The 72,089-nt window shown below is 40.9% G+C and overlaps 1 protein-coding gene and 1 pseudogene across 2 annotated transcripts; one reads left to right on the top strand and one right to left on the bottom strand.

Annotated features, from left to right (window-relative positions):
* Window positions 1-16,099: 16,099 nt before the first annotated feature.
* HAS2 (hyaluronan synthase 2) lies at window positions 16,100-49,570 on the top strand. 2 transcript variants are annotated; one of them, XM_004743498.2, is made up of 4 exons: window positions 16,100-16,749; window positions 30,377-31,003; window positions 44,647-44,748; window positions 46,685-49,570. In XM_004743498.2, the coding sequence occupies exons 2-4, from the start codon at window positions 30,377-30,379 to the stop codon at window positions 47,612-47,614; spliced, it is 1,659 nt and encodes a 552-aa protein (XP_004743555.1). In that variant the 5' UTR covers window positions 16,100-16,749; the 3' UTR covers window positions 47,615-49,570. The 2 variants fall into 2 exon arrangements, with proteins under 2 accessions (XP_004743555.1, XP_004743556.1); XM_004743499.3 differs by lacking the exon at window positions 16,100-16,749 and adding an exon at window positions 28,794-29,309.
* A 4,899-nt stretch (window positions 49,571-54,469) lies between these two features.
* On the bottom strand, window positions 54,470-54,650 carry LOC123391441 (annotated as a pseudogene).
* Window positions 54,651-72,089: the final 17,439 nt, after the last annotated feature.

Genomic DNA, 72,089 nt, shown 5'->3' with positions numbered 1-72,089 from the left:
TCAGTGGCTCAGTCGATTAAGTGTCTGCTTTCAGCTCAGGTCGTGATCCCTGGGTCCTGGGATCCAAGCCCCACATGGGGCTCCTTGCTCAGTGGGGTGTTGGCTTCTCCCTCTCCCTCTGACTGCGACACCTCCTGCTTGTGCTCTCTCTCTCTCAAATAAATAAATAAAATCCTTTTAAAAAAGATATAAACTGAAACAACTATAAATGAATCAAGATGGAATTTTAAAAAAATGTTTAAGCAACCCCATAGGAAGGAAAGGAAGATAGAAGTGAAAAATAGAACAGGAAGATAAAAAAATTTCAAATGGTGGACTTTTAGCTCCAAAATATTAGTAATAACATTAAATGAAAATGGTTTAAATACATGAATTATAAGATGCAAACAAGCAGAGTAGGTTAAAAAAACATGGTGCAAGTGTATGCACTGTATAAGAAACTTACTTCTAATATAATGATATGGGTAGGCTAAAATTAAATGGATGGAAAAAGATAAATCTTAAAAATAGTAAAAGAAAGCATGGGCACCTGGCTGGCTCAGATTGGTGGAGCATGCAACTCTGGATCTTGGCATTGTCTATGAGCCCCACACTGGGTAGAGATTACTTAAAAAAAAAAAAAAAAAAAACTTAAAAAAAAAAAAACTTAAAAAAAAATGGAAAGAAAGCAGAAATAGCTGTATAGATATCAACTAAAGTAGATTTCAAAGAAACAAAAATTACCATGTAGTAAGAGGTATATTATATAATGATAGGATCATAAAAGAAGAGAGGAAAAAATAAAACCAGATGAAATCAGAGAGGGAGGCGAACCATAAGAGCCATAGGAAACAAATTCGGGTTGTTGGAGGGGAGATGCATGGGGGGATGGGGTATCCTGGTGACGGACATTAAGGAGGGCGTGTGATGCAATGAGTACTAGGTATTCTATAAGACTGATGAATCACTGACATCTACCTCTGAAACCAATAGTACATTACATGTTAATTGAATGCAAATAAAAATAAATTTTTAATGATAATGATAAATAGATCAACCTACACAAAAAATTTAATTCTAAATGTGCATGCATCAAACAACAGAGCTTTCAAATCTGTGAAGGAAGAAATAATAGCATTGAAAGGAGAAACAGACAAATTCACACAGAAACTTCCAACAACTGGGAGAACCAGACAGAAAGTCAGAGAAACAGTTTAACACAACACCACCATCAGCCGGCACCATTCACACTCCATTCAGCAAGAGTGGAATGTATTTGAGCGTCTACAAAAAGTATTGCTAGGTGGATCATATCACGGGCCATTTAAAAGAAATGAAATCATACAGACTGCGTTTTTCTGCCACAGTAGAATCAAACTAGAAATTGATAACAGAAAGGGAAGAAAATCACCAAACATGTGGAAACTAAACCACATACTTTTAAATAAGCCATGGGTCAAAGAGGAACTTTCAAAGTAAATAAGAAAATATACCAAATGGAATGAAAATAAAAATACAGCACATCAAAGCATGTGGGGAGTAGTTAAAACAGTGTTGAGAGGGAAATTTATAGTTCTACATGCCTGCTTTAGAAAAGAAGAAATACCTAAATAAGTATGAGAGAAAATCTTGAAAAAAATTCTTATATATTAACTTAGATTCATTTGTATGTTCTTAAAATCCCACCAGTTGCTAATTTATTTTACTATTGTTACTGATTTACAAATTTGTATGACTAAGAGACAAAAAGGATATTGTTAATTGCCACAATAAATAACAAATAAAAAATATAGGAAATATAGAAGTAGCTACAATTTTACCACTAAATAGAATAAAGTAGCAACTGATATTGAATTGCTATTGTGGTGTGTAGTATGTGGTGTGTATCATTTGGTGTGTATTATCCATCATTTCCAAATTTCTATTAGTTTTCTTTCTTTTTTGGGTTGGCTTTTTTTGGTGTCACTGAAAATATGTCTGTTTCAGGAAAAAAGTGGTAGAGTTCTGTGTGTGTGTGTGTGTGATAGGCAAAATGGAAATCTGGCTTTTTATCCAAGTAAATCTAATACCTTTATGTGTATTATATTGCCATTATAATTGGACATTTAAAAATATAATTGGACTTATTTTTACCTCTGGTTTTATATGTTCTTAAAAATTTTTTTTTTAAGATTTTTATTTATTTGTCAGAGAGAGCGTGAGAGAGAGAGCGAGCACAGGCAGACAGAATGTCGGGCAGAGGCAGCGGGAGAAGCAGGCTCCCTGCTGAGCAAGGAGCCCGATGTGGGACTCTATCCCAGGACGCTGGGATCATGACCTGAGCCGTAGGCAGCCGCTTAACCAACTGAGCCACCCAGGTGTCCCCATATGTTCTATTTGTCATACAATTTTATCTGTGAAAATAAAAGACCCATTTTTATAACACTGACTTTTTTTTTTAAAGATTTTATTTATTTATTTGACAGATATTACAAGTAGGCAGAGAGGCAAGCAGAGAGAGAGAGGAGGAAGCAGGCTCCCTGCGGAGCAGAGAGCCCAATGCAGGGCTCGATCCCAGGACCCTGGGATCATGACCTGAGCCAAAGGCAGAGGCTTTAGCCCACTGAGCCACCCAGGTGCCCCTAACACTGACTTTTTAAAGAAGTTTTTACTGAATCCAGTTGATTTTTTTTAAGCAAACTCTATGTCCACTATGAGGCTTGAACTCATGACTCCACGATCAAGAGCCGCAAGCTCTAGTGAGCCAGCCAGGTGCCCCAGAAAAATGACATTTTAGATCTGTGCACTTTGCATGCTTCACACTGGTGGCTCTACAAGGAATTCATCTATGATCGGAAGACCTGAACAAAGATCAGAGAACCTGAACAAAGGACTGGTAGGTGTATAGAGGGGAGATTAGATCTGAGAAATGTCTAGAAGGGAAATGTATGAAATGAAAATAACTTGAGTATTCACTGAATGAGGGAAGTAGCAGAGAAAAAGATGACTTTGTAAACTCTAGCTAGGAGGACGTACCAGACAGGATCACTGGAGTATACTTGCACCAAACGTGCCATTCCTCTCCTTAGAGGTCCTGTCCTTTGGGAAGCCCCCTCCCTGTGGGAGAATTATACTTTCCATCCATCTGATGTCAGTTTTGTCCATGTGACTTGTCTAGACCAGTGAATTATGAGCAGAAGCTTCCAGAATCCAGCCTCCTCTGCCACCTTCTCTTTTTCCTTTGAATGTCCCAGGCAGGAGTATTTCTCTCAGCCTAGACACCAAACTAAAAAGCCAAGAAGCAGAGCCTCAGTCAATCACACAAATACAGAGAGAAATAAACCTTGGTTTTCACAAGTTTCTTGTGATTTGGGGTCGTGTTTTGTACTGTACTATAACTTAGTCTCAGGGGACTGATATGTGCAAATGAGTTTCCTTATTTTCCTGTCAGAGCCTGTCATTTCTATCAGCTGTAGGTACTGACACCACTTTTCTCCTAGACTCAAGACTTGCATGGACTACAGTAAGTGAATCAAGGTTTAGAGTATTTGAAATGGGGACTGCCTAGTCAATTCTCCCTCTATGGTCAATTTAGTTCAAGAACGTGGATCTGTGTGTGGTTGGGGAGAAAAAAATCTATATATATCTGTACATATTTCTTTATATATTATGTTTATATTGTTATACAAATTTATACTATATATTATTATATAATTATATTTATTTCAACTTGATATTATTTTTATAGCAATAGAAAACATTTTTTGTGTTAGTCTCTACAAAGAATAGAAATATTTGTGAAAGTCAGAAGCAGCACAATTTATACCAATTTGCTTAAACAATCATTTTTAAACCACAATCATTTCCTCCCACTGAACCTAATGTCACCATTTCCCCCAAAATAAAAACTCTTAGTCTTTTAGATTAGAGCCCCATATTTCAAAATATAAATAGGAGTATTTGAAGAGAGAGAAAAGAACAAAGAACCTTTGAAGACCGATCTAATCTTACTTGGGTCAGTTACTGTGGATATTTGGGATGATGAAAATTTCATCTATAAAAATAAAAATAAGCCAATGACAGTTATTGTAAAGAATATTTTGTAGAAGATATCAGCATTAGACTTCCTTTCTTCTTTGCTCCTTCCCTCCTTTTATATAAATATGTATATTTTTAGGATCTAACACATACAGGGCAGTATGCTAGATGCTAGGGATTAGTCAAAGAATAGGGCAGAATCTGTCCCCGTCTAAAATGAATTACATGGTTTTACTTAATAACTAGTTTGGGGCGGGGGTGCACCTGGGTGGCTCAGTTGTTAAGTGTCTGCCTTCAGCTGAGGTCATGATCCAGAGTCCTGGGATGGAGTCCCTCATCCAGCTCCCGGTTTGGCAGGAAGCCTGCTTCTCCCTCTCCCACTCCCCCACTCCTCTTGGGTTTCCTCTCTCTTGCTGTCTCTCTCTCTCTCTCTCTCTCTGTCAAGTAAGTAAATAAAATCTTAAAGAAGAAAAAAAAACCCAAAAAACACAAAACTCCTAGTTAGGCAGCGCACATTGCTTCCTCATCTGAACAAGTGACAAGATTTTCGACAATCTTGCAACCTTCACCCACTGAAAAAAGGAGTAGCCCTCAGGTGTGGCTGGTTATGTCAGAGGCCATCGAAGATACAGAAGGTTGTTCTCCAATCTGTGTTTCCCCACTGGCAAAAAGAGTGCCAGAAACAGTGATTCTAAGAAGCCAGTGGCTGTTCTTCATTAAGATGCAATGGTGGAAAACCATTATTTAGTTAAAAGGCAAAGGGGTGTATTTGAGAAAACACTAGACTGGAGGGAAAACAGTGTTGGGCAAGTCAGGCAGGTCATCTTGGGCAAATCCTGTCTTCTATCTGAATTCAAGTTCTTCATCTGCAAAATAGAGGCAATGAGATCAGCTTAATCTTTTCATAGCATTGGTAGGAAAAGCAAATAAACACAAGTAATGGGGTCACCTGGGTGGCTCAGGCAGCTGCGTGTCACAACTCTTGGTTTCAGCTCAGGTCGTGATCTCAGGTTCGTGAGACCGAACCCTGAGCGGGAGTCTGCTTCTCTCGCTTTCCTTACCCCTGACCCTAACCACCCCCCCCCCCCGCTTCCCCCTGGCTTGCGTGCTCTCCCCCACCACCACCCCAAATAAATAAATAAATCTTAAAAAAACAAACCCAAAAAACAGCCTACAGGTAATGAAGTGTATCACTGCAAAGTTACCTTGCTCTTTCGGTTTTAAGACTTACTATTTCCTTTCTTTTCTTTCATTCAATTTCTGTCTGTGTAAACAAGTAGCATAAATCCAGATGGTTCTTCCCGGAATATCCAATTATAGTACTGTATTAGGTCAGTTACATAAATAGATATATTAAGTAACCAATCACAATTTACTAATGAATTTATTCATGTAGCCAATATTTATTTAATATTCATTATTTTTTAGGCTTCACATTGGGTGCTCCAAGAGATACAAAAATGAATGGCAGAATTGCTTTGACAGGATAGAAACTCTAGTTTTAAGAATTTCTCCCAAGGGGATAATTGTACATGACTGGACCTGTTCAAAATGAAGAACACGTCTTATAATTTATTTTATAATAGATAACAGAGCATAAATAAACAGTGAAGCAAGAGAGATTGTTAAATCAATTCTAAAGTAATGCTAGCATAGAATAATAGTCATTTAAATAGACTATGTAGATCTCTATCAATAGAAAAGAAAAGATACAAAAGATCCCTGTTCCTCTCTGTATAACTTCTATACCTCAATCCATGATTCGACATGAAAAAAACTGGCAACATTTCCAGGTTTTTATTCTCTTTATGCCCTCTATTGTGGTGTGATTTATTTACAACAAATAAACATAATTTGTACAAAAACAAAAGAAGCTCTTTTCAAAGAACTGAAAGAAAGTGAACAGTACTGGACTAGTCGGTAAGACTTCACAGCCAAAACTAGTTGAAGCACACAACTAGAGCCTTAGTAAGGGCTGTCTGGAGGAGAGAATAGCTTGGAGCCCCCTCAGGGATAAGGAGGGACGAGTGTGCGTATCAAGCCAGGCAGAGATGGTAAAAGCAGGCAGAAGGACAAAGACCGTTGAGTCACCGCCATGGAAACATGCTCTAACTCGTTTACCATGAGTCCACTGGTGTTAAAGATCAAAAAGTCAATGAGTCCATTTAAAGATCTAATCGGTTTTATTAAGTGATTCGTGAAATGGGGCAGCATCCCACCAGCAAAGGGAGGGGAGACCTGGGGAGGTGTACAGTATAGGAAAGAGGCTGGGGAGAGAAGTTGGTAGGGAAAGAAAGGATTGTTCCTGGCAAGCTCACATTCCCTTAGGGAGAAGGACAGGGGTCAAAAGAATGATGCAGGGATGCCTGATACTGGGAACTGTGGATGCACTTGGGTGTGTAAGCTGGTGTCCAATGCATGTGTCCAAGGCCACTGTCACCATCTAGTCTCCAGGACCTGACACTTACTGTCCACCTGCTTGTAGCCACTAACATTTGTCCTGCCTTTTTCCTTCAGATCTCCTTGACAACCTACCTCTGAACTCGGGCAAATGAAACCCCAACCACCCCCCCTCAGGTGATGCTGACCGTCCTGACAAGATCTCCATCCGACCCCCCACCCCTTCTTAGCTATACCCCACTAGCACCGGAGCAGAAGGACCATGGAGTGACCTCTGGAATGACCCACCCTTACCTTTACTTCATTATAATACTAAAATCTCCACCCAAGGAGAATCCTCCGTCTCATTTACATAATAAAGAACGTAGGCATAGGCACGTTTTCCTAAGGTGCACGGGGGAACTTTTGCCACCTCTATCTGCAAGGACAAGGCTTCCCTATCTAAATATTCATCCTCCGCCTAAACAAAAGGAACCCATTCCTCCTCTCTTGGGAACCCTTGGCTTTGGAAGCCATTCTGCGATCTCCTTATTTACTGCAAATAGAAGTTTTCTTTGTACAATTCAACCCAGGGCAGTTTCTGACTCATTAAAGAATGAACTCACATGGGTTCGGTTCCACATCACATTACAGAATGCAGCCTAGAGTGGGAAAAAAGAAGTCACTTTGACTTACAAATATTAGGCAGTCAGACGTCTGGCATGTAAACCTGCCTTAGTACCCTCGCGCTGAGTCTTGCAAATGTTAGAGGCAAGACTTTACAATAGCCCATAGCAGATAATCCAGACACTTTCGGGTAATGAATACTCAGCAACAATGATCACAGTAACTCAAACTGAGGAGTTAGACCAAATTAGACCAAATTGGCCAGAATTTCCAAGACAAACGCTTCTGCTATACTTTCAACTCAGTGTAGTCCAACAGCATAAATTTAGTTATTTGGAAGACGGCTGCTAAGCCATGTTTGAATTATTATATTTAGAAATATATTTTTTAATTTTATTTAGAAATTTAAATTTAATAAAGATGCAAAAAATAGCAAATGTATTCCTTTTCTTTGCTCTAAAAACAGAAGCGTAAATATTTGTCTCAGTTAACCATTTATTTGTGGACACTCCTACCAAAGAAATTTACCAGAAACTGGGGGATAAAAATCCTTGATTCAATCAGGCCTGAATCACTGACTTATTGTGTGTGCGACCTGGGGCAAGTCACTTGACCTCTCAGCACCACAGAACATTCCGCTGGAAACATAGATGTAAAGCAAGGGTGTGCTGAAAACCAGATGCTCCCTCTAAACCGGCTTCTTTTGGTAAATATGTCATGGGGGAAAAAACATTCAATTCTTTCACAGAAGTATTTTAAATTTGGCTTTCAATTCTTAAATGTGGGGCTTCAGATAATGTAGGTGGATTTGGTTAATACTTGCCTAGCAAATGCCTTATGAACTGCGTACTTCCTTCTGGCTCTCAGTCCCTTAAAAGGATCTTCTTCAGCAATTAAAAACCAAATCTGCAGCTTTGAAATCTTCAAGATTTTACCAGTTTTTAAATGTTTTGAATTCTGAGCAAATCTAGAAATAATACAGGAGCAGGAAGCCTACCAGGAGGGGTATTTCCATACCAATGAAGAGACAGATTCTTGGCTACTTGTCTTTCAGCTTAAAACTGTTTTCTGTGATAACCAATAATCATGGTTAAAATTGCCTGCACACTGGGGCGCTCGGGTGGCTCAGTGGGTTAAGCCTCTGCCTTGGGTTCAGGTCATGATCTCAGGGTCTTGGGATTGAGCCCCACATTGGGGCTGAGCAGAGAGCCTACTTCCTCCTTTCTCTCTGCCTGCCTCTCTGCCTACTTGTGATCTTTCTCTCTGTTAAATAAAGAAATAAAAAATCTTAAAAAAAAAAATTGCCGGGGCACCTGGGTGGCTCAGTGGGTTAAAGCCTCTGCCGTGGGCTCAGGTCATGATCTCAGGGTCCTGGGATCGAACCCCAAATCGGGCTCTCTGCTCAGCAGGGAGTCTGCTTCTTCCTCTCTCTCTCTGCCTGCCTCTCTGCCTACTTGTGATCTGTCTGTCAAATAAATAAAGTCTTAAAAAGAAAAAAAGGCTTAACACATATTAGAGCTTAAGATGGTTAATTTTATTTACTTCCCACATGAACTTCTAAAGTCAAGTTTTACTACTATGCCTGTTTGACATAGAGAGAAACTGAGGCCTAGAGCCATTAAGCAGTTGGCTCTAGACTAGAGAGTTTTGCCCCAGACAGGTAGTTTGAGGTTAGAACCCTCCCTTTTATACTCCATAACTGCCTTGATTGTGGTAGAACTCACTGGATTCAGACGTGAGTGGACGATGTACGGATGATACAAACCTCTTGAAAGTCAAGATGCTGCCATTCAAAAAGAAATTCTTTGGTGTTCACAATTCAGTTGTATTCTGCAAGAGGCATTTTCACTCTTTAGTTATCCAAGGAGAGTTGGAGACAAAAATCCGAATCTTAAAGAGCTACGTGTACAAAGCCCAGGAAATGATCTCCACACCAACCTCATCTCTAAAGCAGAAGCTTCCAAGTGTCAGATGGTGCCAAGACTTTTTGCGATCACCTTTGCCGTTTTTCAAATAAGGCACGTTCCCAGCACTCGCTGCTATAGATTCGGATGAAGGAGGCCTGGGATTTGGACATGGAATCTACAGATACTTTAAAAGCAGCCAGCTAACTGCCATGGAAGCCACCCTCTAACCACACGTGCAGAGAGTTTTAAAAAATTCTTTGTCACCTCAGACTCTTGGAGACACCTGCCTTTTCAAAACAAACAATAAGGCTACTTCCCAAATTGCTTAATTAGAAGCTTGACAAATTCGGTGCGAACAAACACCAGGTGCTCTCTGCAAGAAGTGAGTCAGGACCGGAATCAAAGTGTGTGCCCTGATTCTTGGACTCAGGGGAATACGCAGATGGAACCATGGCCTATTAAGTTCTCAAAACCTTAAGATCTAGGCTGAATGCCGTAACAGAGAGAAAATTCTATGGGTGAAAACATTTGCATCTTTCAGAAAAACGTAATTCTTTCAGAGTAGCGGCTCCGTGGCTTGGTTTTATCCCCCAATTGTCGGATACCTACTGTAAGCAGGAAGTGACTAAGGCCAGGCGTGGAGTCACACCTCTTAATGGTGTGTTTAGGCCTGATAGTGGCAGGACCAGCCCTCAGGTGCCATTGGGATGGTAATTCGGCTAATTGGGTCTTGGAGCTAACACCTCTCTTGGAGAAAGGTAGGAAGTCTCACTTCACTAAGTAAGTGGGTTCAGGGGTTTTCCTCCCAAAGATTCCAGCACCTCTACTGGAAGGCAGGCTTCTTACCAGGAAAGTCTGCAATCACTTTTGGGATGTTGTTGTTTTCCTAAAAATGCAAAATCAGGTCTCAGTGCCTGAGGAAGGCTAGATGTGATGGATTCTTGAAACCCTTTGTATGTCCAGGTTCCTATTCCCTTTGAAGGGCTTTCTCCCGAATGCCCCAAGATTCCTTTAACTTGAGACTTCCTCTTCCCGCAATTTATGATTTAAAAAGAAAATCAGTGTGAATCATTAGAGAAAACAAAGTTTGCTTAGTTTTCTTCCACCTTTGTCTTCTTTTTCAACCTTTAAGTATATGGTGTGGTTTACAATGAACTAGGAAAATTTATTTCCAAAGACTGAATAATACTTCGCTGGAAGAAGGGGATTTTCAGTTCCTCCGTGAACAGGTTTTGGGGAAAGTAATCTAGGAATCCCCTGAACTAGTATGAAAATTTTTAAGTGAATATTCACTTTTCTGGGAACAGAATCCCTTTTTAACTTTAACAACTAGTAAGAAATAAATTAGTTTATAATAAATAAAGAATAAGAAATAAATTAGTTTCTAGAAATTGAGCATATCCTTTTTAAGATTTTTTTTAAAAGGCTGGAAGTTTTTTAATCTTTTCAGGAATAAGTTGAAATCTCCAAGGCAGATAATTTAAATATTGCGATGACTTACTCTAATTCCACAATTTAGACTATTAGCAACTGCTTGTGGATATAGACAAGGTAACATCTTCTCGTTAGTCATTCTGATTAAGACTACTAAAATATTGGGGCGCCTGGGTGGCTCAGAGGGTTAAGCCTCTGCCTTCAGTCCAGGTCATGATTTCGGGGTCCTGGGATGGAGCCCAGGCTCTCTGTTCAGAGGGGAGCCTGTTTCCCCCTCCCGCCTCTGTCTGCCTTTCTCTACCTACTTGTGATCTCTCTCTGTGTGTCAAATAAGTAAAATCTGAAAAAAAAAAAAAAACCCTACATCCTCTAAAAAAAAAAGGCTACTAAAATATCAAAGGACAATTAGACCACAGGTTTCGCCTTGTGTGGCACTTTCTGCTTTTATTGATTTGTCATGTAAATTATAAACCCCTGTTGACAGAAATCATTTACATCCAGGAGGTTAAATAGTGTTGTCCTTTTCTTTAACCTGAGTCAGAAAAATGCAAGTGATAAAAGTATCCTTTAGGCTGTGGAAAAGAATTTGCTCCCCCTCTAATCTGAAATACATAGAAGTCTGGCTGTAATTTTAAAAATTGAAATAGTCTAATAATATGAAAGTAAAGCTCCCCCATATCCAGAGATTTAAGGTGAAGTTCCAAAATATAAAGCTTTCTTTTTAATTAAAAAAAATGTATATGTAAACATATATTAAGTTAGAAGTTGTGTGCTCTACTGACAGAGACTGCCCGGCACCCCTCTTTCTTTTCTTTTCTTTTTCCTTCCTCTCCCTCCTTTTTTCTTTTCTCCTCATTTCTTCCTTCCTCCCTGCCTGCCTTCCTCTCTCCCTTCCTACCTCTCTTCCTTCCTTAATAAATCATCCAGATGGTTGTATTTGGGGGATTTTGTTGTCAATCAAATTGACAATCACTAATCTCAAGTACTTTCAAGTAGCCACCTTTCAAAGTGTAGAGTAAGTCATATAATATTTTATTTTTTTTAAAAGATGTTATTTATTTATTTGACAGAGAGAGATCACAAGTAGGAGAGGCAGGCGGGGGGGGGGGAAGCAGGCTCCCTGCTGAGCAGAGAGCCCGATGTGGGGCTCCATCCCAGGACCCTGAGATCATGACCTGAGCCAAAGGCAGAGGCTTAACCCACTGAACCACCCAGGCGCCCCAGTCATATAGTATTTTAAAGCCAGTTTCCTCACCCGTGGAAAGAAATGCTAGAAGACAATTATAGTGTCTGATGAGATACATTTGTCCCTTTTCTTTCATTTGAGTAATCCCTAAGGCATACTTCTAATAATAATTCAGTATTTAATCTGAAATCACCAACAATTGATAATTTACTACTCTGATTGGTGAGATAGTCAAAAGCTATAATCATAATAAGAAATAAAGTATCCTCTTCTATATCAATAATCAATAAGCATTTTGATCTCTTCCAACGTGTTCACTCTAAAACCTTGACTCCGTATCTCTTTCTATCCACATTTTCCAAATTTAGTCATTAGCGCAGAGAGCCATACCTTCTTCAAAATGTGGTCTGAATTAATACTAGAGTCTCAAGAGTTTAGCCTGGAATTAACACTAAAAGTAAGAAGTCTAATTTCTACGCGATTACTGGAAACTCCTTCACATATTCCAAACAGGGATCTAGAAAACAAAATTTCAGGTCAATCTCCTTCCATCTTTGCACAACTGAGACTCACAGAGTTCTATTTCTTGTAAAGCTGAAAAAATGTTGTGTTTTAATCCCCACAGGAGTACAGCCTTAGGGTTTAGAGAAATGCTACATCTCACATGTACATGGAATAATGAAATATATCAACATTCGGAAAATCTGCATAACTCAGTGAAATGGTATTTTCCAAGGAATCAATTCAGGATATAAACTCATGAGTTGTAAAGATGCGTTTAAGGTTTAAGATAAACCGAGAGATTTTAAGGTAACAGAGTACACACAGTTCATTCCTGTTGTTTTAGATACAACACTGCAACTCGCCTTTATAAAATTACTGTGTTGGGGCAACTGGCTGGCTCAGCGACTCTCAGAATCATGAGTTTGAGCCCCATATTGAAGGTAGAGTTTACTTTAAAAAAAATTAGTTTGTCAGGTTTGACATAGTAGCAAACTTGTCCTATCTAAAAAGACTAGGAAGAAAAATAAATAAATAAAAGACTAGGAAGATACTTCTCCATTTTCCCATTACATATCTGTTTGAAGTCAGAATTTTTTTTTTTTTATACTTCAGTCAAAACAACTGGATGATAAAGAAAATGTGAGAATCCTGCTGTCTTCTATTAAGCCAGCTAGTAGAGATTTGCAAAAATGGAAAACAATGTTACATTTCACATGACAGGCTATTGTGTTTGTTATTGTTTTAAATGAACTAATAAATGTTTTTAAACTTTTCAGTCAGCTTTTATTTCTAATGTAAATATTGATGGCTATAACCCACACAAAGTTTTGTGAAGTCCTCAATAATTTTTAGGAATGTAGAGGCCCTTGACACCAATAAGTTTGAGAACCACTTAGAATATATAGAATTGTGAAGGTACTAAATCCTTTTTCTGGAAACTGCCTCTCAGATGATGAGCACTTCCTTTGTGATGCGGAAGGGAGGAGATTGGCAACATTTACTGCGACCTTATGTTAACTGAAGTAAAACTCTTACCTCCCTAGCTCTTTGCCACATTCATTGTCTTGTAAAGCTGAAAACGTTGGATGAGGTAGGAGTTAGGATGTCAAACATCCTGAAACATCTGTCATCTTCTGATCCATCCAAATGGCTCATGTTTAAAATAGAAATTAAAATTTAGATTATCAAATGTTATTCAATTGGTTGGTGTCGTAGGTTATTTGTGAAACTCGATCTCATGTCCCCTAACCTTTTGCTTGGGAATCAGTATTGGATGGCTGGTGGCCGTTAATTCAGGCCTGGGACTCAGAAAGGAATTCTGGTTAAATGTGAAGGTTTGGGTATATCCACAGGCACACAGAATAATTTAGTCCAAGAGAGTCACAGAGGGGACAGCGGAAAGCTGAAGTTGGTCAAATAAATGAACATGGGACAAAACCTCAGCGAATGTTTTTCAAAAAAATAGAATGAATAGAAAGCCAAGAGAAGGGTGCTAATGTTTTTTGAATACACCTAATGGTTGTATGAGAAACCACGGGGTTACATGAGGAACCAGCGGCTCACATTACCTCAGAGAAGCTGTTGGACTCTATGCTAATCTCCTACGAGTATTGAACAAACTATATCATCATAACTGTGGAAAGCAGGTATTTTCTTCTTCGTCTATCAACTAGGAAATACAGGTCTTGAGGGTGAGTACAATTCCAGGATCACACAAATGGATTCCACATCATCACATAATGCCATGTCAAAGACAGGGTTTGAATTTCAGGTGTCTCTTATCCTGGATCCTCTCTAAGAAAATCATATATAAATGTAAGTAACTACATATATATTTAAAATATATGTGAATAAAATATATAAACATATGTTTGTATGTTTATATATTTATATATAATATTTGCATATATAATAATCATACATATATATGTATGTATATATAATATCTACCTTCAGGAACTTTCATGTCTGGCTTTAAATTACACTAGCCTCTTCCCTGTTCTCCTGAGGTGAGAGAGCTGATAGAAATCCATGGATGTGTAATGAGCTTTTATAGTCGTCCATAGGCAACATTCTATTTTTTTTTTTTTAACATTTTACTTTTTTCTTTATGGGCCATGAATTACAAGCACAAGGGGACAAACAGCAAATGTGTTTCTGTTTAATAAAGAAACCCCGTTTCACTAAATGTTCTCATTGCTGAAACTATTAGCACAGGGACAGCTAAATGCTACTAAGCAAGAATCGGCCATCCTGCATCACATAATACCATGGAAATTCAGAGCCAAGGTTAAGTGTTCCTGTGGGGTCCCACAGCTAGACACCTGACACCCACGATTTTCACCTTACCCCTAAATAAGGTTAATCTATAGTATATGTAAGAGTGCATAAGTTAGATAATATATTTTAAATTACAACTTAGCATTTAAAAGCTATCATCCAACTAAAATTCAAGAAAAAGGAGTCTAAGTGGGATGAAATTGAGCTCTTGAAACTTAAGCCAGTTCCTCAAGAGCTGAATCACACCTAAGGCAGTGTTCAAACAAAGGCTGAAGCCTTGAGGGTGTGTAGGGGAAAATTAGTAAGTGGGTTTCCCCAGAGCGGTGTGAAGTCATCAGGCCAGGGTAATGCTTCCCAGAGGTGTAACCTCGTGGGAGGTGGGGGGTGGGGAGGTGTTAGCGGAAATGCGTGGTACTTTGCAGGTCTGCCCCTGGGGACTGGGTTGGCTGCCTACCTGGTATTGCCATAAAATTCTTGACCTCCAAGCACATCCCCTACCACCACACCTTGCGCGACTCCTTGAAAAGCAACGTTTCAAATTTCACTCGACTTTTGTTTTGACTTGTTCATTACTATCCAAAATATGTGATAAGGAGCAAAACCCCACTTTTCAAGGCCTAGCCGAGTTCCAAAGAAGTCCACACTTCAGAGAAACCTTGGAAGAGAAGGGGGGGGAAAAAAAAAGAACAAAGAAAAAAGAAAGAAAGAAAAAAGAAATCTCTTGTTCCCCTGTAATAATTCCAGCGGAGCCTTCAATGGCCAAAGCGGTGCATCTGTAAACTCACTCCCATTTTTTCCTAAACAGTGCCACCTACTGTCCATTTTAAGTCATCAGGAGCCGTGTTGGCGAGGACCAAACAAATAAAGGGGAGATTAACCGGGAAAAGTAACTCTTCCCAGCTTTAGGGCATTGGAAAAAAAAAAAAAAAAAAAAAAAAAAAAAAAAAAAAAAAAAAAAAAGATTGAGAAACGAGCGCCTGGGAGCAAATGGAAGCATTGACTCGTCAGCTTCTTAGAAGACTCGCAAGAAGCAAAAGCCATTCATTCAAGCCATTCTCTTGGAAATGGCTTTTTTTTCTCATGGCGCTGCCTCCGAGTTCTCCAGAGCACGGTTTTTATTTTATGCGTTGTTTATAATGCGTGCTGCTTGCGTATTTTTACATGAGGGGTTCAAGTTAGGGGAAAAAAATATGTATGATCATATTTTCACTTTTTCCGTTACCCAATACGGAAACGTCTGTGTAAGGAAGCTCTGACACTTGACATCTGCTCAGAAACTTTTGAGGTCCTGGGAAGAAAGGGTTAACATGCAGTAGACTTGTAGCTGATTTTACTTCATTTAGCGTCGCAGGCGGCTTTCGAATTTCCAGGTGTGTGTATACACACGCACTCACACGCACACACACACCTCCCAGATATCCCTCCCCTTGGCTGTTCCTTAGCCTAAGGGCACCATTTGGCCTTAAAGTGAATTAGCGGAACAGTGTGGGGAGTTATTTCGCGAAGAGGGAATCCTTGTAACTCACGCTGGAGTTCACGGATGTCTGCAAAGCGCGACCTCCCCGCTCCGCCGCTGGAGGGAAGGAAGGAATCAGGTGGTGACCAGCATCTGTGCAGTGAATTTCTCTGCACACGTTAGCAATCAAGTTAATTGAATTCATTGGAGTTTAGAACCGGCCTCTAGCTCAGAGAGGGCTTTGAATGGCCCATTTCTCGTTCTTCCTCTCCCCCTCCCCGCCTCCCGCCCGCCCGCCCGCCCGCGCTCCCAGTTCCCTCCCCTCCGGGTTCCCCAGTCCGCACCTCCCTTCTCCACTCCCCTCACCCCCCACTCCCTCCTCCGCCCTATTAAAACACCCACCAGCTCGCTTGTTAAGACCCCCTTAAGTTGGAGGAGGCAGAAAGGCAACAACAGCGAGGAAGGAGAAGTCAAGACGTCTGGAAAGAATTACCCAGTCCTGGCTTCCAGCAGCCCATTGAACCAGGGACTTGAACCAGCCCCAGCCAAAGACTTTCTCCTGATTCTGCGCTTCCTGGGTTCTTCGGAGTCTTCACCGGGCTTTTCCTGACCCGAATAAGAAAAGAGACTATCCGATATCAGGGGAGGGGGAACTGGAGCAAAAAATAAAATAAAATAAAATAAAAAAGTTAATTTATTTTTAAAGCACAAATTTTTCTTTTTAAGAATTAGACTGAAGTGCAACGGAGATAGTAAACAGAATAGTAGTGATATTTCCTTTTTAAAAGTGGGGGAGAAGCAAACATTTAAGACTCCCCAATCCTTTTTAAATGTTGTTTTTAAATTTTTTATTTTTTTTGGCTGGTCGTCTCAAATTCATCTGATCTCTTATTACCTCAATTTTGGAAACTGCCCGCCACCAACCCTCCGGGACCACACAGACAGCCTGAGGACAACTTTATGACCAAGAGCTGAACAAGGTACGTTACCCTGGCGCGATATGGTGAACCAGGAGGGCGCCCCCGACTAGGCCAGGGAGAGGGAAGAAATTATCCACGAAGTGTTAAAAAATGGTAAAGCTGGTTTTCGACAGATAAGTTTGAGGTCGGCCAATTTCCAACAGACTGAAAACCAGGGGCTACTTCAGATCAGTGTCAGGCCTGGCAATAGATCCCTGCCCTTTCTCATCCCTGCGGCGCTCGCCAGAAATCCGCTGCCTTTCTGGGAACACAGGTAACCTCTCTGCCTGGGAAGACTGCGTGTCCCGGGATGTACTTTTCCACTCCTCCTCTTGCGGAGCCGCAGAGGGGCTCCCAAGTTGGAAACAGGGATTTCCACTGTGCAAGGAAAATGCATTCCGCACAGCACCCCCACTCCCCCCCACCCTTTGCCCCTATCCTTTCTACCCACCCCCGCCCCCCGCACTGTACCTGGGGAGGAAAATCCTGCAACAGCCCAGAGCCTTTTACTTTCAAGTGGGAAACCCGCTTCTTACTTGGAAAGCAAAGGGTTAAAGCGATCCGGGCTCCCAGCTCCGGAGAGCCGGGACCCCCGAGAAGGAGGGTCCTTTGCCACCTCCTCGCGGCTACCGGCCTCGCTCGACCACTCCCACTTTCCCGGGCTTCCCTTCCTTTGCTCTCCTCCGACCCCAGAAAAGTGTCAGGCTGGGTCTGCCCCGGCTCTGCTCGGCTCCGGAAGCCTGACTCGGGGCCGGGGGTCCCCGACGCGGGCGGTGGCACTCAGGGTCCCCAGAGGGAGGAGGGCGCGCGTCCCTCTCCCCGCCGCCCGGGGGCAGGGCGTGCGTGGGGACCGGGCGCTGCTGCGCAGGCAGCTGCAACGTCCCGGGAGCCAACTCCGACGTGGCACCGAGCACGCTGGCGCTTCTTTCCGCAGCTGCAGCGCGGGGCCGGGAGGGTGGGGGGCCTGGGGGTGCCGTCCCTAGCGCCCGGCCGGGAGGTGGGAGCCCGGGGGCCCGCGGGAGCCGGGGCGAAGTGGGAGGCGAGCCAGAGGTTGGGTCGGGATGGATAATCAACACCTTGGGCGGAATTCGTCACGCCGGTTCCCGCCCAGCGTGAGCGAGGGCTCCGAAGTGGGTCCCTGCGAGCGGGAGGGCCTGTGTGCGGGCGGGACGGGCTGGCGACAGAGCCTCTTCCCTCCGGCCAGGGAGACTCAGCGGAGGGGAAGCGGCGCTGAAAGAATAATTAAGGCTGGAAAGAGGGGCTGGGAGCGGAGAGGCGGTGCCTGGGGAGGAGGGTTGACGAGACCCGGGTCCTGTTACACCGGCTTAGGTGCCCGCGCCTCTCCCTGCATCCCCCCCAACCCCCCACCCGCCCTCGCGGTGTACTTGGACTCAGCGGCCCTGCGCGCCTCCGGGCGCGCGAGCAGCTACAACCGTGCGCCCCGAAGGTGCGTGTCGGAGTCCTGGCGGCTCCTCCCTGGCCGCGTCCCCCCGCCTGGGGACCGTTGCAGCCGGGTGTCTCCCGAGCAGCTGCCCAGAACGCCTGCACTCCAACCCACGTGGCTGGCCTGGGATTGCCTTTGACGTCACACCCTGGGGGGAGGTGTGACGCAATAGATCGGGGAGCTCTGATTGGCTACAAAGGGCTTCCCCGACCTGGCAGCCTGAGTATATATAGACTCTCAGCTCAGGGTTAGGAGTGGAGAGAAGGGTATTGGTAGTTGGATTTTGCTGGGGAAGTGAGGGTGATGATTAAGAGGGGGGTAGATTTCACTGCCTTTTGTAGATTTCAAGCATTTCTCCTCGCAGATTTTTTCATTGCAGTGAAGGAGTAGGATCATGTATTTTGGGAAAGCGTTAAACGGGATTATGATTTTTTAGAAAGGCAATTTTTTAAAAGGTCAGCACGTATTCAGACACATTCAGTGATGAAAGGCTTAAAAATTAAAAGGTGTATTTATATAGATTTGGTTAGGACAAATATTTATGCCTGTTAAACTGTTGTAGATACGGTTTTAAGTTTTGAGACTAGGATTGAAAGGAATACTTAAGTTCTAAACATTTTCTTTTCATTCCAGTGTGTGCAAATTGACTCATTCATTATATTTTCGCTGCGTTTTTCTAGATGATAGATAAGATTACTCAAACTACTGAGGTACAGCCTTTTTATGTTTACTTTTATTTTATTATTTACTATTGATTGATTGGTACTGCATTTGTAATACCCATCATGTTCATTGCAGGTTTTTTCACTCCTTGGCTATTTTACATTTTCAATAAAAGGTTAACTCTTTAAAGTTGCCTGTAATAGTATTTATATTATGTCATGTGTAAGTTTGCAGTTTTGGAACTAGTATTCAGAATTCTAGGTCAACACATTTTTCAATGATAGCATTGGAATTAGAATATCAACACTCCTACTCACTTTTTCTTACGTATTTCCTGAGGTGGGAGAGTGGGAAAATGTAGATATATGGGCCAATGTATTACCTGGTATTATACCTAGAGCTGAATCTTTACCAGAGAAAGATCTGCATCTTTGATAAATTAAGGTCTTAAGTTGGTGATTAGTCGCAAATTTGAATGTCACTCTCCAAAGCAAAGGAAGTAGCTGCCATCCTAGAACACAGGAATTGAGCAACAAATGAATAAGAAACTTCCTAGAAAGTAAGTCAGATTGAAACTAACTGTTCTTGTTAGGTTTATAGAAGAGCCTCATAGTTTTGAATTTCGTAAACACTTTTATACATGGTTTCTGTACCAGCTTTCTTTTAAAACTTTTAAAAAAAAATTTTTTTTTTTTTTTAAAAGCTCTCACGTGGGCGCCTGGGTGGCTCAGTGGGTTAAGCCGCTGCCTTCGGCTCAGGTCATGATCTCAGGGTCCTGGGATCGAGTCCCGCATGGGGCTCTCTGCTCAGCAGGGAGCCTGCTTCCTCCTCTCTCTCTCTCTGCCTGCCTCTCTGCCTACTTGTGATCTCTCTCTGTCAAATAAATAAATAAAATCTTTAAAAAAAATAAAAAAAAATAAAGATCTCACGTAAAGTGAGTTCGCGAGCATGAGCTGGGGTGGGGGAGGGGTAGAGGGACAGAGAAACAGACTCCCCTCTGAGCCGAGAGCCTCAAGTGGGAATCAGTCCCAGGACCCTAAGATCATGACCTGAGCCGAAGGCAGACATTTAACCAACTGAGCTACGAAGGTGCCCCTAAGACAATTTTTTTCTTGAAATTTTAGGCACAGACTGCTCATGGATTTATTTATTATCTATTATTAGAACTGTGGGGAAAGCCCTTATGGGTCACTTGGCCCCTTTGGCCAAGTTATATTACAGTGTTACATTTTTTTTAATTGAAGTGTGGTTCACACACAACGTTACATTAGTCTCAGGTGTGTAACACAGTGATGGAACAAGTTTGTTCTTCTCGCTATGCTCTCCACCGGTGTAACTACCCAACCCCCCATCATCGGACAGTATTACAGTACCATGGACCGTTTTCCCTATGCTGTGCCTTTTACCGCTTGACTTCTTTACACAGTTACATTTTTTTCAATCTAAGAACAAGTGGTTTGTTGAATTATTAGCTTCTCAGCTTTTGCGTAATGTGGGATTGCTGAGTTAATGTAATTGGAGAACAGAACATAAACTCCACTGTCCCTTTCTGGCTTCTGTTTTTTTTTTAATTCAAATTCACTCTGGTTGTGTCCCACTAAGAGGATGCAAGGACCAAGCCAGTGGCAGGTGTGACAGCTGAATGGGGAGACAGCTCCCTGCAGAAAAGTCATTTCCTCCCTAACTTGGTTTTAATCCTTTCCTCTCTAGCAGTGATCTGCATAGAATAAGTATCATCCCGGTGCATAGACATTAAATTATTCAAGTATATTTTGAATGTCATCAGTGTATACAGATGTATAGAGTTTCTGTGTGTGTGTGTGTGTGTGTGTGTGTATAGCCTTGTCTACAATCTGTCTTTCCAAGTTACTCCCAAGGTGGGACTTGAACTCATGACCCGGAGATCAAGAGTTGCATGCTTTGTTGGCAGAGCCAGCCGGGTGCCCCTCACAATCTAGGAAGATGTTACTGATACAGGACTCAACATTAAATATAATGCAGTTACTTTTTTTTTTTTTTTTAAGATTTATTTATTCAGGGGAGAGAGTGAGCACGAGTGAGCAGGGGAGGGGCAGAGGGTGCGGAGAAGCAGGCTTCATGTCAGCTCAATCCCAGGACCCCGGGATCATGACCTGACCTGAAGGCAGACAGACAACTTAACTGACTGAGCCACCCAGGTGCCCATCTTAAATATATATATATATATATATATATATATATATATATATATATTTTAAAGATATTATTTATTCATTTGACAGACAGAGATCACAAGTAGGCAGAGAAGCAAGTAGAGAGAGAGGAAGGGAAGCAGGCTCCCTGCTGAGCAGAGAGCCTGATTTGGGGCTCGATCCCAGGACCCTGGGACCATGACCTGAGCTGAAGGCAGAGGCTCTAAACCACTGAGCCACCTGGGTGCCCCTTAAGTATATTTTTTTTAACTTAAATAACAAAATAGAAAAGACTGCCTCTTAACTGCATAATTTTTACTGGAAAGTTCTAAAAAACAAATAAGATGCAGTTTGCATTTTAATGGAATTTGTCAGACAAAAAATATACTCAGAGAAGTCTTCATAAATAACCGTAGTGTAAGGCAAAATATAATGGGGCCCATAAAAAAGTAAAATAATAACTGCTATTGGGCGCCTGGGTGGCTCAGTGGGTTGAGCCGCTGCCTTCGGCTCAGGTCATGATTTCAGGGTCTTGGGATCGAGTCCCGCATCGGGCTCTCTGCTCAGCAGGGAGCCTGCTTCCCTTCCTCTCTCTCTACCTGCCTCTCCGTCTGCTTGTGATTTCTCTCTGTCAAATAAATAAATAAAATCTTTAAAAAAAATAATAACTGCTATTTATCACATCTAATATGTATCAGGCACTGAATTAGATACTTTATATACATTATGTCTAATCCCAACCCCCCATAAAGAAGATTCTGTAATTAAAGGAACCTTGCCTAAGAATGATGAAGCAACTCAGTCAAAGTCACAGTGTTTAGAGAGGAGTGTGAATGTCATTGAACCCACTAATTCTTGGGTTCCTGGGTGGCTCAGTTGGCTAAGCGGCTGCCTTCGGCTCAGGTCATGAACCCAGAGTTCGGGTATCAAGTCCTGCATTGGGCTCCCAGCTCTATGGGGAATCTGCTTCTCCCTCTGACCTTCTTCCCTCTCATGCACTTTCTCACACTCTTTTCAAGTAAATAAAATCTTTAAACAAAAAAAAATCCAATAATTCTTGAATATAAGGCCCCCTGAACTGGTCTATGCTGCAGCTGGACTAGTCGAATTTTATGGGGGCCAGCGTTGAGGAGAAGCCACATCTGAGAGAGATGAGAAAAGATTTCTCTAGGATTCTTGGCATTTGTGGTGCCTGTGGCTGCTTGGGGCTCTGACCCGTGAAGATTGTGCCCAAGAGCCAATGGAGGAGGAACACAGAGAAGGAAGATTTCATGCCAAGTCTTTCTGCAAACTTTCCCCTTTGCCATGTTGAATTTCAGGATGAAGTTTATGATGGTGAAATTCAGGAACCAATAGGGCAGTTGGGAGAATGAGCATCCTGGGAGTGATCTATCAGTACTGATGGTACCAACAGAGAGAAATCTGAAACCCGGAGCTCTGGATCCAGACACAGATGGAGTGTCAAGGCCTTGGAGAGGCCCATTGCCTAACCTTACAAGCGTGGCTCCAGGGTCTCTGCTAGGATCAGTGCAGTGGGACTGGAGAGACAAAGGCCAACTTCAAAGCCAGAGAGGGAGAGGAGGTCAGAAGGGGACAAGATGAGGATCATGTGCTCTAATATGTCCCAGAGGGGAATGTGCTGTAATATGAAGTCTGTTGAGAGGCTCTATTTGGGCACTTTTTCCTCAGATTTCTGGTTGAGGACAGTGGCCGAGGCAGTACTGGAGGGATGTGGATGGATGCAAACAAATCATTGAAGATTTCTTAGACTTTAACCCAGTGATTGCCAAACTTTGTTGCAATAAGAATCACTTAAGGAGATTTGAAAATTACTGATGCCCTTTCAGCACTCCATACCAATGAACACAGGTTGTTGTGGAAGGCGCACATGGGTAGATTTTACAGACCCCCCAAGTAATGTGGATGTACAGGAAAATTTGGGAACCCCTGCTTTTTCTCTGCTCACCATGCCTTCCTAACCCACCCTTAGCAAGCAAATGGCTAAAAGCAGAGTATGTCTTACATGACAAAGAAGCAGGTTTCCACGCTCCTTGCTAGGATCTCCCACCCAAGTTAATATTCTTTTTTTTAAAAATTAAATTTATTTATTTTTAGCATAACAGTATTCATTATTTTTTCACCACAATTCTAATTGTTCTACCTATGACTGCAGGCCTGGCCGCCCCCACCCCCTGCAATACAACAAGTTAAGGGTTAAGAAAACCTGTGTTCCAGAGCCAGTTCAGCTGTTTATGAGATGTGATTTTGAGCAGTGCATTTGCTAAAGAAATTTTTTTTTTTAAGATTTTATTTATTTATTCAACAGACAGAGATCACAGGTAGGCAGAGAGCGAAAGACGGGAGGGAGCAGAGAGCCTGATGCGGGGCTCGATCCCAGGAGTCTGGGATCATGACCTGAGCCGAAGGCAGAGGCTTTAACCCTCTGAGCCACCCAGGCGCCCCCGCTAAAGAAATATTCCTTACGGATCTCCTTTTGGGCTCTATAGGTGTAGATACTGGCTACAAATTAAAAAGACAGCAATCTAGTCTTCCGTGGGTTTTGGAATATGATGAGAAAGAGGGGCAGGTGTACTTTATGATTTAAGTTACTCTTTCTTTACATTAGGACATTAAAGCTATTAGTATCTCACAGAAGCTGGGATGGATGGATATATATATATATATATATCTCCATATACATGTATATCCATATATATATATATATCCATATACATGTATATATAGATATAGATATATATTCCTTGCCTGCTTACAGCAAGCCCACAAAAAGTTCCATTAGGCACAGGGAGTAGACCGATACCAAAAGGAATTTACTCTCTGTACTCCTCCCAGGTGAAGAGCACGTCCCCTTTGCAACATACGTTCATCCACCTCGACACTCTGCTGTGGGCAGTTGTGATAGGAAAATAAAGTTTCAACCCTGTCCCCAGAATTTGAAGTTCAGGGGTATTGATTGTCTAAGGACACATGGCTCATTCACAGGAACCCTCAGGTGATCAGAGAGCTAATACGAGGCAGAACTTGGGCTTCAGTCCATTTCTTCCCAGTCCAGCTGTCCTCACTAGGCCATGCTTATCCTTTATTAACTAACAGTGGATCGGAGGGAAGGAGAGTCAGGCTGATGGGGTAGTTAGCGGAAGGACAACAAGTGGCAGAGGGCTAACCTCGCTGAGCTCTGTTGGTCATTTTTTTTTTTTAATGTGCTTAAATGTGTTCTCTTATTAATTTAAAAATCTGTGAAGTCAACATGAGTATTTCCTTTTTATCTTACATGGAGGAACTTACGATGTCAGGTATTACGTAACTGGTTCAGTGTGTACCCTGCCATTAAAAGGAAGAGCCCTGAATCTGGCCCAGTTCAGTCTGGTTCCAGAGATGTGTAGGCATGTGTGCAACACACAAGTACACACACACACACACACACACACACACATCATTAGAACCAAACTCAAAACGGTATATGGATCAACGGATAGTAAGGAGTGTAAGAGTACCAGTATGCCCCGTGCCCCAGACTTGACCCCTGAATTCGTAAGTTCTTCAGACTGTAACTCGCAATTTCTGGAAATGCTTTCAGAAGGCCATTTGCCCTTTTCTAACTTTATTATCATAAGGGCTTCTACAGCTGGTCTGGTACTCCTTAAAACCATTACATTTAGATAGCTGGGCAAAAAATCATTCAAAAGTAAAGAAAAAAAATCCTGCCGGATGAGGGGTACCCTTAAGGGTTCAGCATATACCCATCGCCCCTGCAGCAAAGATTGGAAAGGAACCTGTTCTTATTCTGCATTGACCGTCTGACTCCAAAAGGACTTACTCATTTACTCAGCATGCCTACTACGTGGCGGACCCTGTTTTGAGTACAAGAACACACAGTTGACAGATCATCAAGGCCCCGTGGCCAGAGTGTACACAGGGCTCGTTAGAAAATCAGGTAGAATCTGGGGAGTGGAACAGGGAGTGAAGAGAGAGAGGAATCATTTTAGAAGGAAGTGGTAAGCTCAGACCTCTGGGAAGAGGAATCCCTTGGCGTTTATCTCTGTAGCCTTTCCCAGATGCTGACGAATCATTGAACTCACTTCCTCTTCTCCCGCATCCCCCACATAAGGACCCCTTTGTGAAGCTATGGGAACACAGTTCTTGCCACGGCGCTAGTGCTGTGGGAGCAGCTGTCATTCTAGCTCATCCCATGTTACTTTCTGGTTAATAACAGGTTAAGGGGGAGAAAGGTTCTGATACCCAATGACGTGTGGAGTCCAGCTCGGGGTATGTGAGCTAACAGCAAAGCTGCTCTCTGCTCTACAGATGGAACAGTGAATGGAGGAGTGCCTTTCTCATGGGAAAGCAGGATTTGGGCTGCTTGCTTTGGGATAACGAACTTCTATGTCACTTTTGGCTGCATCCACATAGAAGAGTACAGGAGCCCTGAAATCCTCCTGGAGTATTGGTTGATCGTGTATCTGCACCTGTCAGTTCCCCATTTTCCATAACAGCAGGAAAAGAGTTTTTGAGGTTCATCGCTAAAATTTCTTTTCACAGCATGTTATATTAGCCAGAGACAAAGGGATGGTGACTGTTGCATCATGAGGAGTCAAATCTATGCAGCAAATATTGATGGAGAACTCTTGAATCTGGCATTACGCTACCCTGCGGATCCTATCCCTGGTTTTGGGACTGTGGACAAGTTACTTCTGTACTGGAGAGTCCTGGGTTTCCTCGTCCTTTGTAGATGTTATTTGTAACATGAGATTGAGAATACATTTACCATTTAAAGCTGTTAAGATGAAATAGGATCGGGACGCCTGGGTGGCTCAGTTGGTTGAGTGACTGCCTTCGGCTCAGGTCATGGTCCCGGCGTCCTGGAATCGAGTCCCACATCGGGCTCCTTGCTCGGCAGGGAGCCTGCTTCTCCCTCTGCCTCTGCTGCCACTCTGCCTGCCTGTGCTCGCTCGCTCTCTCTGGCAAATAAATAAATAAAATCTTAAAAAAAAAAAAAAAAAAAAGAAAGAGTAAATAGGATTATGCTACTCAACAAAACAGATAAGACTTGCCCTGGTGCCTGCAAAGAGTGAATGGGGAATGTTAGCTGGTAGAAAAATGATGCCAGTGACAATATTGATGGGTCAAGTTACAACCATTCACTCAGCAAATATTTACTACATACCACCTATAAGCCAGACAGTGTTTTATGGCCTTGGGGCACATTAGTGAAAATAGATTAAAAAAAAATCTGTCGACTTTGCGGAACTTACCTTATGGTACATCAAGATAATTCGTTAACACTTGGCTTAGCTTAGAATTTACTGTGAAGACTAGTACTCAGTGAATTAACTGGTATCAGGTCTAATAGCAGCCTAAAAATCAATTAAAGTTTGATTTGAGCAAATAATAATAATAATAATAATAATTTAAGTTTTATGCTTTAAATGCTTACAGAAGGTGTAGCAATAAACTCTTACGATCCAGGATGGAACTAACCATATTTTCCGATTTAACAATAAAGCCATATGTCTGACAAGGAGACTTTGCTTATGAAACAGAGTATATGAATTGAGGATTGTCTCCGACTCAGTAAGTCTCACACATATGGTGCCCATATCTATGAAATTGTCCTGGGGGGCGGCGGGGTGGGGGGGTTATAAAGCAACACACACTGTGTGTCCCTCCTGGAGATCAATGCATCTCAGTAAAGCTGGCTCTGAAATGTGCCTTGTGCCCTCTGGCCCGGACCGACATGCTGCATGTGTCATAACGGGCAGCAGTACAATATGTTGCAGAAATAGAAAGGTTCGATTTTTAACTGTGTTGCTGCAGTTTACTAGCAACTTTTCCCAGGCTTCAAAGGGACCTTCTGGAGACTCCTCTGATGTAAGAGGGTGTTCCCACTTCAGCTGTGGCCAGCAGATGCTCTGCAAACGCTCTTTGTCCGCGTGTGCTGATAAAAGCAAGGAAACTGTGAATAATGGGAAAGAATGGCAGGCAGTTCTTTTGCTGGCTCTGGCGATGTTAAACACAAGCGAAACACACACTTCAGCTTCTCCCTGGCAGAGTGTTGTAGTCCCCTTAAAATTCTTCACTCTTGTGAGAATGACTCACATCTTGGAGATGACAAGTTCCAAGTCTGGGGCTCCGTGCACCTTTAGCATTAGTTAAGGTGCCCGGTGGGAGTTTTCAGCATCCTGTCAGCTGTTTTAATTAACAAGGGATGCTGTGCTCTCTTGCCTTCCACTGGGAACTCACCGTTTCACCGCTCCCCAGCTCTGAGAATTTTCCGTTGTGTTCAGATTACCTTTATCAGCCTCTGATGTCCTGAGTTAAGTGCCGGAAGGGGAACAAGCATTTGTGTATGTTGTTTTAGCTTCCTAATTGTTAGCCAATACTTGAAACTGTCATGGTTTGGGTTTTTTAAAACCCTTTCATAAGGGTTGGTTTTGATTTGGCTTCTCACTGCAGCTCTGTGAAGGGGCCTTGACAAATACTATTATCTCCTCTTGACTAAAGAATATAATGTCCACAAGCTAGCATCCTGGCCCTCCAGGCTGCTTTGCATTACCTGGGTTTTATTAGTTAGAGTGAAGTGAACTCAAAATTCGTAGTGGGTAAGCAAAAAAACAAAACTCAGCAATTCATTCTTGCTAACAGAGCGTCCAAGGCAGGTCTTCCTGATTGGTGTCTCGCTCCCTTTCATGTGGCTGTTCAAAAACCAAGATTCCTTGATCTTTGGGCTCTGCAAACCCCGGGGACCTTGTCAGTATGCGCATTGAGCCTGTGGAAGGAAAAGAGAGACGGCAGGAGATCCGCCCTCAAGTCCCTATGGGAAGTGACCCATGTCAGGGTTCCAAAAGCTGGAACACCAGAGCCAGCCACCACAAGCCATCTTGTGCTTAGGAGGGGGAACACGGTTGATGGAGAAGTCATACAGTTTCCTCAAAGCACAATGTGTTTCCACTCAGGACCACCTCAGTGTGTAATGACAGGCACTGGACTATAAATGATGCCTCTTGGAGACGTGTTGGCCACACAACGGGTAGCAACCAACATCATACCAGGTGCTGGGTGGGGATTCAATTTTAAGTCAACGTGGAGTGGGAAAACAGAGACTTTGAAGAGATCATTGCTTACCTTAAGTTTCCACTTAAAATAGATTTATTTTGCTTTCAAAAGCTGGTTGAATTCAAGAAAAAGGTCAAGTATTAATTATATATAGATATGACAAAAACCCCGAAGTCAGAGTGAATGATTGAAGATGGGGATGCCATGTTTACAAACACCAGTGACATCTTTCATTATAGTTCATTATTGGAAGAGGAAGACATGAACTTCGGGGTGAGGGATTGTTATCATGGCTTATAGTAAGATAATATATATTTGGTTTTCATCTTATTCCTGGCACAGAGCTTCTAAAACCCTTGTGTTTTTTTTGTTTTTGTTTTGTTTTAAGATTTTATTTATTTATTTATTTGACAGAGAGAGAGAAGAGATCATAAGTAGGCAGGGAGAAGCAGGCTCCCTGCTGAGCAGATGCAGGGCTCGATCCCAGGACCCTGAGATCATGAACTGAGGCGAAGGCAGAGGCTTTAACCCACTGAGTCACCCAGGTGCCCCAAACCCTTGGTATTTTGAAGTGAGAAGATAGAGGTGTCTTTTATTATGTTAATGGGGTGACTTTTAGACAGTCTAAGGGTGGGGACTCACTGCCAGTGGAGCCAACCATTTGATTAGAGGATTGGAGCATCTAGTCCCACCCTCCAGGCCTCTGGGGAGTTTTTAAGGGCTGGAGATTGAGTTCAGTTGCCAATGGCCGGTGATTTAATCAGATACGCCTGTATAATGAAGCCTCCGTAGACACGCAGAAGAGGAGAATTAAGAGGGCTTCTGGGCTGGTGAACACAATGAGATTTGGGGGGAGTGGTGCTCTTGGAGAGGCATGGAAGCTCCGTGCCCTTCCTTCAGACCTTTTTTGCTGGCTGCTGCTCCTCGTAAAATAAACCAGGAATCTAGTGAATAAACTGGTTTCCTGAGTTCTCTGTGAGCCGCTCTGGCAAACTAAACAAACCCAAGGTGGGTGGGTCTTGGGAACCTCTTATTTAGAACTGGTAGATCAGAAGTACAGGTCACCCCCTGGGTTTGGGACTGGTTTCTGAAGTTGTGGAGATGCAGGCAGTCCTGTGGGGTCTGATGCTATTGGGGGGGATGGTGTCAGAATTGAATTAAATCATGGGACAACCACTGTTGCCCGGAGAATTGTTGGGTACGTGGGAAACCTTGCCATCACATGCCAGGTAACTCTTGTATGTTTAACTTTGTAGATATAAAAGGAAATTAAAAAAAAAAATGTCCTCTTATACTTTGGTTGTTCAAAGTCTTATTAGGAGATAACACAAACTATAGAGAGGAATACACAACCGGCTACCATTAAAAGCTGAAATGTGTTTCAAGTCTAATATATTACAGTGTGTTGCTGTTTGTTCCTTAATTTATGAATGGTTTCTATAAACACTTACTGTGTGCTGACTGTGTTACAGTAAGATTTCTGATCCTCAGGATTTTTTGTGCTGGTGGTTGGAGGAAACAGACTTCTGATTAGAGGATTGGAGCATCTAATCCCACCCCCCAGGCCTCTGGGGAGTGCAGATCAGAATTACAGGGGCTTGAGAGATGTTATCTGCCGGGTGCCCAGGCTTAAAGAACTTTCAATGTCAGCAGAGATTTGGAGTCTAAATTCCCTCATGTAACGGATTAAAAACCTGAGGCTCAGAGAGGTAAAGTGACTCAAGGTCACACACAGCTAATTGTTGGAAGAGTTAGTACTAGAATCCAGATCTCCAAACTTGGATGGCTGCATGGAGAGGGTGTGAGCTGAGGGATTTGCATTGGAGAGGAGATGAAATTTAGCAAAATCTCCAATGCATTTTTCACTGGTCAGTGTTGGGGGGTAGGGGGGACCTGTGGTATAGGAAGAAAGAATGCCTTGCTCTCTAGAACAATTAGGTTCTACACCTAGCTGTGGCCTCCTATGTAGAGTGTATCCTTAGGTAAGTGATCTAACATGCTAAAAAGAATACTTTGACATATTTTTTTTGACATGTTATGGTTTCCAGTAGCACCTTGCCACCATCACCTCCATTGATTCTTGAAACAGCCCTCTGGGGTCTACCAGAAGGGCATCTTTATCCCTATTTTGTAGATGAGAAAACTGAGGCGGTAGAAAGTCACACAGCTGATTAAGTGAGGAAAGTGAGCTTAGAGCTCTCGGGTGCTTCTAGCCCAATACTCCCCATGATGCCATGTTTACAACAAGTAGGGGACAAGAGTGGTTAACCAGCAGTATCATTTGATTTTCTTCCAGATGCATTGTGAGAGGTTTCTGTGTATCCTGAGAATAATTGGAACCACGCTGTTCGGAGTGTCTCTCCTCCTCGGAATCACCGCTGCTTATATCGTCGGCTACCAATTTATCCAAACAGATAATTACTATTTCTCTTTTGGACTGTACGGTGCCTTTTTAGCGTCCCACCTCATCATCCAAAGCCTGTTTGCCTTTTTGGAGCACCGAAAAATGAAAAAATCCCTAGAAACACCCATTAAATTGAACAAAAGTGTTGCTCTTTGCATCGCCGCGTATCAAGAAGATCCAGACTACTTACGAAAATGCTTGCAGTCGGTGAAGAGGCTGACCTACCCGGGGATTAAAGTAGTCATGGTCATAGACGGGAACTCGGAAGACGACCTCTATATGATGGACATCTTTAGTGAAGTCATGGGCAGGGACAAATCAGCCACCTACATCTGGAAGAACAACTTCCACGAGAAAGGTCCTGGTGAGACGGAGGAGTCGCATAAAGAAAGCTCGCAACATGTCACCCAGTTGGTCCTGTCCAACAAAAGTATTTGCATCATGCAAAAATGGGGTGGAAAAAGAGAAGTCATGTACACGGCCTTCAGAGCGCTGGGACGCAGTGTGGATTATGTACAGGTGGGTTTCCGAATTCCTGCCAGGGCAAACATACATTTAAATAAAGCAGCTTTTGTATCTCTCCAGGCATGTGCTATATAGCCCATCCTTGTCTCTCTGAACACAGTACTTCTTTCAGTTCATTTGAAAACAGCCTGACTGTTGAAAGCACATTTTGAAAGAGAGGGGAAAAAAAAAAAAAATCTTGTGTAACTGTTAAGACTATCTACGAAAATGCTTAACTTATGCAGTGTTATGGGTTGGAAATCAAGATTATTTTGAACAGGAGACCCTTCCTTCCTACTCCCTCCCTCTCTCACCTTCTCTGCCCCCTCGGTTCTGCCAAGACAAATCCAACGTCATTTTCCACAGTCTTAAAATCTCCAGCCTGGTAAGAAAATAGTGTCTGCCGAGCAGAAGGGTCTTGAGAAAATCTGCAGGCTTGAGATGGCTATAAAAACGTTTTTCACAGAGACCGGGCAAAATGGGGGTGGTGAGAATGATTTTGATTTAAAAGGGTAAAGAATTCAAAACTGAGAGACAGAAAGAAAAGGAAAAAAGAGAAAAACAAACAGACAAAGAAAAAAAAAAAAACCTTCCCAGAGCAAAACCAAAGTAATGTTTATTTCATTCCCCAAACAGCATTACCTCACTCACTGCACTTGACCTTTGAAAGCATTTGTGATGGTGTTTGCTCTCATGAAAATGAGACAGGCTGTGTCTGTCATTAATTCCCTGACTGCTCGCCCTTGGGTTTCTCCCCTCTTGGTTCTCACTGTAGTTTTCTTTAGAATGTTGGTAGGGTCCCTGTGAATTTGCTCGTTGCAACTGTCTTGCAGATACTTTGTTAGGTTTTTGGCCATGATGATATGGAAAAGGGAGACCTATCTCTGACTTAAGAAAATCCGTTGGGACGCCCTTCTCATCCTCTAATAGGTGAAATTCTACTTTTCAGAAGAACTGTCATATACTTCAGGGGCCTTGATTCCACAAAGTCATGGGCAGTGGGATGACAGGTTCTGTGTCATGGGTTGGGAATGGACACTGCCTTCAGAATCTGTTGATGCTAGCTGGACGACCTCGACTGGGACCGACCACCTCCCCAAGCCTCAGTTTCCTGCATAGAATAAACCAATCTCATAAGGGGTTTGGGATTACCATGGGGGTAAATTTTGGTTAATAGCTGAAGAGTTTTGAGGTACCTTTTTTTTTTCCCTTCAGTTCATACCAGTCTGCGTATTACCATCTTCTGGGGAGTTGATATAGTTTCATTCTCTAGTTTCTCCTAGTCTCCTAATTTCTGGAATGGTCACAGTTGAGGTACTTTTTAGTTAACTCGGGACATTTTTATGTATTTTCATAATGCAACGTCAGGCCCAGAGACGGGAGGCAATTATCCTTTTATTTAACTTATCTTAATAAATATTTTTTAAGGTTTTATTTATTTATTTGATAGAGAGAGAGAGAGAGAGAGCACACCCACAAGTAGGGGGAGCAGCAGGCAGAGAGAGAGAGGGAGAAGGAGGGGGAGCCAGACATGGGACTCGATCCCAGGACCCTGGGAGCATGACCCGAACTGAAGGCAGAAGCTTAACTGCCTTGAGCCAGCCAGGGTCCCTAAAATGACCCTTTTAAAGGAAGTGATGGGATGGCTGGGGAATTTATAGAGGGTTTGAAGACTGAAGCTCTGGGCCTAAAATGAAGAAGCATGTTTTGATATTTTGCCTTTAATTCTAGTTAAAACCATTGCTATGTTTGTCATTTCTAATCAAGATGTCATTGTGAGTTCTTTCTTTCTTTCTTTCTTTCTTTCTTTCTTTAAGCCTGTTCTTCCCAAATCCCTTCTCCCTTCATTCTTGTTTTGAATTTTGTTTGTATCCTTGACAACTTGACACTGTGCCTGACCAGGACAAACTGTGAAATGTTAGAGTAGGCTTCTTGCTAGAGCCCTAATCAGGTTCGAGAACTTTCCTTCCATCAGGCTGAGGCCTCCAGAGAGACTGACCCAAGCAGCAGCTGTTCCCTTGGACCCTGAATCCTGCTGGAATTCTCAGCCCGTTCTATGCTCTCAAACAAGGGTATTTGAAAACCTTCTGGCATTCGGAATCCAGGTGATTCCATGCTGTCATCCCTCATTCCATCCCTGGATATTTAATCGTGTGTGTCCTATAAAAATGGAAATGTCCTATGGTTCAAACCAGCACATTCTCACCATCCATTCTGAGTGACCCAGGGTCCCAGCGTTGCAAAGCCGAAGCAGAAAGACAAAGGAGAGGGGGTTAAAGGAGGTTGGCTACTAAGCATTTAAGTGACTGAATGGGAAGAGCAGGTGCTCACACACAAGAGAACACAGGGTTGGGGCAGCACACACAGGCTTGCTAATGTGGCTGAAGACACTGCTTAGCTGTGCAGACGCAGCCAAGGTGATTGGTCTCCTCTGGTTGCAGCTGGGTCTTGGGCACTGGTTAGCTCTCTTTCCACTTGACCTTGAGTAGTTGTCCCGCCTATTGCTCTCATGACCTATTATTTCATTCCTTCACCGCCCTCCCAGCACCTACCCAAACTTCCTCCTTAGCTATTAACACATAGCCCTGCCTCCTACAAGAGAAAATCAAAGGTACTGCTTCTCAATGCTGTCAAGGTCATCTTCTCTCTTCCTTGTTCACAGTCGCAAGGGTTCCCAGCTTCACCTCCTGTCTCAAGGTGAACCTTTCTGCATATGCGCCTGGGTACTCTGGAGCAGTTCCCTCTGATCTCCACCACTGCAAGGCTCTACTGCCTGTCCCTCCACCTGTCTCAGCTCTCCTGTCTGGTCGTCTCCGCCTAAAGCCTTTCAAATAATTAACACCAACCTAGAATACAGAGAGAGAAGCTTTAGCTGGGAGAAAGCCAGTGTAGTAGCAAATTCACCTAGGATGCTAGTGGCTGCTTTCTGAGATAAAGAATACAGGAAAACATAAATAATGAAGTGAGAAAAGAAGGAAATGAGAAATAAAAGAGGAGAATGGGGAAGATTTTCTGAATTTCGAATCAAAGTGTTTTCTGGAAAGAACTTTTTTTTCTTCCAAAGAGAGACAGATCTGTCTCATATGGCTTAAGTAAGGTAGGGCAAAGTCTGTCTTACTTTTGCAAAATAGTACTTCTATTAGCTTTTTAATTTAGTATAGTAACACATGGCGGTGTATTTAAAAATATGGAAAAGCACAATGAGCAAAGTTAAAATCCTCCGCAGCAAATACTTGACCTATAGATTCTCAAATTTGATACTTGACAGCATAGACCTTTCTTTTTTTTTTTTTTTAAGATTTTATTTATTTATTTGACAGAGAGAGATCACAAGTAGGCAGAGAGGCAGGCAGAGAGAGAGAGAGGAGGAAGCAGGCTCCCTGCTGAGCAGAGAGCCCGATGCGGGACTCGATCCCAGGACCCTGAGATCATGACCTGAGCCGAAGGCAGCGGCTTAACCCACTGAGCCACCCAGGCGCCCCCAGCATAGACCTTTCTAATTTTCCCTATTTTGAAATAGTTTTCAGATTATATTGTAGTTCCTTTTTATGTTGTTTATTACTTATTAACAATTTCAGAAGACTTTTTAGTTGTACTTTGATATCTAGATTATGTAATTTCTTTATTCTTATGTCTTTTTACCGAACATGGATTTTCCAACCTAAGTGGCCACTGGTAACCATGTGACCGAGGTGTAACTATCATCATCCCCTGATGTGTGTATTAGGGATTGTCCAGGCACAAAATAACATACTAAGCATAAACATTTTCTACTGGGGAAGATTAGAGGAGACAATTTTATGATTAATTAATTTTTTTTTTAAGATTTTATCTATTTATTTGACAGATCACAAGTAGGGAGAGAGGCAGGCGGGGGTGGGGTGGGGGGGAAGCAGGCTCCCTGCTGAGCACAGAGCCCGATGTAGGGCTTGATCCCAGGACCCTGAGATCATGACCTGAGCCACCCAGGCGCCCTGATTAATTGCTCTTGACAGTATCCTAGGTATCCATGTTTCCTTTAGCAGGAAAAAAGTAAGACTGAATTATTCAAAATTGTAGAGCTGACCTTCATTATTCATGGAGTCTGTATTTGTAAATGACCCCACTCACTAAGATGTACTTGTAAGCCCCAAATCAGTACTTGCAGTGCCGTGGGGATCATTTGCAGACGTGGAGAACAGCATACAATTTGAGTCACCTGACGTGCATGTTCCCAACTGAGGTCAGAGAAGACTGTGCTCTCAACTGTCCTGTACATGGTACAGCACAGCGTAAACAAGGAGCTTCATAATCTGTTTCGTATCATGTTTCTCACATTGTTGTGCCTTCTGTGGGTGATACGGCTGTTTAAAGTGCTCCCCAAGTGTAGTGCTGAGTGCTGGCTAGTGGGACTGCCTCACGGAGGAGCTGGATTTGTTGGGGGGCTTCATTCAGAGGTCAGTAAAGTGCTGTTGGCCTTGAATTCAATGTTAATGACTCAAATTCACATTTTAAGATGTATTTAAACAGAAATGCAAATAAAACAGGATTCGGTATTGATCCATAGACAAAAATTTGCAGTCAGAGGCTCAGAGGAACTGAACCCCATATTTGTGCCAGAGGCAATTGTTTCAGTGTTCTCTAAGTGGTGTTCGTGGAAACTTTGTAGGACATAACTGTCAAGGATTGTGAGAATCACCCGATGTCATATTGCCTTGGTTCTTGTTCTCTATGGGAAACCTAAGGAATTCAAATACTCCGAGGGCCAATGTTGAGAATGTTGTGTCTTCTTGTATTGTTCATACTAGGGGGTGAGATTAGAATATGTTGAAATAGGAATGGGAATGGGGCAATCTGAATTCTAGACCTGACTCTTGTTTTCTTGCTATGGTAGAACAAATGATCTTTGAGATACATCCTGAGCTCAGAGCTTTAACTCAGTATAGTTGGTTCTTCTTCTTTCTCTTCTTCATCTTCTTCTTTAAAGACTTTTTTTTATTTGACAGAGACAGAAAGATCACAAGTGGGCAGGCAGGGGTTGGGGAGGGGGGAAGCAGACAACCTGCTGTGCAGAGAGCCTGATGGGGGACTCAATCCAGGACCCTGAGATCATGACCTGAACTGAAGGCAGAGGCTTTAACCTACTGAGCCACCCAGGTGCCCCCTTCTTCTTCTTCTTTTTAAAAAATTTTCCAGGATAATTTTAATTCCTCTGACATTTTAATTTCTTTCTGGCAATACACCTAGACTTTGCATGAGTATAATCAAAAAACAAAGCCAAAAAATGGGGGGAGGGGGTTACCAGAATTTACTTTTCATTTAGCAGTTACTGTCCCGTTTTTCCACTTTCATTTTTATTTTGTCATTTTTATTGTATTCTCTTTTTTAAGATTTTATTTTTGAGTAATCCCTGTACCCAATATGGGGCTCAAATTCACAACCCTGAGATCAAGATTTGCACACTCGACTGGCTGAGCCAGTCAGCTTCCCCTCACTTTCATTTTTAATCTGCCCTTTGCCCCAAATTTGGATTCTTGAATGTAAGCCCTGTGTTAAGTGGCACCATAATGGGATTTCCTGACTTCCTTCTTTAGAATGAGAATTCCAACCATTTGGAATAAGGGTGTTTCAATGGCTTAAGCCTTAAAGGTGATAACATTTGGTTTCCCATGTTCCCAGCTGGCTTGTCACTTTTTTTTTTTTTTTTTTTTTGCACCTTCTGTGACTTTTTTCACTCATGTGTAAGCCTTCCTAAAAAGAGAATGACCAATGACTCCTTTTTTAACCTTCATGTTTTGAAGAGATTCTAGGTTGACCAAAGTCAGTAATTATTTTACAATAGTTTGGATAATTCATTCTACCAAGAAAGGCATATATCTTCCTATTTTTTTTTTTTTAAAGCAACAGAGAAGGGCCAAATTGCTTAGATGTCTATGATTGTCTTAGGTGTTCATGATGGTCTTAGATGTTCATTGACTAGATTTGAACCCCTTTTCGTAATCTCAATTGATGTAAGAAAAGGTGGTCTTCCTTATCTTCCTTCCTCTCACAAAAGATTATCTTTATTTTATTTTTTATTTCACTTATTTATTTATTTAACAGATAGAGAGATCACAAGTAGGCAGAGAGGCAGGCCGAGAGAAAGGGGGAAGCAGGCTCCCTGCTGAGCAGAGAGCCCGATGTGGGGCTCGATCCCAGGACCCTGAGATCATGACTTGAGCCGAAGGCAGAGGCTTTAACCCACTGACCCACCCAGGTACCCCTTATCTTTTTTTTCTTTGAGGGTATTTTTTTTTTTCTGGAATGGTTTTACTAATGAATTTCAAAGTGTCTTTTTAAGCTCTAAAATTTTTAGATTTTATGATTTTGTATTTGCCACTTTAATCTGAGGCTAGTAAATTTAGCTATAGCTTACCTGTAAGTTCCATTTATCCAGAATCCAAACTAATGAATTTCAAAGTGTCTTTTTAAGCTCTAAAATTTTTAGATTTTATGATTTTGTATTTGCCACTTTAATCTGAGGCTAGTAAATTTAGCTATAGCTTACCTGTAAGTTCCATTTATCCAGAATCCAAATAAATAGAAAATCAAGATTTTTTAAAAGTTGAAAGTATCATGCAATATTGATAAGGTCCTAGAAGTTTGTTATAATAAAATTAATTACCATATACTATGAACTTTTGAATAACCTTTTTGGTTATATGAGAAATTTTAAATTGTGTGCAATATTCTGTTTTTTTGTAAAGGTTATTTTCCATTCTTATTGTTTAGTTCCCCCATCTCCTGCATGTCTGTGTTCCCAACCAAATTATGTGCTCTTTCTTGGCAGATAATTGAATTCTTAAGTCCATGTTTAAAAAATAAATTTTTTTTAAGATTTTATTTATTTATTTGACAGAGAGATCACAAGTAGGCAGAGAGGCAGGGAGAGAGGGAGAAGCAGGCTCCCTGCTGAGCAGAGAGCCCAATGCGGGACTTGATCCCAGTACCCTGAGATCATGACCTGAGCCAAAGGCAGAGACTTAACCCACTGAGCCACCCAGGCGCCCCTTAAAAAATAAAATTCTGTCCCATACTTTTAGATACTTGCAAAACCAGAGAGCATTTTCCTCTTTTAAATTGTATCACATTCAGCAGGTTCAACGTCAATGAGGCATGAAGTCAAGATGCAGCAAACACTTTTATAAGTTTTAATGGGCCCAGGGTCTATCCTTTGGGAAAGGATGAACTTTCACACGTTACACCCCAAGGGTACATTCAAGGTTATGAATGAATACCAATCAGCTGCAAACTGCTCTTTATTTATTTATTTATTTATTTAAATTTCTTTTCTCTAGTGAGTGACCTAATCTTTTACATTGCCTGCCCAGGATTCAGTTTTCTTTCTTTCTTTCTTTCTTTCTTTCTTTTTTTTCTTTCTTTTTTTTTTTTTTTAAGATTTTTTAAATTTACTTGACAGAGGGAGAGAGATCACAAGTAGGCAGAGAGGCAGGCAGAGAGAGAGGAGGAAGCAGGCTTCCTGCTGAGCAGAGAGCCAGATGCATGATCCTGGGATCATGACCTGAGCTGAAGGCAGAGGCTTTAACCCACTGAGCCACCCAGGCGCACCAGGATTCAGCTTTCTTAACTTCAGCTTATTGGGTATTGGAGTAGGCATCAGTTTCCTCTTTCCCTTAGCCTTCACGTACTCACAGTAAGGATATGAAAGACCCCTTCTCTTTAGATGAGTGTCCTTAGCTTAGGGTCCTCTGTTTTTGGTTTGTCACTTCTGGTTTAGGTTTATCTCTTTATGTCTTCCTTTTATTGAGTATTTACTATGACCTGGCCATTATTCAGTGTTTTACATGCATTATCGAATTAACTTACCAACACAACAAACTTCAGGGGATGTGAGGGTCCGTATTTTCCATCTGAGTGGTGAAGGCTTAGAAAGGTGAGGTGAGGGCACCACGGTCAAGAAACTAGTCCAAGTTTATACAAACTTCGTGAATGGTGGATTGAGACCGATCTGTTTGGTTCCAGTATTTGCATGGTACTTTCTCTTCTACAGTAGTGTGTTTCTTCTGGTACTAAACTGGTAAGAGTTCAAGGAGGGCACCATCTTGTGTTTGCTAGTAAATAACTAGTAAATAAATAAAATCACTAAAAAGTAGTGATTTTTGGTGGTGGTTCTGACCTATCCCTTTTCCGCTAGAGAAATGCCCTGAGGGAAAGGAGGGGGGAAGGAGGGAGACTCCATTTACTTCATGGTAAAGCTGGGTCAGGAAAGCTGGTAGCAGGGTCATGACCAAGAGTACAGAAAAAAATAGTTTCCCTGGGTCAAGGTTAAGATGAAGGGTCAAGCCTTGCAAGTAGGTAAAGGATAAAGGCAGTAGCAACAGAAGGGGTCCTGATTTACTTTCAACCTGTTAACTCATTGAGTAACAGCCCGAGTAATTAAGATTTTCTCTTAATCTGTGTAGCTCTCAATGCCCTTTGAAGCAGTATGGGGGTGGAGGTGGGGGTGGGGAGATCCACCAGGCGGTCTGAAAGGAAACCCGTTAAAAAAAAGTGAAACATTTAAAAAAGTGAAACACAGAGACTTAACATTTTACTTTAGTCTTGGGTCTTAGAATTTGAACATTTGGTAGAATAGGTAATATTTCTAAAGGAGGGTTTTGTTAGGTTAAATTTAAGATCAATGAGATTAGTTGGAATGAATTTATATTCTAATAATGGATGTAATAGACTACAAACTAATAGTTTGTAACTGAATTACAGATAGTTGCAGACACATTGAATTTGTTCATTGAGATAAGAGATCATCAATATGTAATCAATTCCTACGGTCATTCTAGAGATTCTCTGCTGAGCCATCCATTTGTGGTAAGGATTGTCATGATTCCATAGGTTATGGGTTTACTTAGCACAAAAATGTAAAGATTATTACCTTGTGCTAATGGTGTACTTTTCTATGGTCCTTTTCAGTTTACAAGGGACTTTGATATGGAGAAGCTCACTCCAGTACCATTCAGATGGTAAATGACTTGTTAAAGTTCTCAGAAATTATGAGATACAGGCCCCAAGACCTCTTGACTCTGAAGGCATTTGTCCTTATAATGGGCAAATCTTGGCCAAAGGAAAAAAATCTACCTTACCTAATGTTTTGCACCCTTTATGCCTTTCCTGTTCATACAACACATAAAGATGGAGGCAATGTTTAAAAAAAAAATCCACTAGAATTAAAATTGGGTTTAGAACGTACTTAATCTAAACTTTTTTCTTTTTTTTTTTTTTTTTTAATTTTATGAAAGAGAGCCCTCCCCCTGCAACCAATTATTTTAGTCCCAGGGTTGGCAAACTTTGCTTGTAAAAGGCCTGATAGGAACTATTAGACTTGGCGGGCCATATGGTCTCTATTACAACTATTCCATTTTGCTGTTTTGGTGTGAAAGTAGCCATAGATGCTATGACAATGAATAGGTATGCTTGAGTTCCAGTACAACTGTATTTACGGATACTGAAATTTGAATTTCACATAATTTCCATGTCCCACAAAATAGTACTTAAAAATTTTTTTTTCAGTTAATTTAAAAGATAGAAACCACTATGACCCCATGGACCATACCATAACAGGTGTCAGGCTGGACTTGGCCTGAAGACTCTGGTTTAGACCGGGAGGGGTGTTGGGGAGGGGTGGGGAGTGTGGAGTGGAAGTGGGGGGAGCTGGGGGGGTGGGGGTAAGGGAGGCTGCCACCTCTTGACTGTGAAAGGGCAGGAGGAAGGAGGAAGAGAGCAGTGTTGGGCACTTCAGTTGATGATTCTGTGGCTGAGACTGAGGTGGCTGGTTCCTCCCAGAAGTGTCTTTGTCTTGACATTTTCCACTCATTTTAGTGAGATTTTGCTGACTTCATTTCCATGTCTCCTAGTGAGAAATCCTATGACTCGTGATCATGTGGTTTTAAACCAATGACAGGGAGACACTCAAGTGTGAACAGAGAGACGTTTCGATTTGTTCTCTAATTGTTTCCTGTGGGCAAATCACGGCCTGTAGTTTGTCCCCAGGTGAGGTCAAGCTCTAGGTCAGCTGGTGTATGTCCCTCACAGTCTAGCCTAGAGCTAAATGGCCAACATTTATGAAATTACATGCTTGTTAGAATTGGTGGGGTGGCAACTAGATACTCAGAAGGGCTCAAGTTGCACTCGGTAGAGAGTAATGAATACATACTAGTAGGTCCGTGAACATACATGCTGACTGTCCCAGATGATGGCTTTCCAGCCGGCATTCTGTCACCAAAGAGCATCCAGAAACCCAGATTTTGAGCTTCTTATTTCTCTTTTTCTTCTTCTTCTTCTTTTTTTTTTAAATACGGAATGCGTCACAGCTTTGGATGTCGCCCATACCCAGGGGCCACGTGTGTCTTCTCTGTATGGTTCCAAGTTGGAAGCCAGTCACAGAAACTGAGTTTCTCTAAAGCACTTTCATCCTTCTGATGCATATCCCTGCCCAGGAGACTTGTGGGAACTTTCCCTTCTGACACCGCTCAACCCACCATGAGAACAGTCTCTCTCAGAGAGCTGCTGGCGCTTTGCTGTTGGAAACTGGCAAGGACAGGACCCATTTAAATATTCAGAACCTCAGAAGTTTGGTTCACGGTTAGTCATTTCAAAGGGGCAGTTCCCTTGGCTTGCCTCTGCTCACAAGGCGGAGTTACTTAAACATTAATTCTAGATTGCCCCCTTCCTGTTGTTTTTAGGCTTATTTTAGCTTTCCGGTTTTACCTTTCCCAGCCTGAGTCAATAGAGGTGGGTGTGGCCATAGACTCAGGATGCTGGATGCTGAAGGTGGTTTGAACTCTTGCCTTCACAGCTTCTACCCTCATGAAGGGCTGGACAAGCTTGCCACCATCCATTTACAAACCGGTGAATAGACAAGGCACGCGAGAGGCAAAAAGTCACTTCTGGAGAAATTTGTTAAGGCTTGAGGCTAGCATACCAACCCAAGCATTAGTAAAATCCTATTTTCTATGGTGAAAAACTAATGCCTTGCTGTTGCCTAAGTGAGATCATGCCGGACCAAAACAGAATGCTGAAAAATGAAGCAACATAAACGGTTTTTATTTAGAAAATAAATGCTTCTAAACCAGTAAAATAAAATAAAAAATTCAGATGTTAACCCTAAAATTACTATGATAGTTAAATCCAGAGAGTTTATAAGGTTATAACCGAATACCCTGTATACTTTTAATTTACAAGTTTCAATAATGCGTTTAAATTGCTGTCTTCACCAACATTATATTCATTAATATATGTTAATATTTTTTGCAGAAAAATGTAGCTGTTAGTAAAATGGAGACAGACACAGTTTTAAAAATGTTGAACTTCGGGGCGCCTGGGTGGCTCAGTGGGTTAAATCCTCTGCTTTCGGCTCAGGTCATGATCTCAGGGTCCTGGGATTCAGCTCCACCCCAGCTCCCGCATAGGGCTGTCTGCTCAGCAGGGATCCTGCGTCCTCCAATCTGCCTCTCTGCCTACTTGTGATCTCTGTCTGTCCAAAAAAAAAAGTTGAATTTCTAGGGCACCTGGGTGGCTCAGTTGTTAGGCACTTGCCTTCGGGCTGGGGTCGTGATCAAGCCCCCCATCAGCCCCGCATTGGGCTCCCTGCTCAGCAGGATGCCTGTGTCTCCCTTTTTCACTCCCCCTGCTTGTGTTCCCTCTTTCACTGTCTCTTTCTCTGTCAGATGAATAAATAAAATCTTTAAAAATAAAATAAAATGTTGAAATTCCATAGTTATTTATGTGAGAGACTCATACTGTATATGGGGGGGGAGGGGAGAGAGAGGCCCCTTAAACTCAGTTTATGCTTCTTAGTTTTGTTTTGTTTTTTAAACTAGTATATCAAATCCGTATTATTTTAATGTAGTAGTATGGAGAACTGTAAAAATAATTACTTTTGATACAAGTAAATAGATTAAATTTTTTTTTCTTAAGATTTTATTTATTTATTTGACACAAAGAGATCACAAGTAAGCAGAGAGGCAGGTGGAGGGAGAGGGGGAAGCAGGCTCCCCGCCAAGCAGAGAGCCTGATGTGGGGCTCCATCCCAGGACCCTGAGATCATGACCTGAGCTGAACGCAGAGGCTTAACCCACTGAGCACCCAAGCGCCTCATAAACTAAATTTTGATTAAGTCCATACAGTGTAGTCAGAGTTGATGGCAAAATAATGGGAATTGCTGATATCTCTCCAGTCCCTATCAGTTATGTTGTTATTTGGATGGGGATGTGAGTGAAACTGGTTCATTACCGGTCAACTCTGATCAATTTTTTTTCTACTAGGCTTTGCTGCCGTGTCCAGAAAAGGATACTATCTTATTGGTATTAATCAGGGATAGAGAGCTGGGAGCATTTCCCTACTTCTGCTTTTCTTTGATCATGTGTTAGAAGGTCTGTTCACAGGTGTAACCTACCTGGCAGTAGTAGCCTTTCTCAGTGGCCTCACTTCTTCCTCCCCAAATGATTTCATCTGATTAGTGAGTATAGCAGAGGGGTTTGCTGGCTCCTCCTTTCCCCTTTCTTCTGGGAGTGGGCTACCACCAAGAAGCTGGCATCTTCCATCCTTTTAGAAGGGAATGCAGGTTATTTGAAGGAGGAGGCTGACCCCACTTAGATGTTACTTGGACTTGATAGGTCTGTCTAATACAGGAAAGTGTAATTATGAAACCTGCTATTCCACAGGTAATTAGATCTGTTCTCTGTATTCTCTTTAAGATTATATAGGTAATATTTTGGTCTCATCTCCCTTATTTTTCTGTCTCATTTTCCAGTAGGCTCAGAAATCAGGCTGGAAAGAAAAGTATTTATAACCCTGAGCCCTTAGAGCTCCAACAGAAGGGGCTCTCAGAGGTTCATTGGTAAAGACTAACCCCAATAATTTTCTTGAAGCTATAGTTTGGTTTCGTTTCAGAATTACTTTTTTGGACCCATAGAAAGATTGTTTTTAAGAACAACTATTAGCATTTGTAGAATGACTTAACGATAATTTACATTACACACAAAGGGCTAGATAAATACTTAATGTTTTAGAATAAGCAGGTGGTCTGCAGATCATGCTAGTTCCCTTCCTGATGCTGTATCAGTGGCTAAGTCCAGCTCTTAACAGACCAGACGTAAGAGAATTGCTTTCCAGTCTTTTAGTCATCATATTAAAATAGGGGGGAAATTATTGTTAAACATGCTCTCTTTCAATAGTCTTCATAGGATCTTCTGACCATCATTCAGACCTGAGGGATAAGTTGCATAAAGGGCTTGTCTAAGACAATAGCAACAACAATAAAAAAAAAGACCTCAGTGACCAACCTAAGATGTTTACCAAGTCCTGGAAAACTGGGATGTTACCTGGGACATAAGACTTTCATTGCCAAGATGAGGAATAGTGGTAGTAAACCAAGACAACCTGCTTAGCCTGCAGGGCACACCTAGCACTGCGCCTGTTTCTTCCAGCTATGCCATTTCCTTTAGTACTGAGCATGCTGTTTGTAATGGTCATGGCAAAACAAGCTGTCATCCCTGCAGTACTTGCTTATTGAGGCCCTGTGACAGTCAAGCTGAAGGCCTAATCTGTGTGCTCAGTTTTGACAGTAGTGACCACACTCCTACTTCTTCCTCTTCTTTAACTCATTTCTGCTTTCTTCTTTGCAGGTCTGTGATTCTGACACCATGCTTGACCCTGCCTCCTCTGTGGAGATGGTGAAAGTTTTAGAAGAAGACCCCATGGTTGGAGGTGTCGGGGGAGATGTCCAGGTGCATATGGCTTCACTTCCCATACGCCTCCCTTTTAGATAACACTCACACACTGATTCTTTGAATGTATATTCACTACACACCAAACTCTCTGCCAAATGTTGCTTTGGTGATAGAGACACATGAGTATGTGCCTTGGACCCACTTTATTGCCTCTTTTCTTTCCTTTTCTTTTAAAAAGATTTTATTTATTTGACAGAGATCACAGGTAGGCAGAGAGGCAGGTGGTGGGGGTGGGGGGGGAACAGGCCCCTGCTGAGCAGAGAGCCCCAGGTAGGGCTCGATCCCAGGACCCTGAGATCATGACCTGAGCCGAAGGCAGAGGCTTAACCCACTGAACCACCTAGGCACCCCGTCTCTCTTCTTTTCTACATTGAAAAAAAAAAAAAAAAAAGATTTTTTTGGTGTTGTTGTTTAACCCTGGAATGTAACCCTTGTGAGGTATGGCTGATAAGTTATATAAGTTATATATAATTAATTTAAATGTGTAATGATCTCCATATCTTCTTGAACCATAACTTAGTGTTCTGGTAAAATCTGATGTTGAGGACACCTGGGTGGCTCAGTAGGTTAAAGCCTCTGCCTTCGGCTCATGTCATGATCCTGGGATCCTGGGATCCTGGGATCAAGCCCCACATCGGGCTCTCTACTCAGCAGAGAGCTTGTTTCCCGCCTCTCTCTCTGCCTGCCTCTCTGCCTACTTGTGATCTCTGCCTGCCAAATAAATAAATAAAATCTTAAAAAAAAAAATCTGATGTCAAAGTTCATTTAGTTGTGAAGGTAAAAAAAAAAAAATGGAAGTGCTGAGGATGGATTCTATATACCTATGTATTTAAAAGATAATTAATATATGGTTGATTAAAAATTCAAATTGGAACACGAAAGAAGAAAAAAATTGCAACTTAGATTTATACTGGTAAGAAAGGCAAAGGAACAAATAATTAAGTGGGTTTTCTGATTATGACTTATTTCCCACTTATAATTATTTATTTCCCATTATTTGTTAAAAATGGAGAAACCATGAAGTTGATATTAATGAAGGCAACTTGGAGTCTGTGGGATGGGAAATGCACATATATGTGAATATGTGATAACATGTGAAGATTACAATGAGTGCTTTGCAAATGCGTGATCAAATTTTAGCAAAAGGTGAGAAGCCCATGGAAACTTAACTTTAAAAATTAGGTATTGTGTTGCTATATAACCCATTTTATACGTGCATGGAGATAATGAAGGCAAAGACAATGCCTGGAATAGACAAACAGCCTGGTGATAAAAGAGGAAGCATGCAAAATCCAGATGAGAACCGTGCAAAATTGAGATGGAGGAAAGAATTTAGAAATACTGCCAAGAAAAAGCTGATAACTTTCAATAGCCTTTACATAGAGCATTATTTCAGGACTTAAGTTTTGGGGAGAGGCCAGAACAAACAGTTTAATCACTGGCATTGCATAAAGGAGGACAAGAAGGAGAAAGAAAATTAAAGGAATTGAATGAGTTGGAAATTAACCAGAACAGGAGAGAATAGGGCTTAAAAACCTTCAAATCTTAGATGGTAGGAAAGAGTGGGAAAATTTAGGAACTGAGAACTAGAGCCTAAAAACACGCTCAATATCACAGCATAACAAGAACAACAACAACAAAAGCCCTGGGCAAAAAAGAGGACAGCGTCATGTAGGAGAAAAACGGTTGCTCATCCAGGAGTCCCAACACAGGCACACAATTTATCAGATTAATCCGGTAACACAGAATCAGAGAAAATGAAAAACAATCATGTCAAAAATAAGAAGGATGCTGATACAGGAGGATCAAACAACAAACCTCACTTTAGGTAGTAATCTCGTGATGATGTGGATTTTGTTGGTATTTTAGTGGGGGCCTATGTTTTATTTATTTGGTTTTTTTGTTTGTTTGTTTTGTTTTTTTCTTCTTGCAGATTTTAAACAAGTACGATTCCTGGATCTCCTTCCTCAGCAGTGTGAGATACTGGATGGCTTTTAATATAGAAAGGGCCTGCCAGTCTTATTTTGGGTGTGTCCAGTGCATTAGTGGACCTCTGGGGATGTACAGAAACTCCTTGCTGCATGAATTTGTGGAAGACTGGTACAATCAGGAATTTATGGGCAGCCAGTGTAGTTTTGGTGATGACCGGCATTTAACGAACCGAGTGCTGAGCTTGGGCTATGCAACAAAATACACAGCTCGATCCAAGTGCCTTACGGAGACACCGATAGAATATCTCAGATGGTTAAACCAGCAGACCCGTTGGAGCAAGTCATACTTCCGAGAGTGGCTGTACAATGCTATGTGGTTTCATAAACATCACTTGTGGATGACCTACGAGGCCGTGATCACTGGATTCTTCCCTTTCTTTCTCATTGCGACAGTCATCCAACTCTTCTACCGGGGTAAAATTTGGAACATCCTCCTCTTCTTGTTAACTGTCCAGTTGGTAGGTCTCATAAAATCGTCCTTTGCCAGCTGCCTTAGAGGAAATATTGTCATGGTCTTCATGTCCCTCTACTCAGTGTTATACATGTCAAGTTTACTTCCTGCCAAGATGTTTGCAATCGCAACAATAAACAAAGCTGGGTGGGGAACGTCTGGAAGGAAGACCATTGTTGTCAATTTCATAGGACTCATTCCAGTATCGGTGTGGTTTACAATCCTCCTGGGGGGTGTGATTTTCACCATTTATAAGGAATCTAAAAAGCCATTCTCAGAATCCAAGCAGACAGTTCTCATTGTTGGAACGTTGCTCTATGCGTGTTATTGGGTCATGCTTTTAACGCTTTATGTGGTTCTCATCAATAAATGTGGCAGGAGGAAGAAGGGACAACAGTATGACATGGTGCTCGATGTATGATCTTACGTTGTTTGATGTTTGCTGTCACATACGCAGACACACACAAAACCTTAGTTCCTCTTGGGACTGTACAGTATTGTGGCATCCAATAATGCCACCAAAGGAGACACATCACTGCTGCTGGGACTTGAACCAAGACATGTCTCTATGGGTTTATTTTGATTCAGCCAAAGGAAAACAAGACATCAATGAGAAGAAACTCAGATTTAACCTGTTATTTCTATGAAAATGGGAAGCATTCTTTGTTTATGCACTTTTTCCTTATGTACATCTGCCTAACAGTGTTTGCCCTATATACCTCACTAGCCATGCTTTATGTGGGTTATCATGGAAGAAAAAAGAAAAGGATTTTGGAAACTCAAGGAAAAGTTCTTTCAACGTATACAACCTAACTTATGGACTGTGTCGATAGCTAATTTTTTTTTTTTTTTAGAAAGGATTTTCTGTTTAACTCTACCAAATGAGATGCCAAAGGAAATTTCAAAGGCCGTTGGCTGTGCTGTATTTTTATATAATTGTACTGTGTTTTAAAATTTTGTATGCCGATTTTTAAAACAAATTTTGCATATTCTATATTTTACTTCTCTGCCAAAATACACCTGTTCTTTTTTATTATTATTAAAATAGGTTCTGAAAAAATTCATACTTAAAAAAAAAAAAAACCTACCCAAAATGTGAAGTGTGGTTGACTGATGTTGTTCATGATAGAAAGAATAAAATGTTTCTCTCTCTCTCTACCTTTTAACATGGAATAGTTTATTTCTGTGAAAAATATTTAAACTTTCAATATTTTAACTTTTTTTTTTCATTTCTTTTAGAAAAGGCCTTCACACTTTGGGAGTAGAAATACATACTTAGGTGCACACACACAAAAGGAAATCATTGAAAATCAAGGCCAAAGGGGGTAGAAAAGTGCAATTTTTCATAAGATTCTTAAAAAAGTGGGGGGTAATGCTAGTCCTTGAAAGAAAACACTGGGCAAATATGGAGCTTCTGGCAGTGTTTTCTCAGGCTGAGTAAAAGGGAAAGTGGAAGAAATTACCTGTGTCATTTGGACAAGTACAATGCAGTTCATCGTTTGTTCTGTGGCCTGAATTCACCAGATCCTGTCAACAAACTGAACATAATCGACCTGTCTCTTTCAGCTTGCCAGTTCAGTTTCCATGTTACTAGGACTTTTACATGGGTGAGTTGGCTACAATTGATAAGTGTAAAAGCTTATAGATTACAAAATTGGCGCATTAAACTCATCATCCTCCTTCCCAGGGAGGATATTTTTTTCTGAATTCATACAGATAATCACTCCATTTGTCCTGTTACTGGCCTCCAAGAATAGGTTTACGTAATCAAAATAATACCCAGGTTTAAGAAGTATATCAAGAATTGGCACATGAACAAATGAAGGAACTAGGTTCCCTTAACCCGGCTAATTTCACTACTCTTAAGGGCCTCAGTTACCTGCTTTGACTTTTGATGTGATCCATCTTGCCTTGTAGCTGGTGCTGTGTAGACTTGTGTTAGAAACAATCAAACACATGAGTCGTTGCATAAAACATGTTGTGATGAAGTGGAGTGTGAATGTGGAGACGTGTTCAACCACGTGCTTCCTCTCCATGCAGATGCCCTGTTTCATCTATTCTGCCTAAGAAAAAGCTGCACATTCTACCTTTGGACTTCAAAAAGGTACATAACCATTCTGCAACTCAGACTCACGGATGGGAGAGTTTGTGGGAAACAGAGCACAGCATGCCAATAAATGAAACTAAAACTTGAGTTTGCCTTTTTAACTATTTATGTTCTAAGTTAAGCTTTGATAACTTTCAAATGTCAAATTCTCTCATTCTTTTAAGAGATTGAATTAATTGCCTGTATTTATTTTAGCAATTATTCCGTGTATTTCCAGTATAGGATGTATAGTATAATTGATTTTTTGTAAATAAAATATTTTTGATAAGAGCATTGCCTTTTTTTCTAAGGGAAGGGGGCATTTCAAACAAAAGCTTTGTTTCCTGATTTGTAGCGGAATAGATTTTCAAGAATGGGGTATGCAGAAAACAAACAAACATGCCTGGTCAGAGATAATAAAAGTCACTTATATTACTAATCATGAAGCAGAAATCCCCTAAATTGGTGTGGTTTGGAAAGCTGGAAAACAGATACAGAGAAAGATTCAATTCATATAAACTTTGCCTTTAATCTTAACCTTCTACTTCCCTTGGAAACAGCTCAACAACTTTTATTATAGTAATTTATCAGAGTGGGGGGATACATTTTCAGAAAAGTCATAATCAAGTTTGTTTAATTGTATTTATAAATAATAGCAATATCTTAAAGTAACTTCAAAACCAATAGAGAGCAATAATTAAATGAATTTGGGCATTTCCAAACAATGGAACATTATTACCCATTAAAATATCCTCAAGATACGAGAAGTTGGGCAAATGTTACACTGAAAATGTATAACCATTTTGTACAGTAACATCCCGATTTTGTAAAAATACAGATGTTTAAATGTTGGTTATCTCTATTTTTAGGAATATCATGGTAATCCAATTTGCCACTCATCCCTCAAACATCTTATTTTCCAATTTTCTTTTATTATTTGGTTCCTAAGGCTCCCTTGTTACTTGGGTACAGTTAAATTATCTGTCTATAGACATATAAATTATATACATACATACAAGAGTATATAACATATATATAAACTATATGTATAAACAGTTTATGAATACACATACAGTAGTCACTGAATATTATTGCCATCTAGTGATGGTTCTAATCCCAATTGACTGATAAAGTCACTTGGTGCTTTTTAAAAGGTTGGCTAACTTCATGGAAAGGGCCAGTGTGTGTGTGCTCTAGGCTTTCCTGGCCATGTGGTCAGTCATGGGTCTACTCACTCTGCTCCTGCAGCACAAAAAGTGTCCACAGGCATTATACAAACGAATGTGTGTGCCCATGTTCCAATAACCCTTTACGGACATCGAAATTTGAATTTGTAATTTTCATGCATTATGAAATCTTTCATATTTTTTAGTCATTTAAGTATTTTAAAACCATACCAAGTTTATCTGCGTTACTCAGAAAGGCAATGAACCAGGTTTGGCCATGGCTTAATGGCCCTTGTTCTTTAGGAATCTGCTGATTTATTTGTACCATTAAATACTCAAACCAACACCTAGTTTTTGCGCACCTACCAGGTATCAGGGACCGCCAGGAGCACCGTGTATAGACTGGCCGTTTTAGTTCTATCAGTCTGAAGAAGGGGTTCTACTATGATTGCTGTTTACGGGTGAGGAATCACAGGCTTAAAGATTAAGTTGGTACCTTGAGCTCAAACAGCTAGTAAATCGTGATGGTGGAATTAGGGGAAGGCATTCTGATGTCAGACTTAACCCTTTGAATAGGTCATTACTCAGTGTACCATTCGTGGTCCAGCAACACCAGCATCTCCTGGGCATTTGTTAGAAATGCAAAGGCAAGACCCCACTCCAGACCCACCAAATCAAAATCCCAGGCTGGCCCCCAGGACTTGTTTAATGAAATCCACCGGATGACTTCCTCACCCTGAATCTGAGAAGCGTTGCTCTAATCTAATATCTTCTGTTTTCCTCAGACAAAGCATCCTCTCTGTGACAACTGTCATTCAAATATTAGCATTTTCCTTTTGAGCTATTCAAATATGGATGTTGACAGACACCTGGTTTTAAGGAAGCATACTAAACACCTGTCTTGAGCAAGAAATCAAAAGGTAGATTCAAAGAACTTATAACTGAGTAAGAGGAATATGATAATTATACAAACATTCAGTGCAAAATGGAATAATAAAGGTGTGAAGAATGGCGTGGGGATATAAGGAAGGAATGGAGTGGACGATTAGCTCTGTTAAGATAGCCATCAAGGTGGTGTGGTTTGGGGGTGATTTCTTTAAGGAGGTACAGATTTTATGGGGACTTTCCAGATGAAAAGAATATGGGTGAAGTAATAAAGGTATGATTTTGGTATATGTTCTTTTCACAGAATTAACAAGTTTAATTAAGGTGGGGTTAGTATTTAACCAAGAGGGCAGACTAAGCTATAGACAGTACATTTGAGGGACACATGGATGGCTCAGTTGGTAGAGCACGTGACTCTTGATCTCGACATTGTTAGTTCGTGCCCCACATTGGGCATAGAGATTGCTTAAAAATAAAATCTTAAAAAAAAGAAAAAACAAACCAATTGAAGGGTATCTTCCATAATCCAACTGGGAGAAGTACTAGAATGAGATGTTTCAATTTGATAGGGCACAGGGCATGTAGATAATTTTGAACGCGGTGCTAAAAATACCACAAACCAAACTCCATGATGGAGGTTTGGATTTGAGTGTCCCACATAAAACGAATATGATTTCGTTCAAGTTTGCTCTTCCAGGCACTTGACTGCTTTCATCCCATTCCCTCCAGCTCTCCCTCCAGTTGCCCAAACACGATCTTCAGCTTCTTTTATATACCCTGTAACCAGCTGGTCGCAACAACTGTTTGATTTCCTGCTTGCCATGACACTCAAATTCCTCTCTCACCCAAGTTAAGACAATCTCCATCTCTTACCTGAATGGTGAAGATACCTCCTAACTACCTCTTTTCCTCATTTCTGTTCTATCCAACGGATTCTCTACATTTCTGTTACAATTCTCCAAGACCTTACTTTGAATACAGAGGTTTAATTTCATCCCACTGTCACAAAGGTTTAATTTCATCCCACTGTCAACAAGAGAAAACGATTCAATCTCTTCGAGAACCTTCAAGCCTAATGATTGTTCTGTTTTTACCCTTTCTTGGCAGGCGTTAATCCTACTCTTTTTTTGCAGTCCTACTAAAGTAGATTGCTTTGCTCCCCCTTGCACACATTTTGCCCTTTACCTTAGTCAGCTTTCTTTCCTGCAGAAATTCTCAGAAACCTCAACATGCTGATGATGTTTTATGAGTCTGCAAGGAAGACCCATCACATACAGAAATTTCTACACTTAGACGACTAGGGTGTCTGTTCCACAAGGAAGTGAGGTCACATCTGGATTAACATTTTTATCCTGCAGAATTTGTGTAGGTAACACTAGTATATAATTCCTGACACCGCAAGCTGGAATTGTTTTCACTCAAATCTAGGAAAAACATGCAACGCTTAAGCTCCTTATTTCTTGAGTAATCAGCTCCAGGTGCAGAGACCATAGGAGTGAAGGGGGGAGGAGCCTTCAGGTTCCTTCCACTGGGCCTTTGAGCCACAGACACAGGCTCCTCTCAAGGAGCTCAGTTTGCCCATTTGCTGTCACAAAACTCTCCCCACTATGGCTTCAGCAAACCTAGGTGACTTGTTTCAGCTCTGCGGTTCAGGGCAATCAGGAGTTCAAACCTGGTATGTTGGGGAAATGTGCAAAGACTAGGTGAACCTAACCTTTGAAACAATTTGGCATCGGATAGGGCACTGACTAGAAGAAGCACAACTGTTTCACAAACTGAAGCAAAAGTTGCCTTTATCTTGGGTTGAGTTGGGTTGTCAAGTCGAAAAATCGAATACAATCATTTTTTAACTAGATCAGGAGAGGATCGCAATTGTACACATTCACTCAGAAAGAAGGGAGGCGGGAGCGTGTCATGTAAGGACACATCCCACTTTTCTAGACAACACGTGATATGTCTCTTCCAGTAAAACCCAAAGAACACTGACGAAAGTTTAAAGGAAATAAAAATCTGGGAAGAAGGATTTCTGGGATCAAAGTTGAAGGGCTGTTTAAATGAAACTATCAGTATCATCAGTGCACAAAGGAACTTTGAAGTTCACAGGAGTCCAACTCAGCTGCCTCAAATCCTTGCTGGAATGAGTCAAGACCTAAAGAAAGAAAGGGAGAGCGAATGCTCCTTATCTCAAAGGAATCAACTGCAAACCAGTTGATTTTAGCACCGAGCTCAAGGTTGCACTGCTGGCTACAAACCCTGAGGCTAGCATCTGAGTCTCTTTTATCCAGATGTTTTGGCCTGCTTTATAATGCAGAAAACCTCAAATTAGCAATTTCTGGGCAGCTACTCTCTTAAATCTGACAGATTGAGGCTATGCTTAAATCCATTCCCCTCAAAAAGAGTTGTAAATTATAAGCTTTTCAGGTTTATGGGTCTTTGATATTTAGACTTTAAATAAAAAACCACCCCGGGCTGTCTACAACAATACCTGAAATTTTCAGTACCATGAAGAAATCTCATAACCTATCAAAAATGGATCTTCTAAGTTCTTGCCCTCAAACAAATCATTGCCATACTACCCACTTTGGAAGTGCACAAGGCCAGAACAAGTTTGGAGGTCTCATTTATTTTATATCTGGGCTTTGGTTGGAGATTGACTTAAACTGGAAATTACCCCACTTCTTTGATCCTTCTTTTCCTCGTCTGAATAATAATGGAGATGCCACATCTCAAAGTCACTGTGCAATCAGGGTAGCCTATGCAATGTCCCTATGAAAGATATTTGCCACATAATAGAAGTTTAATAAAATTTTATTTTCTTTTCCCCCTCCTTCCTAAGCAACTAACCTCATTTATGTTTCTTTCTCCTTCTCCTTCATCTTCATCTTCGTTTTCGTTTTCGTCTTCATCTTTGTCTTCTTGCATTTGTTCCTTCTTTCTTAAAATTTCTTTCCGTAGCAATTTCTGGACCAAGGGCTGAGACATTTAACTCAAATACTGAAGAATTTTACTTCTTAGAAATGCATTTTATCCTAACTCCTCCCTCCTGCCCCAGGTTCATAAATTACTATCACATGATGAGCTACCATTAGCTTCTCCAGGCCTGGGGAACTCAACAGCTGTAGTAAGGTATAAAACCCATTTATGCTGCTTTCACAGGTAATGTGTTTTTAGACCTTAACTTAACGTGAAGTCTAAGACCATCACAGCAATACCCCCATATGTGTCCAGTCCACAATTCATTCTACTTACGAAAGTATAAGAGTTAAATTTTTTCAGATACCAGTGAAATGGAAGGGGACAGCAGTTTCTGGACCTGCCATGATTTCAGTCTTGCAAAAGGCACCAATTCCACCAGTTGCGTTATTCAATCTACCTCAAAAATGCATTTTATTATTTTTTAAATTTTTTAAAAAGATTTTATTTATTTATTTGATAGAGAAAGATCACAAGTAGGCAGAGAGACAGGCAGAGAGAGAGGAGGAAGTAGGTTCCCTGCTGAGTAGAGAGCCCAATGCAGAACTCGATCCCAGGACCCTGAGATCATGACCGGAGCCGAAGGCAGAGGCTTTAACCCACTGAGCCACCCAGGTGCCCTCAAAAATGCATTTTAAATCACCATTTTGGTGCCTTCTAATACATCCTGAAGATTTTTTTTTTTTTTCTAGGAACAGGGGATCTTCTTTTCCTTTAGATACAAAGCAGGTAAACTGTTATAATTTTTCTAGTAAGTTCTGTCTTCGAGAAGAGCACTTAACTCAATACAATTTTGTGTCTGATAAATTAAATGTTCTGTAATGCCTAAAACATGGTGGGGGGGCAGTGGGAGCATGGAGTTGGCATCTGATGGGTTTGAGTCCTGGCTCTACCGTGTTCTGGTTGACTCTTAGCGAAAACCCCAATTTCTTCTTTTGTCAAAGTCTAAGAACTCCCCTGCTACAAAGCTCATAGGGCTGCTGACAGGCTCAATAAAAATAAAAGAAGGGAAAGGCCATTGGAAATTCAAAAAAATCCTTCAGATTTGAGTTCCTGTTATGAGTTCTGAGCATTAGGAGACATTCATATACGTACTGTGGCAGAAGGATTGGGACCCCAACTCTTCATGGGTACTTATTGCAACCTCCCAGCCACATTGCCTACCATCTTGTCCCTAGTTTCACAGACATCCGTCTTTCCCTCCACTCTTGCTCCTCTTCATTTTTCCATGGAATGGTCAGTGTGAGATCATGTCATTCACCTGCATAGAAGCCTTCAAGTGCCTTCTTCTCTTGGGGATACCATGCTCCACAAGGTTCCACATGATTTGCCTTCTGTTTTCATGACCTCTGTGAAACTCCTATCTTTCTTCCTTATTACACAGTACACACTGGCACTCTTTCTGCTCCTCAGCCAAGACAAGCTTGTTTCTACTTCAGGATCACTACCTGTTGCTATTTATTTGCAATGTAGTTCACTTCCTCAGAGAGACCTTATTTCTAATAACCATGTTCCCTAAAGAGACACCCCCATTCCCTGGCACTTTCCAACATAGTATCCTGTGATTTTTCTCAACACAACTATCATTAATGGAAACAAAAATACTTATTTATGTTTGCTTGGTTGTTGTCTCTCTCAGCACCTGGAGTATCAATAAAATCCAGAGAGCAGGGGGAATAGTCTAGATTTCAGAGTCTAGAACAGTGCTTGATAGATAGAATGTGCCCAACGAACATTACTGAATGCATGCAGGTCCAAAATAATGGGGCTAATGGTTCAACTTTTGTAAATTTTTTTACCTGCCTACCCAAAATCAAATTTTGAAAAAGGATTTTCCTCTTCTCTGCTATTCATTTCCACAAATCAAGAACTTACTCAAGTGAGACCCAAGGAAATACTTAAAACTGTGTGACTTGGTTATATATAGACTGTTGATCCAAAATTATTTTTATCCATGTTTTAATCAATATTGCATGAAAGTGTATTTAAGCACTCAAATCAGGGTTTTACATTTTTTTACTGTCTTTGATGGCTGGCTGGCAACATTTTTTTTTTTTTAATGTCTGGGTATCTGGAGAAGATAATTTTAGAAAGGGAAACACACTGATTCTGTGTGCATTGATGACCACAGCTATCTCTTGCCTAATTTTCAGCTCCACCCAGGGAAAGTCCCACCCAGCATTGCCAAGAATCTAGGCATTGGATGGCAATTTGGAACCAGTAATAATTTTCCACAAGTATATTTTTAGCAGAAGAAACAGCTAGAGATTAGAGAGTGTAAAGAGGGCTAAAAGCTTCCATTGACCTTTTGGGACCTTGACTGAGGCTGCTTATGTTACTGTGACCCCCTTAGATGGCCACTTTCCAAACTGTTCAGAACATTACTTCTGGGCATATAGAGCTGATATCTCACTGCATGGACAGACGCCCAGGCTGGACAAGGTCCAGTTAAGAAAGCATCTCTGTTGGAATGATACTATCTGGCAAGGGACAAATCCAATGATGCCATAGGTATTATCTGTCTTTCCTTTCTATGCCTGAGTCATTTCCTTCATAGACCAGATAACGGGCAGTCTACAGAAATATAACTGGGTGAGAATTCATATATAAACACTGGAATATTTTTTCAGAGTTGATCTAGTCCAGCTGAACTTCTGGAGTCAGATGGATATGAGCCCCAGCTATACCCTCATTCTCTTTCTACTATCATGAATGAGAACATATGGACCAGTTGTTTTGTTTGTTTTGTTTTTACTCTAAACCCACTGATAAAATATTTTCATTTTTTTCCTGTTTAAACTAAGTTGACAGGTGTGAATGGTACAGTTGGATGAAGACTTAGATTTGCAGTAAAAACAGTGGATAATCACTTTAATCATAGATAATCACTTTAATTCAACTGGTCCCTATCCAAGACTAGTTCACCAGTCCTGATTAGTTCCCTCAACCTATTACGTCATCCTGTAAGGTCTATGTGAAGTAACAACCTCCTCTGTGAAGACTTTGGGTAGTGACAAAACAAGTCAGTGACTCCATTTTTTGTTTCCATATGGCACTTGTATTTTCCGTAATAATGTCCTTAATATACTACATTTAGTTATGTAAAAGTTTCTCTCTTCTTCTGTCTAACAGACTGTGATATGCACGAGGAGGGCTATGTCTTACTCATCTTTGCAAACATATCTTGCCAACATGAAATGCTTATCAACTGAAGACTTTGTATTTGCTGATGAAGTGAGTAATAATTGATCAAGTGAGTGAATAAAAGTAATTTATCTTTAGTTTAGCAAAAAATACAGAACCCTTAAGCCAATGACAAGTAAATTTTGGTTGAGTGCTTACCAAATGACAGTTTTGAATATATGATTTCATTAACACTAAACAAGCCTATAAATTAAATATTAATACCCTTCCATTCTTTAGTAAGGAAGATGTCAAGAAACAGGTTTGAGGGAGCGAGTGCCGACTTCAAGATCTAAGAAGGAGAAAAGTGTCTCACTTAAAAAGAATTTGTTCGCTACGTGGCCAAACTTGTATTTTATTGAACTTAATTAATAGAAATCAAGCTAAGTGGCATCAACAGAGATATTCCTCAGAATAATGACATTTGCTGTTCAACTTTTTCATCTTCCATAAAAACCCTTTTGTATAGATGAAAAATGTCGGACTCAACAGTGTAAAAAACTTTTAAAAAGTCTATAATGAGGCAGAATTAATTTTAAAAAGATTTGCTTCCTTCAAGTTTGATGCTCTCTCCAATTTCTCATAACCTCCTTACATTGTTCCCCCCCCATAAATTCTAATAGCATTACATCAAGTCATATTTCAATAAACACATTTTTGGAAGGTGTTAAAATAACAGAGTCCATTTATGTTGCACCTATTACCAAAAGAAGAAAGGATATCTGTTTATCTAACAATACGGAGCTTAGAGAATCTAAAAGAATTTAAGATTGGAATGGTTAAAAACACTGGATTGGGCTAAAGGCATGAATTAGAATCCTGCTCTGCCATTCATAAGATGGGTAACCCTGGATAGGTTACACAGATTCAATGAGGCTATGTTTTCTCAGTTTTAACTAATCCTTCTCTTGAATGCAATAGAACATGACTGGCTAATCAGAGGAGAGAAAGAATGTACTGGAGTTTCTAATGAGGAAAGACCCAGAGAGTCAGGTAAAGAAGAGGGTAGGCACATAGTAGTTCTAGATAATTAAGGAAGAATTCTCTTCCTGATTCCTACTCTTTCCCATGCCCACCTCCCACATGGAGTGAGCTTCAGCCCAGGTTCTGTCTTTGTTTAAATTCTCACAAGGGAGATTCTGACTGGTCCACAAGTCTATTCTGATAGGTCCTATGACTACCCTTTGGCTAAGGTTGGACAGAACTCTTCAACAGCCATTGCCATTAATTCTATACACAGTAAAAAGGAGGTCATTCTCCAAAAGGTAACAGAAATCCTCTTACCCAAAAAACTCATGAGTCTGGCAAACAACAGACATCTATGTAACTCCTTCATGGGGTTATTCTGAAGATGGCAATGGAAGGACCGGAACTCAAAGGAGGGGAAGAAAAAGGCAGAGACCTTTGGTCTTCGAGTCACAGACTACTCAACACCAGTATTAATGATTGGGGTTTCACAATTTTAGAATTAATTTTCAATACTTAAAATTTTAAAAAGTCCTATGTAATTGATCATTAGTTGGGGAATCAGGAATTGTAAGAACTTGGCCTTGCCTGCTATGTTTCTATATTTATAATACTTCCTCTGTGAGGTTAAGGAAGCTGCTTTGTAGAAGGGGGATACTAAAAAATGAATCAGAAATGTAATTACAGATCAAAAGAAACATCGGACATAGTCAAGCCCATCTTCCTCAGAGAGAAAAGCTGAAACTCACAAGAGAAAAGGGGCTTGTGGAGTGGGTTTTGGAGTCAGAGGTCTTTATCAGTTATATGGAGAACTGGGAACAAAGGCCAAATGAATGAATGAGGTATCTATAAAATCCCTCTTTCATACTGAGATTCTAGAAGTCAATGTGTGCCTGGCTGTTCTATGGGTCTGAGTCATGATTTGTACATTTTGAAGATGAGCTCTATGTCAGGGGTCAGAACTCCAGAAGCAGTGTTCAAACATTACCACCACATCAGTTCCCAGAATAAAAGGCCAAACGGTCTGGTCTACGAGCTGGGGAAAGGAAGTCCAGGAGAGAGAGGGGATCTGGTCTGAGGAAAGGACTAATGCTTTCTGACTTACCTTCTGCAGACGGGGGATTCATTTATTCAGAGCTCACTGCTTCGACAAAGAGGTTTCTTAAAGATGCCTCGCTCTCTGCCTTCATTTTTGGAAAGAAAAAAATTTAAAATAAATGAATAAATAAAGGATCCATATGCCGTGCATACAGCTTTTTGGAAGTTTAGCAGAGAACATGGCATTCTGGAACACATAAGTACCCCGAGCTCCCTGTAACAAAGAGGAAGGTCCCTGGCAACCAGCCGCCATGACAAAGCTTGTGCTCAAACTTTAGGGTCCCCTAGGGTTGGCGATGGTGGTTTTCATTTAGGTCTGGTTGGGCCCCCCAAGTAGAAGATTTCAAGACTGATTCTGATTCAACTCTGTCATGTAGTACTTGTGGTGCCAGATTGGAGAAGGAGGAAAAAAAAAAAAGCAAAACAAAAAACACTCTCCTAGTCCAGAAAAGTTTGGCTCAAGACGGCCTATAATCAAAAAATAGCAAAGAGGAAAAGACTGTGTGTTTGTTCTTATAAAATATGGAGTCAGTGCTTTTAGTATCATCAGACTTCAGTGTCAGACCTCTGTCACAGCTGCGGCTAAATGCATCTGAGAAAGAACTGGAAGGTGAGTGCCTGCGATGGGATCCTTGTGCCTAGGGCATTTCCTTGCCTGACAAATCTGTGGATTTCAACAGCCCTGCTAATTACAGGGCTGGGCAGCCCAAGCCTTGGCTCCGATCGAGAGACCGGGTTCCACATTCAGTGTAGTAACTTAAGCCACCCTGGGTGTCCCAACTTCTGCTCTCAATCTACCCTCAGAACAGGCTGTCCTCGGGCTTCGTCTACGGAACCCAAGAGGAAAGGGAAGGCAAAGAGGAATTTTTGTGTGCATGCCTCTTGAAACTGCAGCCGAGTTCAGGCTTCAAAAGGCCAATGAGAGTTTCCCATATCCCTGCTCCTGACCTTTCCCGCAATTTAATCTCTAGGATTTGAAGGGTTTTAAACCAGTGTGTCTCCACCCTGTTTGGAGGGTGTCATGGGAATCTCCAAACAGAGCCATATTTCACTTTTACTCCAGCCTGTGGGAATGTGGTGTGAGCCTTGATCAGCTGTGCCAGTCCTCAGCCCTTAGGTTTGCATGGCACCGTGCCAGTTCTCTGATGGCCAACGGCTTTTCATGATTAAACTCAATTTAGCTGCGGAGCGTTGAGGTTTTGAATGCGAGCGGCCGAATCACATTGCCCGTGGTCAGATTTCAGTGCCACTATTTAAAAATGGCATCAGCTCTGTCTAGTCGAGTCTGTTCCTCCATCTAAAAGAGAGAGATGAGAATAGCAAGCATTGGCTGAATTCTTACCCTGTGAACTATGTTCAAAGCACGATATGCTTCCAACTTATGTCATCTTCATAATATTCCTACAATGCAGGTGCTCTTATCATCATTGTCACCCTGGTTTATTGAGAATAACAGGGCACTGTGTGATTAAATAGGGCTCCTTGGGAGGCAGGTTTACATACAGGGAACAGGGCTTTAAACCTAGCAAGTTCAGCTCTGGTGACCCAGTGCCTACTTGCTATGCTGCATTGTTTCTCCAACTTTGCTGGAAAGGAACAGGACCTAAGTCAAAGGGTTCTGGTGATACGAAATGAGCCCTGTATAAACAGGTTGTAGTGCAGTGTCTGGACCATAGTAGACACTTTATAAATGCTAATGATTATTGATAATGATGACGGCAGCATGACGGTTATGGGAATGTGACGATGCTAACAATGGCGAAGTTTGAGGAAATGTAAATCGGTCCTCCTCAACCACGTGTCACCTTCTTGAGGACAGGAATCCAGGACAGTAGAGTTCCTTATTCCCTTGAATGGGAGGAAAGGGAATGAAGCTTCCACCTCTTTAGAAAGAAAGCCCTACTGTCTTAAAAAAATCCACCCCCCCCCCAAAAAAGGGCTCCCACTGTCTCTGGGTTACTTCAAAAGGATGGGAAAGATGAAAGAAAGGAAAAGAGTCAAAGCAAGAATTTCTCTGCCCTCCTTCCCCAAATCAGGCTCTCTCCTAGGTGACTGCGACCACAGATTTGTTGGGTGGCTCTTATTTTACAATTTCACCAATTAAGACATTCGGGCATGAAAGAGGTTATGAATCCTGCTGCGAAACCTCACCCACACCCATGAACTCTGGGCCACAGTTCATCCTTGACCATGGTGCCATGCTGCTGTAGTGCACATCAGTCACTGTAGGTAGAAACTAACTGAAATAAACCTTACAGCATTCCCAAGGCAAGCAACATCCCTGACTTCACAACGTTCTCTCACATGACAAATGTTTATTGAGCATCTTGTTGATGTAAAGTCTATGCTGCCTGATGGCTTCCGCCAGCCCTGCCATGGGCCATTCAGAAAGTGTCTTGTCAGTGGAAAGCAGAGCTCCAGAGCCATTAGAGCAGGAGGCAGCTGTCCAGAAAGATATTAAACAAGGACACAGACTCATAATTCCTGACAGTTGGGAATCTGTTGTTTTAAATACCCTTCAGCTCCTCTTTAGTTCTCTGTAGGCAAAAATAGCTCAGTTGCCAAGAAACCTATGTGTGGTGGTAACTTCACACTAAACAGATGTATAAATCCATTGTTAAATGAAATTCTGAAAGATTGCTCTTTAAAGCTTTAACTTAATGTTTGTGCAATATAAGATGGATTCATCATTAACACCCTAAAAATATGTTTTCATGATTAAATAATGTGAATTAGGACAAGAACTTACTGATCACAGAAAGATAGGGACTAAATACTATCGACCTTATCTCAGAGACTGGGTAGTCCAATGTAGGTTGAGAAAATTGTTTCTTGGGGCACCTGGGTGGCTCAGTCAGGTAAATGTCTGCCTTGGGCTCAGGTCATGATCCCGGGATCCTGGGATTGAGCCCCGCATGGGACTCCCTGCTCAGGGGGCACCCTGCTTCTCCCTATCCCTTTGAATTCCCCCAACTTGTGCTCTCTCTCTAAGAAATAAATAAAATCTTAAAAAAAAAAAAGGAAAAAGGAAATTGTTCCTGAGGCAAAGCTGTCATATTTCTAAGTCAGCTAAACCCAAGGCACACATTTTATGGAAGTAATTAATTTTTAGAATCAGTTTTCTTATGGGTTGAATTGTGTCCCCCACCCCAAGCTATAGTGAAATCTTAACCCTCAGTATTCCAGAATATGAGGTTATTTGGAAATAGGACCATTGTAGATGTAATGAAATTAAGATAACGTCATTCTGGAGTAGACTGAGTCCTTGGTTCAGTAGAACTGGTAGACTTATAAGAAGAGAAGAGGGACATAGGAAGAAGATGGCCATGTGACAACAGAGGCAGAGATTACAGGCAGGCTACAAACCAAAAAGCTACTAAGTAGGATCAGCAACCATGAGACGCTAGAAGGAGGCAAGAAGCATTCTTTACCCTGGCCATTAGAGAGAGCATGGTCTTGTCATCACCTTGATTTCAGACTTCCATCCTTCAGAACTGAGAGAATACATTTCTCTTGTTCTAAGGGGCCAGCTTGTGCTACTTTGTTAGAGAAGCCTTAGGAAAAGAATACATAGTCATTCTAAGAATAAAGATGAACTTGATTTAAGATAGAAGAAAAGTCTTCCCTGGGCTAGATAGTATGCAGGATTTTATTATTCATATTGATTTTGCCTGATTTATTTACCTTGCATCCTCAGTGTTTAACAAGAATTCAGTGAATGAATGAAGGAATGCATGCATTTTTAAAAGATTTATTTATTTTTTTTTGAGAGAGAGTGAAGAATAGAATCTCAAGCAGACTGCCTCCTGATTGGGGAGGCCAATGTAGGACTCAATCTCATGACTCTGAGATCATGCCTTGAGCAGAAACTAAGAGTCAGATGTACAACAGACTGAGCCACCCAGGCACCCCATGAATGTATTTACTTAAGGTGATGTCTTTGTCTGGATGTCTTCGCTCCTTGACTTCTCCACTTCCTCTACCTGGAAGACTTTTCCTCATCCTTCCTATAACACTTGCTGTAACTTTTTGAAGAACTTTTTGTTTTCTAGATAGGAGAGACTGTGTTATCAACCTTCAAATCATCCAAAATGCTGAACAGTACTTTGTAGAAAATAAATGCTCAATTCCTTAGTAAATATCCATTGGTTTGAATTTAGTTAGTTAAATTTTCTTTTTTTTTTTTAAATTTTATTTATTTATTTGACAGACAGAGATCACAAGTAGGCTGAGAGGCAGGCAGAGAGAGAGAGAGGCGGAAGCAGGCTCCCTGCTGAGCAGAGAGCCCGATAGGGGTCTTGATCCCAGGACCCCGGGATCATGACCTGAGCCAAAGGCAGAGGCTTTAACCCACTGAGCCACCTAGGTGGTCCCAAATTGGTTAAATTTTCACTATTACCCCAATGTTCTCTTTTTCAATCAAGTCTGTCCCAAGTTCTGCTTCATAATTTACCTTTGTCCCATACTTCAAAGACTAAGATGTTAGAACAGCTGTTCCAGTTCCTTTAGGGAACCAATGAACAGCTGTTAATATTTTTCCATACTTACTTCATGATTTTCTTGCTGAAATTGTAAAAAGAAATATCAGACATCTTGATAGTTTACCACTACATATCCTAGTATCTATTTCTAAACCCTAGTATATATTTTTGAAAGGTAAGAACATTTTCTTGTTTAATGACAAGATTATTATTATACCCAATACAACTTACTATAATTGTATCAATATTATCTAATACCATCCTACATGAACATGAATACATGTTCGGCTTTCCCGAATTATCTCAAAATGTATTTCATTGTTGCTCTATTCAAACTATGATCTATTCAGTTTCCATTTATTGCATGTGACTGTTTGGTCTTTTAAGTAAATTTCAGTTAAGACAATTGCTCTATTGCCTGCCTTCCTTTATATAACATGATGTCAGATCTAGATGATAGGTTTACAGAGTTTATATTCTGTTCATCTGTATGTTCAAAGTTCATACATAGTAAAAAGTTTAAAAAAATAATCAAGTTCAAATGTATCATAGATTTAAATGTAAAATATAAAACCCTAAGGCTTTAATAAAATGACATAGGATAAAAAGTCTTTGGGACCTATAGCTTGATAAAGTGTTTTGTAGGTATGACACTAAAAATCACCATTCTTAAAAAGAAAATTGGTAAATTGGGTTTCATCAAAAGTAAAAGTTTTGCTTTGAGAAATGCCCTATTAAGAGAATGACAAGACAAACTACAGAGAGGGAGAAATTATTTGTGAATTTTATATCTAACGAAGGACTAGTATTTAGCATATATAAAGAATGTGCAATACTCAACAGTAAGAAAGCAAACAATCCATGTAGGAAATGGGTGAAAGACATGAATAGAAAAGGATATATTTCATCAAAAATGATATTCATATGACAAGCACATAAAAATTTGTTCAGTATCACTTGCCATTAAAGATATTAAAACCATTATGAGATACCACTACACACTCTTAAGAACTACAATCAAATAGTGACAATACTGAATGTTCATGAGGCTGCACAGAAACTGGATATCTCACACACAGTTGTTGAGAGCATAAAATTGCAGAGTTACTTTGGAAAATCATTTGGAAGTTTCCTAAAAATCAACAACTAAAACTAAATATATACTTGTTATACAATCAAACAATCATACTCTTGGACATTTATTTCAAAGAAATAAAAAATTATGTCTATGTGAAAACTGGTACATCTTTATTCATTTATTTATAGCATTTATTTATAGCATCTTTATTCATAATAGCCCCAAACTGGAAACAACACAAATGTCCTTCAATGGGTAAATGAAAAAAACCGGATACATTCACACTAAGTCATATTATTCATCATTGAAAGAATAATCAATTGATATACATATCAACCTGGAACGATCTAAGGAATTATGTTGAGAAAAAAGAAAAAGCACATATGAAAGGTCATATGCTATGTTATTACGTTTATATAACATTCTTTAAATGGTAAAATTATAGCAACAGAGACAAAAGTGGTGATTGACAAGTGTATGGGATGGCAAGAGGGTATAACTTGAGAAGATCTTTGTGGTAAGTGATGTTTACATGTTTCTACACATGTGATAAGTATGAGATAGAACTAAACACACACATTGTACCAAAATCAACTTCCTGGTAATCATATTTCTCTATAGTTATCTAAAATATAAATATTGGGAAAACTGGACCAAGGGCTAATGGGACTTGCCTGTACTATTCTTGCAACTTCCTGAGAATTTATACTTATTTCCAAACAAAAAGTTCAAATTAATCCCAAACTAATGGGTTGCATTCCAGGCAATTACTGGACTCCATGCATCATCATTCCATCTTCTCACTCTTTTTTTTTTTTTTTTTTAATTTGACAGACAGAGATCACAAGTAGACAGAGAGGCAGGCAGAGAGAGAGAGAAGGAAGCAGGCTCCCTGCTGAGCAGAGAGCCTGATGCGGGACTCGATTGCAGGACCCTGAGTTCATGACCTGAGCTGAAGGCAGTGGCTTAACCCACTGAGCCACCCAGGCGCCCCCATCTTCTCACTCTTGATTAAGTGCCTCTTTTTCCTGAACTTTACCTTTCCATCTGGCTTATATCTTGGGTTCCCTTCTCTATATCATTTAACATGTGATGATGTCCATGCCAAATCACAGTGATGCCATGCTTCTCAAATCAGAACTACATAGGAGGCTTGCTAAAACACAGATTCCAGGGCCCAGCCCCAAATATTCTGATTCAGGAAGTCTGGGAGATGCTGATAAGTGGCATTTCTAATACAGTCTCAGGTGATGCTGATGGCGACTGTACTTGGTACTCCGGGCACAATGTTTTATTTAAAACTGATAGTCAAGACCCCTGGAACCTAATCTCTAACCTATAGATGTTCATCAACACAATGTCTCTGAACCTTGGTTTTTGAAAATGTTAGGTACTCATCTTATGGGATTATTGTGAAAGAGATGAAGTATATCCAGCTACTGAAATAGAGGATGTGAGAGCTAGGGTCACAGAGGTAGCCAGGGTCACTCAGGTTTGAAGAGTCAGATCTTTTAACTCTCCGCTTGGGTTCTTTTCCACTATATCAGGTGATCACTTCTGTAACTCAATTAGGAATCCTGATCTTATACAACTGACCATTCCTTTTACTCAGTGCCCATTTCACCTCACTCAGTAAAACATAGTTCAGGTACTACTTACTGATTCAGTTCTACTTTGGGGTATAATTCTGCCACAAAAATCCACAGTGGTAAACATAAATTTAGGGAAATTTCTAGATGTATATTGCCAAGGAGAGTATGACTTTATAGCACTACATGCTGTTTTAAAAAGCAGTTCCCTAGTTGAAACTTTTGTAGTGGGACCATAAATTGGGGGATCTGAGTTTTCTAGGTCTGGCTCTGCCATTAAAGTTCTCTGACCCTGGGCAAGACACAGTTCTTCCTTTCTCTCTAACTTTCTCCTCTGTAGCATAAGACATTTTTTAAAAAAGATTTTATTTTGAGAGGGAGAGCACAAGCTGGGGGAGTGGTAGAGGGAGATGGAGAAGCCAGGTCCCCACTGAGCATGGAGCCTGATGCCGGACTCCATCCCAGGACCCTGAGATCACGACCTAAGTAAGACAAAGGCAGACACTTAAATGACTGAGCCACCCAGGCGCCCCACGACTTTTTTTTTTTTAAATAATGATGAATTCTCCAGTCTTTTCCTTACCTTGTTAATTAATAGCTGTAGTGAGGATCGGGGGCAAAGCATGGATTTGGAATCTGATTCAGATTCAGTCTAGTTCTGTCAATGATCGACAGTGCTAACTTGTCCAACTGACATAAATTTATAGACTTTTGTTCCCTTTTCTACAAAATGAATATAATAATACATCCCTCCTAATTTAGTTATCATTATGAAACATTATAATGTATATACAAAACTCACAGTCATAAAGTAAAGTAACAATCGCTGATCCTTCTATATTTTGTCTTCTTTTTTTTTTTTCCTCTCCCTCTCTCTCATCCTCTGTTCTGTCTTACATCTTCACTCACAGAATTCTCTTTTCCAAATATGACCTTGATATACATTTTCTGGGTACTAAGAAAATAAGACCCTATTCATCACCCAACAAATATTTAACTAGTACCTAACATATAGCTGGCAAATTCTTGGAATCATGGGGAGTAGTCCTAAAAGGATTATTCCTATTTTCCCCAGTCCAAACTGCTTTGGACTACATTGATTCTTGAAGGTATTGCTGTATTCTCCATCTTCTTTATGTACGGTAGCAGCATAACAATTTCTTGGCATCTAAGAGGTGAAGTCAAACCCAAATCAGGAAATCCATTGAGTTTTCAGTGCAATTTTATATTCCTTATTCATTTTGCCCCCTTAAAAGCCAACCTTATGAGTATTTCATCAACGGTTTTAGCTCCATTGTACAATTGCACAGAGATCAGGTCTCTATCTTGAGCTCTATGTGATTTTTTTTTTTTTTTTTGCCAAATTAGTTCATTTCTATTGCAGAGAGTGGCTAGTTATTCACCAAAACCACTTCCTCCTCTTCCTGTATACACAGAAAGACAACACTCTCCACTCTGCCTTGCAGTTTGGTGTGATTGAATATTTGAGTTCCTGTCAATGGAATGTGAGTGTTAATATGTTGAGTATCACTTCTGGATCTGGTCTAAAAAGCTCCCAGTAAGCTTTCTCATGCATGATACATTTCTGTTTGTTATAGCTACTAACATTGCCTTAACTTACAATCATTTTCTGTCACTCCAATGCCTCTGTTTCTCCTTTTCCCCATTCTGTACCTCTGCCTCCCTTCCTAATAATGTGTTTCTTTCCTAAAAAGCACTAATTTTTCTATCTGTCCTTTTAGGCTCACATCATGTGAGCACTATGTCATGTGAGCTGTAGATATGTTCCCCCAAATCCTTTCAAGCAACTCTATCTCTAAATACTTGTAGCATGAACAATCAGTATTATGCTGATTTTTGCTACTTGATTAAATTGGAGAATATTGGTCATGTATATTGGGTTTCACTCAAATCAGATTGTCTTAGATCATCATATACTCATGATACCCCAGGAGGTATTGAATATACAGTAAGAACTTAAGAAATTTCTGCTGATTAATTAAAAGTTACTGGTTTGATAAGAAAATTGAAAATACCTGACCATTTCCTGGCTATTTATTAATTTTCAAGGATTTCTTGAATGTCTATTATGACTTTGGCATTGCTGTAGAAACCAAGACCAAAGTAAGCATACTACCTCATTTATCTACCCTTCTGAGTGAGTGTCTTTTCATTTTTTCCACCCTAGACCCTCCCTCTTGGAGTTGGCTGCTATCTATGCCCTGGCAAGGGATATCTATATGGTTTGTTGAATAGACTAAGCCTTAATTCCAGACACTTTGATGGTCATACCCTGGCTCCTTTTTTTTTTTTTTTTTTTTTCAGTTAAAACAAGGATAATATCCTTATTCTCTGTGAACCTCTAGCTCTGTCGCCATAAAACAAGGAGAGTCATGTGTAACTTACAAGGTTGTCATGACAATGAAATAAATAGCATGTTTAAAGAAAGGGTTTAAACCTGAATAAATGTAGCAGATGCTCAGATAAGGTGAGTTCCCCCTTAGCATGGCCTATTCATTTTGAAAGAAGACATCTTTCCCGGGGGGACACGCAGACATTTAGAATCATATTTGATTTGGAGTAGGTGACCAGCTTAGAGGGCCTAGAGTACCTCTCTGCCTTGTGTTTAAGAATTCCCCAAAGGCAGGGGGAGGTGCCTGGGTGGCTCAATGGGTTAAGCCTCTGCCTTCAGCTCAGGTCACAATCTCAGGGTCCTGGGATCAAGCCCTGCATAGGGCTCTCGGCTCTGCTTCCCTCTCTCTCTGCCTACTTGTGATCTCTCTCTCTCTGTCAAATAAATAAATAAATAAATAAATAAAATTCCCCAAGGATTCTTAGCTGGGACCTTTACAGGGAAAATACAGGGACAGAGAATTTGTATCATCTTTATATTCGGGGGAGGACAGATGAAAATGTTGATTTATTAGACTTGCGAGGTTGGGGGACACTGACATTCTTCCTAATTTCTTGCTTCTTTTTCTGACTCAGACTTTCAAGCTTACAGGGCAAACGAATAGCAGTTTAAGCTTGTTTCATCCCTATGTCATGACGATTATGCCGTGTGTGAAATGTGCATCCTTGCAAATGAGATGGTTTAGGGGAAAATGAGAACGTAGCACTCAGTCTCTGAGAAGCAACCCACCAGGCCAGGATGGGGGAGATATGGCTAAACAGCTGCACGTGTGAGAGGGATTAGTGATTTCAGCTGACTGCCAGCCCAACATGAGTCACCAGTGTGTTGAGGCTGCCAAGAGGATAATTTGATCTGGGGCTGAATTAACAGGGCTGTAGTGTCCAGACCAAAGGGAGTGATCCTCCTGCTGTCTCGGCATGAAGCAGACCACACCTAATGTGCTGCAGCTCTTATTTACCCCAAATACCCACTCTTTTTTTTTTTTTTTTTTTACGATTTTATTTATTTATTTGACGGACAGAGATCACAAGTAAGCAGAGAGGTAGGCAGAGAGAGAGAGAGAGAGAGAGGAGGAAACAGACTCTCCGCTGAGCAGAGAGCCCGATGCAGGGCTCGATCCCAGGACCCTGAGATCATGACCTGAGCCGAAGGCAGAGGCTTTAACCCACTGAGCCCCCAGGCACCCTCCAAATACCCACTCTTTATAGTGAACTGTACCAAGAGGAGTTTATTGTATCATGACAACGGATCGTCTAATAATCATGTTAAGAAATGTATTCCTTTACCTTATCTCTACTCTAGAACTTACCAGGCAAGTTGTTTTATTTTATAGGTAGGCGTTTGCACCATTGAGGGCTAGGAACACATCTTTCTCTTTTGTCTAACTTGAAGTATAAATGAGATGGAAAATTTTGGGTTCTTTTTTTACAAAAATGGATCAGCTTCTAGAAGCAGTGTCTGCTGTAGGGAGCTTGAATGTTGTAGTCAAACTGATCTGGATTCAAATCCTGTTTCAACCAGAAAGAACAAAAGAAATTATGCAGTTACTCCTCTAATTTCCAGTTCTATGTTTTGGAGTTAGAGTGTTTTTCTTCATACTCCTGTGTTCCCGCAACCTTTGTTGCATACTTGTGTACTACACGAGCCCATAGACTTATATCATCCTTATCTTCCTTTTATATAAAACAATAAAACATTGAATCTGGGGAGCTAGGTCTCCATAATAAAGAAATTTTGGAAGTTAATTAGGTAGGGAATGGGGCAATGCAGAAATGGGAATCTGGTTTGATGACGTGCTGGGGATTTTAGGCAGAATGATAAAGAATCAGGTACTAGACATTAGACACAATCCTGTTTCAAGTTACCAGAGTTAAAGCAGGTGACTTCATGACTGGGAATGGGGTCAAAATAAAAACTGTCAAACTACTCCCCCCCCTTACCCTCCCTCTTCACCTCACCTATTAATCAGGACGTAAGATTGAACTAACAGCAAATGAGCAGTGAGAGAAGCCAAGGGTAATTCACGCAGATATTCGCTGGCATGTCTGGGTACATCTTTCCTTCTTTCAAAATTAATTAAAATGAAGCAAAGCAAAACAAAAAACAAAAAAAAATTTTGAACATGAGAAATATATAGAAAGGGGAGATGCATATTATTCTGAAGACTCAAAAGAAGGACCCATGTCTAAAATATATATTATGTAGGAAGCCAAGAAAATTTAAAACAAAATCTTGGAAAAGAATGTAACAGATTCTTTATGAAATAGAGAATAATAAAATTTAGCATTTTGAAGTAGAGTGCTTTGTAACAAATACAAATAAAAAGGAATGAATTACCGATAATATTGATATTATGGATGAAACTTAAAAGCAATAAACTGAGCCAAAGAAGAAAGAAAGAAAGGGTCACACATTCTATAGGATTCCATTTATATGAAATTCTGGAAAAGGTGAAATCAATCTAGAGCAACAGGAAGCAAACCGGTGGTTTCTAGGGCTGCGGTAGAGAAGAACTGCCTGCAAAAGGGTGCTGAGAAAACTTTTGTGAAGATGGAATGAATCTCTGCCTTAATTAGGGTGGTGATTACATAAATTTATGCACTGGTCAAAGCTCACCAATCTGGACATTTCTGATGGGTGCATTTTGTGTGTATGTGTGTAAATTATATATTTTCTATGTTGCAACATATTCTAAACAACTGAAATGTAGATGCAAATGAAAAGTAATGGTGGGAAATATTTATTCAGACTAACATAGGGAAAGAATATCTCTGCTATATTGGAAAAAATACCTACATTATTATAAAAAATAGCTAAAATACCTGAAGACGTAATTCATAGATGTGCATATGGCTAGTACCCTTTTGAATATATTTGCCACCATTATCAATCAAACAATGCAAATAAAAACAACAATTTTCGGGCGCCTGGGTGGCTCAGTGGGTTAAGCCGCTGCCTTCGGCTCAGGTCATGATCTC

Source organism: Mustela putorius, unplaced genomic scaffold, assembly GCF_011764305.1.
Source record: "Mustela putorius furo isolate JIRA1106 unplaced genomic scaffold, ASM1176430v1.1 tig00000228_pilon_pilon_pilon, whole genome shotgun sequence".
In the NCBI taxonomy this organism is placed as follows: Eukaryota; Metazoa; Chordata; class Mammalia; order Carnivora; family Mustelidae; genus Mustela; species Mustela putorius.
The sequence above is the reverse complement of the archived record's forward strand: the minus strand, read 5'-3'. Positions and strand labels throughout refer to the sequence as shown.

Bases quoted from the DNA above. Each gene is read 5' to 3' on its own strand.
- HAS2 (XM_004743498.2), top strand. From the start codon at position 30,377: ATGCATTGTGAGAGGTTTCTGTGTATCCTGAGAATAATTGGAACCACG. The intron at 31,004-44,646 runs GTGGGTTTCCGA...TCTTCTTTGCAG, and splicing joins GCAGTGTGGATTATGTACAG to GTCTGTGATTCTGACACCAT. The intron at 44,749-46,684 runs GTGCATATGGCT...TTCTTCTTGCAG, and splicing joins GTGTCGGGGGAGATGTCCAG to ATTTTAAACAAGTACGATTC.